Source organism: Pongo pygmaeus, chromosome 13 (assembly GCF_028885625.2).
Source record: "Pongo pygmaeus isolate AG05252 chromosome 13, NHGRI_mPonPyg2-v2.0_pri, whole genome shotgun sequence".
NCBI lineage: Eukaryota > Metazoa > Chordata > Mammalia > Primates > Hominidae > Pongo > Pongo pygmaeus.
Genome location: NC_072386.2, coordinates 98,386,098 through 98,458,186, shown reverse-complemented (window position 1 = coordinate 98,458,186; position 72,089 = coordinate 98,386,098).

Sequence of the window (72,089 nt, the reverse complement as noted above, 5' to 3'; positions counted from 1 at the left end):
GTAATTCATAAAATGTCCCATTAAATGTATGCAATGACTATGAATATAATTGCCACACAGACTCAGAGTATGCCAGTTTGTGACACTTTTTTTTTTTTTGAGACAGAGTCTCAGTCTGTCACCCAGGCTGGAGTGCAGTGGTGCGATCTCGGCTCACTGCAACCTCTGCTGCCAGGTTCAAGCGATTCTCTGCCTCGGCCTCCAGAGTAGCTGGGATTGCAGGTACCTGCCAATGCGCCTGGCTAATTTTTGTAGTTTTAGTAGAGACGGGGTTTCACCATCTTGGCCAGGCTCGGTGGCTCACGTCTGTAATCCCAGCACTTTGGGAGGTCAAGGTGAGTGGATCATGAGGTCAGGAGTTCAAGACACTTTTAATTTAAATACTTGGTGCAAGTTTGGCTTGAGGCCTGGTGAAGTCTCTAATCTCTCTTACGGCCAGAGGCCAAGCCAGGCTCCCTTCTCCTATTCTCAAGCAATTGATTATTTCGAAGAAAGTACTGGTCCAATGTGAACCCTTGCTGCACTTCATCTTGCAGTGTTTGGTTCATGGTTCCAGACAACTGAGATCATTTAAAAGTTTGATTTTGACATCAATCATATTTTCTATCCCTCCCAGCTATGTGTCAACCACAGATGTGATAAGCAGACTTTATATGTCTTTGTCAAATAACTGGTACCAAATATTAAACAGGGCTAAGGACATTTCTGGGGGACATACCTCTGCCATGATTCCAGGGCATTTGCTTAGGCCTTCATTTCAGCATTTGTCCCTTAACATTATCAATTTTTTAAATTTTATCTTGAATCCAAGCTCTTCAAGAGCTGACCATTGATATTACTCTTCTTTTAGTCCTCATTGGGCACCATGCTGGGTATTGGAGAAAAGCTCAATCAATGTTGGCTGAATGGTGTGACAGACAGAGCCATTGATTTGGTGTCAGAAGATACAGGTTCAGGTCACAGATAACCCCCTTCCTGCACACAAGTTGTTTATCCTCCCAGGGCCTCAGTTTCTCTGTTCAAAAAATGGGGATAAGGATGTTTGCAGACAACTTCATTAGGGTGTTGCAGAGCACAAATAAAGTAATGGATACAAATGTGCTTGTTCACTCACCCCTATTCATTCTTTCATGTACACATTTCTTCTATCTGAAATACTTATTCTCTTCTCTTTCCCATGAATACCGCCCTCACCATGTTCTCCTTCCTCTGCCTCTCTGAGAATCCTTCCCTGACCCCCTGAGTAAGCCACCACCATCTCCTCTGAGCTTCCATAGCACTTTGCAGATCTTGAATTGTCCCATATGTTTTCAGTTGTCTGATTACTTGTTCATTTTCCCCTCCATGAGATGGTCCTGGAAATCCAGAGCCATATCTTAGGTATTTCTATCTCTGGCACCAGCACAGGGAGACAGAGGACACTCAATAACAGGTTTATGGAACTAATATGAGTGATTGCCAGCTGCAAAGCTGGTTCTGCTCTTGCCTTAATGATGGCTGCATGGAGTGGTGTAGCTACAAAGGTCTTTGCTCAGGACACTGCCAAGTGTCACCATGAGCACAGCCCTACTGGGCCTGGATAGTTTTTGCTTGTCCTAGGGGACAAACAAAGGTAGTTATGATGGACAAAGCTGGCCCCAAAGCTCTATGATAACAGGTATCATATCTCTTATTACCATCATGTCAGGCTGGGTTCCTCAGCAATCAGGCTCTGGCATGGAAATTTGCACTCAAGAAGTTTACTGGGGAGGGACTTTGGGATCAACTCCAATGGGAAGGTGGGAGGAACAGCATTAGGCAGATAGAGAATTCCAGCTGCAACTCACTGGCCACAAATAACTCAGCTGGTCCTGTGGAGAGGTCTAGAGCTGGGGATGGCCCTTCAGAGTTGCTCCAAATTAAGACAAGAGAGTCAAGCTTCTACCAACACCTTCCCAACAACCTGTCTTCAAGGAAGGCTGCCCATGTAGAGAGGTAAAACCTTGAGCTAGGTGTTCTCTCCCACTGAGGACATTTCCAGAGAGGAACCCAGCTGAGAACCACCAACATTTGCAGCTACTGGAGATATGAGCACTGAAGTACTGAAATGGGGAGTGCCTATTCCACTGCTTGTGCCTAACGTTACCTGGCTCATTGCAGTCCTTCCACTAGTAGTTCTTGTGTGAATGAAGGACTCTGTGGTCAACCTCAGATAGAATCCTGTAGGTTTTCTGTGGGACTTCTAACATTGATTCGGTCTAGGAACCTTTCAAGTGTGCAACCTCCCTGCCAGGACTCAGGGAAAAGGAAAACAAGTACCCTTCCCTTGAGAAGAGAGGCAGCCACACAAAGAGCCAATCTTACCCAAGGTGAGGATTTTACATGGGCAAGCTCAGAGCATGGAAAAGACAGACAGGTTTTTGAAGATGTCTTTGAAGCTGATGCCTGGAAGACAAGAAATAGGTAGATCCTAGGAAAACATGCAATGTAAGCCAGCAAGACTGGCATGAGAGACCATCACACGGACACTAAGGTGATATAGGTCAGGTCAGGTTCTCAGGGCTTTAAGTGCCAGAAGACAGAGCCTGGACCAGATCCTGATATTGGCAAGGAGACCATCATAAGGTTTTCAGCAGAAAAGTGACAGGTCAGGCTTTCCTTCTAGGAAGAACGCAGGGTTTATTTCCTTATTGTGTCCCTTTTCCATTTGGGGTTCTGTGGGGAAGGACCAGCCACCCAAGCACATGCCATACCCATGGCCTCCACCCAGAGCACAGCATGAACTCTCCCCACTGCCAGGTCCTCTGAGAAGCTGAAGGAACTGCTGTCTCTCAGGAGGAAGGGTACACTCTTTCCTTGACACCCAGGGCAGTGAGTTCCTGAGGGTGTGACCCCAATGAAAGGGAACCCAGAGAACGATGCTGTAAACACAGAGAAATCAAGGCAACTCTTTACATATTACATAGTGGGAAGAGGACTGCCTGAGGAGTCCACTTGGGCTGGCTTGCAGTCCACTCTCAGCCACCTGCTGAATTTGTGGTATGGGCAAATCACTAACCCACATCTATAAAATGAGTATGAGAATTAAACCACTCCAGTGATGAGGACACACAAATTAACCCAATAATGAGACACAGTTTTATGCTTATCAGATTGACAAATATTTTTTTGAAAAATTATGTTCAGTACTGATGAAGATGGGTAATACAGGTTGGCTCATTCACTGTGAGTAGGCACGGTCACTTGGAATACACAATTTCAGGAAACATCAAGTTTTAAAATGTGCATATCTTTTGACCTGGAAATTTTGCTTCTAGGAATTTATTCTAAGGAAGTAATTAGAAACACATGGGGGAAACACATGTTAAAGCATATTCAGGAAGGCATTATTTATGAGTGCAAAAACTAGAAATAACTTAATGTCCATCAATATCTATCAGTAGATAATAGTATTACTAAAGTATACCACACCTTTACATTGGACTATTAGGCAGCGATGAAAATTGGGCTTGCAAATTGGATTTATTAACACAGAAAATGCTTATAATCTAATGCTAAAACTGAAACGAGAATATAAAGCACTTGTATTTCAATCCCAATTTTGTAACTATAGAAAATGCTAAAACATATAACCTGTTATTATGTAATTGGATTTGAAATATAATTTTGTATTTTTTCACTTGCTAGCTGCTATAAGCAACTGGTTTATCAACATATTAACAGTAATTATCAATCAAGCTATTAGGGCAATTCTAATTTTCTACTCCTTTTTTAAAAGTATTTCAAGCATTCTACAATGATTATTTCTATAATATCTATCATCAGTAAAACAAAAGCACAGTTTTGAATAATGACAATGTGTGCCTCTCAGGACTGCTATAATAACCAACAAGATGACGCACATGAAGGAGCCCTGTAAAGAGTAAACCCCTATATGTACATGAGGATCCATTTCTTCCTGACACTCTGCATCTCTCTTTACTAAAGCATCTCAAAGTAAGGGGAGTAATTCATCCTGAGGCCCTGGTACTCTGGAAAGGTCTCTGGCAGGCAATTGGTGACTTCCTTGCAGGGTGACATCACAGCAATCTCCCAAGGATGCCTCTTAGGTCTCTGCCTCATCCTTTCTGTTTCTTCAGCCCTGCTGTCCTGTCCTGGTCAGGCAGTGATCACTTCCCACCTGAATGACCATAGCAGCTCTATTCCTGGTCTTTCTGTCTTCTGGATCCCAGTCTCTTTCATCTACCATGCTGCAGCCAAGGACACTGTTCTGCTGTGTACCTCTGACTACATCACTCCAATGTGGTTGCCACAGGAGACAGTTGGAGCTTGGTGTAGAGTACAAAGCCATGCATGATCTAAACTCCATCTAATTCTCTGAGGACATCTCCTGCTTCTCCTTCACATCTGGAAACACAACCTTGGCCCCAGCCAAATTATGTCACGTTAATTCCCTAAACACTCCATTCTTTTTTTTAGGCCTCCATCTTCCTGTGTTCACCCAGCAAACTCCTCGTCAGCCTTTCTAGGCATTCTCTATGGAGTTGACTTCTCTCCATCTCCCATCTCATACTCAACGATGTATTATTTTGTGACACAGACAAGATTTCTAATGCAGGATCATTATTTTTAAAAAATTAATTAAATTCTATGTTTTATTTGGAATTTATGAGTTTTTCATCAATGTTCTCTTTTGGTTCCAAGATCCAATCTAGGTTCCACATAGCATTTAGGAGTGCTTTACTTTTATCAACTTATTTCATCCTCACAGTAACCTATGAGGCAGACACCATCATTTTCTCCTTTTCACAGATGAGGAGACTGAGACACAGAGAAGCCAAGCAATTGGTTAAAGTCACACAGTAAGTGGGAAAACTAGAATCTGAACCCAGTAGCCTGGCTCCAGAGCCTTTGTTCTTAATCCTTAGGCTGTACTGCTTTTCACACACACAAAAGTACCTGACATTCTAATACACCACTCTAATTTTAACCTTTATTTTTATTTCTTTTTCTTTATCTTATTCCAATAAAAATTCAATGACATTTCTACAAGGACTTCTCCCCAAACCTTAAGGAGTGCATAGTACATACAAGTGTTAAAATGAGAAGTTGGACCAATTGCCTGAGAACAGTTTGAAAACATATCACATCTTATGTTATTATTATATTTGGTTTCTACTAAATTGAGTTCATTATTTGTCTTTACTCTCTTATTACAATATCTAAGAATTACAATTATGGGGCTTTAAAAAATTAATACATCATAGGTATACATATTTTGGGGATACATGTGATATATTGATACATGTATCCAATGTTTAACAGTCAAATCAAGGTTAACTGGGAAATCCATCACCTTAAACATCTATCTTTTCTTTGTGTTGGGACCATTACAATTCTTCTCTCTTAGCTATTTTGAAATATACAATAAATTATTGTTAACCTTAATTTTCCTATTGTACTATCAAATACTAGAACTTATTCCTTCTGTCTAATGTATTTTGTACCCCTAACCAATTTCAAGTACAGTCTTCACACCTCTGTCTTCTCCATCGAACAAGCTCCTTGAGAAGATGTCTTACTCACCTTTGAAACCTTGCCACTTCTTATGTGCCCAACAGTCCAGGGATTTCCTAACATTTTCTTCAATGAATTGTGCCAGAATTTCCCCCCATGGCATATAGCAAATCATACCTACATTTGCTCTGGCTGCTCTATAATGTTGACTTCACAAAGTCCCCAAGCATACAAGCGATCTCTCACAGTTGTCATCTGGAGGACCAGGGAGCTTTTGGGGGAAAAGCAGAGCCCCTCAATTACCAATTCTGACAACTTTCATTTGAGCCTGGGGCTCCCCATGCAAACAGACAGTCGGCATGTGATCGGAGAAGAAATAAAAGTATGTTTCTATTAAAACCATGTTCCTTAAGTTGTCACTCTGAATTTATATTCCTCTGGCCCTTGCCAAGTTGGCTGTAGGCTCCACTCTGTCCTGAAATTAGAGCATTCTTCTCATAGCCCCCGGGAGATGCCTACAATGCTTGAAGATTGAAAACAGAGCCTGAACCATGGATTTGGGAATTTGTGGAGTCCAAAGAATCACTGATCTATATAACCTGCCCCAGATAACCAAGCTTCCCTCTCCACCTCTGATTAGAGCTTTGTTAGAATGGAAAAGTTCGCTGCTTAAATGATAGTCCCACTAACCCAAGAGGATAGGTAGAAAATCTACCCACTACCTATCCTGCGGGGAATCAGACAGCTTGGGGTAAAACAAAGTGCTACCCACAGCCAGTGGGTTTGGTCTTTGGGCAGAACCAACTGCAGGGTATGTGTGCATTTACATGTTGAATTTAGTAAAAATGAGCAATTATTGGGCACCTACTATTTGCAAGCCCTCTTGATGGGTCTGGTGAAGGATGAAGGGTTGAGCAAGAAGGTCATTGCCTTTAAACAGCTCATTTCTATTGGAGAAAAAGGATTTGGATCTAAATGGCCCTGCCTGATAGTAGAATGGGATAAGTATTTGGAGCCTTAGAAAGTGCTATGTGTGTGTCTGCGGACAGTGTGGGGTGGTAGAAGCAGCACAGGTTTGGCAGCTAAACAGATTCAGGTTCAAATGCAAGTTTAGCCAGTTACCATAGACGACGTACTGCACGTTTTAGAGCCTCAGTTTCCTCAACTGTGGGAAAGGGGTTCCAACAGCCCACTTCACATAGGAGTTAGATGGAGATGAGATGAGATCCAGCGTGTGCGCTCCTGGCCTGCAGTAGCTCTAGCTCCTCTCCCTTTCACTGTCGATCAGCTGACACCCAATGACATCGCCAATAACCCTGGGCAAACACTCACAGAGCCCAAGAGGAAGTGTCAAGAAGGGAAGCCAGAGCCTGCCGAGGGGAAAGCCTTTGCCTCATTCTTTCAGCTTTTAGAGGCTTCTCTTCCTGTCCAGTGACCTTGAGACTGTGTGTTCTTGGACTTAGCAAATTCTCTGTCAGTTCATTTGGATTAAAATTTCTGTTAGCCTGAGAAGTTGAGCTGGGTTCACTCAGAGTGGGAACTGAGAAGGACTGCTGTTGTGAGGGCTTTGCTGTTGAGGCCCCCCTGCTCCTTGCCAGACCACAGAGTGTGCAAGAAGAAGAAAATGAACAAGCCTGTTAAAAGGTGGCTTTTTTCGCAGAAGGGCTGCTGCCCTGGCCTGTGGTCTTGAGCGATGCAGTCAAGCTTAGGGAATCTCGGCTCAGACTTCAGAGAGAAGCACACGCAGCAGCTGGTCCATGTCTCTGTGTCTTCTTTCATTTCATATGTAAAGAAAAGCAAATTTCCAAATCTCTCTGTAAAGAGGGAAAATGGACCTCTTTTCCTTTTACGGCACTTTTTACCCCAGATTTGACTAAGCATAAATAGCGTACTATTATCGTCTTACAGTCAGGCATGAGGAGTTTAAACAGCATAACAGACTGACTCTCAGAAGACTAGAAAGTCAATGTTGGCTTAATATTTAAGGGCTGGGAGGCTTTGAAATAGCTCTTTAAATGTCTCATGACTCAGTGTCTTCATCTTTCAACTGGGCACAATAATATCTACCCCTCACCCAGGGTTAGTTGTAGACTATATAAGTTAGGGTTTACAAGGAAACTGTCACATAGCAGACCCTCAATAAATGTTAGATCCTCTCACAACTCCTACCCCATAAGACACTGAGCAAATCATTTAATGAGTGTTAGAATTTCTCTGTTGCAAAATTAGGCCCATTTGCCTTGCTCTTTCTATCTCTCAAGGCTGATTTGAGAGGTTAAAGTGATAGCAGAATGAATGTACTTTGTAAATGGAAAGCACTAAGGCAAAATCAAATTTATTGGGAGAGCTCTTTTAACCATGTGGGAATGACTCAGGAGAGGAGAGGAGAGAGTGCGTCCTTATTAAAGCCTCACCCCTTCAATCACCCCTTAGATCTGAGGTACTTTAGAAAGTCCCACCTTTGCTTGGACTTCTAGACTAATCAATTATTATCAAAGAGCTGGAGAAAAGATTCAGTTGCTGTTGAAGTCAAAACCATGTTGGCTACAGGGCCAGTCTCCAACCCTTTAAATGCCATAAAGCCTCAAAGAAATAAAAACTGGCAAAGCCTGACGCCAGCTACATGATTAACTGGACAAAGCCTATGCACTCTAAGCCATGAGATCAAAGAGAATATTCTTTCCAACACATAAACCCTCTTAGAGAACTGGAACATGATTCATCCTAACAAGCCACTTAGGGGTCAGGTAAGCAGACCATCCCCTGCCTGACGAAGTCCTAGACACTTAAGGACCTTCATATTCAGAGGCAAGATGTTCATGACCCGAGACCAGAGTCCAAACAGTTAACTTCCTGAGAAAATCCTCCATGTATTTATAAAGTAGTGAGATCCTTGAGGGTAAGGGTGCCTCTGACTCAGCTGACATCCCAGTTTCCAGTTCAAAGCCTCACATTGATTGGGTCCTTAGGAATCTAGTTTTTTATGCTTGTGTCAGAAAAAGTCTTCACTACGAACTCATAGCTTAGCCCTAACTCACCTACCGAGGCTCCTCTTCCCCTTTATCTTTCCTATGAAAGAAAAGATAAATGAATGTAGACAGATGTGCTTGCAAGCCACCTCCTGAAATAATCAAAGAGGCTCAAAGCCATTGGAATAGGAAGATGACTAGGATACCTGTCATCATTATTTCTCTTATTAATCTGGAGGTGTTATGAATCAAATGTCTGTGTTCTCTCAAAATTCATTTGTGGAAGCTCTAATCCCCAATTGATGGTATTTGGAGACACAGCCTTTGAAGGTGATTAGGATGAGAGGAGGTCATGAGGTTGGGGTCCTGGTCCAATGGAATTAAAGCTCTTTTATTAAGAGGCACCAGAGAGTTTCCTCACTCTCTCCCAGGTGTAAGCGCCAAGGAAAGGCTATGTAAGCACACAGGAAGCAGGTGGCTGTCCGCAAGCCAGGAGAGCCCTCACCCAGAAACCAATAATGTTGGTTTCTGGTCCTTGATGGACTTTCAAGCTCCAGAACTGTGAGAAAATAAATTTTGATAGTATTTTTATGGCAGCCCAAACTGACTAAGACAGGAGGAAAAGAGAATTCTTCCCTAGCATTTGACACCAACCTCTTCCTAGTTGTTCGAGCCAGAAACCTAGGAATCAACTTCAATTCCTCTGAAGTCTTCTGTCTTCCTCACCTAAGCAATTGCAATGTCTTTAAAAAACTCTCTCTCCAACCTGACTTACTCTGTATCCGGATTTCTCCAGATCCTCGCCATCCCCAGAACATTTGCCCTAGATCAGAAGAGTTTCAAAAGTTCCCATCTCTGAGCTGTGTGGAGTACTTAGCACATGTAACTGATGCAGAAATGTGGAAAGGAAGAAGGAAATAATGAATACATTAATTCATATCTTGTGCCAGGACTGCATGAGGTGTATAATCTCAATGAGTGTTGTAAATCTTCTCTCCTTGTTTCAGGTGAGGAGATGGAGATGCAGAGAAGGAAAATGACTTGCCTAGGATTGCATGCTGATAAGAAGAGGAACTTATCGGAAGATCTGGGTGTTGGTTGCAAATTCCATACTTGCTGCATTACAATGTGCACAGTAATGACCATCTTGGGGCCGGGCCCAGGACAATAGCATGTAGTTGGTGCTCAACAAAGAGTTATTATAGGAAGGACTCAAAACATCACCTGCTGACCAGGCATAGTGGCTCACCTGAACTTGGCTCCCAAATTCAGATACTTCGGGAGGCTGAAGTGGGAGGATTACTTGAGCTCAGGAATTCAATACCAGCCTGGGCAATGTAGTGAGACCTCATCTCTACTAAAAATCAAAACAATTAGCTGGGTGTGGTGGTGCGCAGCACCTTCGCTCTACTGAAAGATCGAAGCTGCAGTAAGCTTGCTCATACCACTACATTCCAGCCTGAGTGAGACAGCAAGACCCTGTCAAAAAAAAAAAAAAAAAAAAAGAGAGAGAGAGAGAGAGAAAAGAAAAAAAGCCAAACAAACACTTACTGTGCCCCGCCATGTGCGCTGGGTGATGCACCATGCCTCTCACCTCAACTGAGTACAATAGTATTACCTGATTGTACAGAGAGTTGGAGGTTAAATTACTCTTCTTTTTGAAGATGTTTCATCACCTGGAAAAAAAGAAAATGAAAAAGCTAATTTTTCCTAAGGATTAGTAGAAGGTCAGACAGCTGGTACAGCTCAACTCCAAGGCTGATGCTTTGGATTTGGGACTTTGTCAAGCATCCATCCTCCTGGAGGGCACTGTACCCAAGCTAACTAAACATTTCTCTTTTTCCGTGTGGCTGCATCTCTGCTGGAACTGAGATTGGTAGTTAAGGAGGGGACTTAAAGAGTATCAGTTTGAAACTGCTTAGCTTCTGGCTGCTGCTGAGCTTCATGTGCTGCATTTGCCCTCAGCTACCTGGAATCCTGGAATTCTGTGTCCCGAGGGCACTTAGGAGAGAAGAGGTGCATGGTTGGATGTAATGCAACACCGACACCATGGGCAGGCTGCTCTTCCAATTATGTAGCCCCAGATTAGGAGTTCAACAAGGCACCCTTGGCTCAATGCAATTTCCAAAGCCAGGCAAGACCCAGAGGGAGAAATTCTCTCTAGACGGCAACTGAACTGAGAACATTTGGAAGCAGTGGTTGAGATGGTTTCTACTGAGCTCAGACCATAGAATTTTAGGGATCAGGAACTTGCCTTTACGGTAGTCAGCTAAGAGGAGCAGTATCCTCAGTATTTACCTTCTGACTGCTGGTGTTCACAATGACAGCCAGGGCTCCAGTGAGGCTGTAAGCGCCAGACGGCTTTTCCCTAGGAAGCTAGAATAACCAAGGCTTGCAAAGTTAAAACGAAAATAGCTCAGATGTGGAACGTACAACTCAACCCTTTAAGTGAATGAATGATTCATAGCATGGAGGTGGGGTTGGCTCTGCCCTTTCATTTTCAACTGTCTTCAAGTCCCTAAGGGTACCTCTTTTCTGAATTAAAATCAGGAGAAAAATACCTAAATTATCTTATTCTCAGTTGTCCTGTAGTGCTTTTTCCAACCCTCACCAAAAGACAGACATCTTTTTATAAATGGTGACTTCCTTTGCTAACAGAAGGTGCTGCTTTTATTTCTAATGATGGCACTCGTGTTCACTGGGAAACAAGAATGTATTGAACATAGCACCAACTTTGGAATTACATGGCCTGAATTAAATTCCATCTCCATGCACCATGCTGTGCAATATTGGGCAAGTTCCTTTACCTCCCCAAGTCTCAAGTTCTTCACTGTAGAATGGAGACAATAACAACAGAAGCTAAAATGTATTGAGCACTTCGATGTTGCAAATCACTTTGAACATTAGAGGGGTGGTCTAGCCATGCAGCCTCACTACCAAACTATTCACCAGGCAGTAACAGTGTGTCATAACAGATAGTTCTCAATGGCTTACATCGCATTTTTATATCAGAGACTTCCTTTGATTTTTTTCAATTGTTCAATGAGATAGACCCATTAGAGCTGATGATACCCATTTTGTAATGAAGAAATCATGCTTAGAGAGTTTAAGTGGCTTTTCTGAGGTCATCCAACTTGCAAATGAAGGAGATGGATCTGAACACAGGTCATAACCACAGTGCTATGTGCTATGCATGTGCTGTATAAGTTTCTCATTTACTATTTAGAGTAGCAGTTCTCAACCAGGGGCAATTTTGCCTCCCAGGAAACATTTAGCAATGTCTAAAAACAGTTTAAATTCTCACAACTGGGGGATGCAGGACTACTGCTTCTAGTGTGTAGAGGCTGAGATGCTGCTAAACATTCTACAATGCACAGGTCAGCCCCTGTGCAGCAACGAGTTATCTGTCCCCAAATGTCAATGGTGCCAAAGTTGAAATACTATGATACAGAGTAAAGGACAAATGTGAGTTGTTCCCATTTTACAGATGATAAGACTGAGACCTAGAGATTAAGTTACTTTCCCAGGGTCATTTAAGATATGGTGAAGCGGGGATTTAAAGCCAGACTATTTGAACCTACACTCCACTTCCTAACTACTAAGCTATATTCTCTCTCCAAGGAAATCTATATTGAATCCATTCAAGAGCCTTGGAAGGTAATAAAAAAAATACATCCTTCAAGTGAAGAAAGTACACTTTGCCTACTCCTCCAGAGAAAATATAACCTTAATCTAAACCTGAGACTTTGGAGTAGGGCCTGTCACCCCGCAAATAGCTCAGCCCTTTATTTTTGTTTTACCAAACAGTATACTTGTTTTACTCCAAAGGAAAGTCTAGTTCCTTCTCTAAAATGCCAACATTGTTAGTCCTAAATTCTAAAGAATTTAAATTGGAGAATTCATTCTAAATTCTAAAGAAATAGAAATGAAGGACCAAAAATGATGATTGATGAGAACATGACACAGGGCAAGAGAGCAAGGAGCCTGGGTCCCCAGAAGAATGTGCTGTCAGGCCGCACTGGTTCTCGGGGGTGTAGCGGGGGGGTCCGACTACCATTGGAGGTCATGGGATCTGACTTATTTGCATTGGAAGAAGGTGGGGGTTTACATAGATACACCTAAATTCTCTATTTGACCAGAAGGAAGCCCCCCTTTTGACTCTGGATCACATCCCAAATGAGAGATCATTTGTAGAATAAGCAGTTTCAAATTGATACTCTTAAGTCACCTCCCTCACCACCAATCTTCAAGTTCTGGCCTCCATATCAATAGTTTGAAAACATATCTTGTACTACTTCACATATATAAATGGCAGGCATGCTTACGTATGGCACACTTATGTAGGTATGTCCCAACTTTATGAAACTGTAATCCATTGTGCAGGTAAAGATGTACATAATCAAAGGCACTACAACAATCCTTACCACCATAACTTGTAATGACCCATCTGCCATGTGCAAACACTTGGGGCTGTGGTTTATGTTCAGTCCCCAGCCTTGGATGTGTGAGATGACTGTCCCATGGGTAAGGATACATGAAGGTAGCTGCTGGAGGAGTTGCCGTTCTAGATGTTCAAGGAGCCGGGGGATAGCCTCGGTGTGGTCAATCAGGTAGGGAAGAACTGAGGAGGCCCAACTGTAGATCGTGTTGGATGGAGCTCCAAGTAGCAGCCCCAAGTTCTCCTTTCACATATACTGGATATCTCTTTTCACTTGTGGCTGATGAGATTTTTAGTGGTTTACTAGGTGGCTAAACAGTATCTTCTCTAAGAATGTATATCATACAAATTAGAGCATCATCATTATTCTGAAACCTTTACATTAAAAAGTTCAGTTGGATTTGAAATCCATTCTTATTTTTACAAACAATCCAATATTTACTGATAAAAAAGGAAGTGCTATCAGATTTTTTAAATATAATTTCAACTGAAGAAAATTTTGAATTGTTATACAAATGTTTAAAAATTGTAATCATCTCTGTGTGAAAGGTTTCTGGAATAGGATTAATAATTTGAAGATACCATCATTAAAATATTGTGGTCAGAGATTGTTTGTGTCATTTCAAGCAGAAAGAGTAATATTTTTAAAATTTATATTAATAAAAGTGAGCTTAATTTGTCATGGAAAAATTTAAAACCATTTATTTGGAAGTTTTATATAAATTTAACATTTAATAAAAATTTTAAGACACTCTGTTTTGTTGTAATTACATAAGATAAAGAAAAAAATCGTGATTAAAAAAAATCAAGCCCATATAGACAGACACCCCCCAGGTCCCCTCCCACTTGCTCTATTACACTGGACAAATGCTCTTATTTTCTTCGTGTACTATGGCATAAGGGTTTTGGAAGCAACAGTCTAGAGTACAGACTGGATATGCTCTGGTTTGCTAGCTGTGTTTATGTGCTGCCACAGCTAAACTCTAAGCTCACTGGGCTGGGAAGCTGCTATTTATGCATCTTTGGGTATCCTATGATGTAATGTAAATGAACGGAGTCCTTTAAATGCTTGTTTCAGACATTTCTTCTCATACATAGGCTCATGATTCAAACTTGTAATAACCACAATAGTAGCTACCACTTATGGAATACCTACTATATTCAGACCACAGCAAGTAACGCATAAACATTATTCTCTTCTTTTAAAGAAAATATTTGATATTCACTAAAGCATATATGTTACGTATCTGCCAGTTTCAAAGCTAATAATGTAATGAACCATTAAAAAATTACTTATAATTCTCACCACAACCCCATCAAAACATGCATATTCATTGCCCCTTGTTTACAATGATAAAAGTGAAGTATGGAGAGGATAAGTCACCACCCAAGGGCACACCACAAATGATGCCAATCATGCCATTAATACTTGACCAAATGGCTTAGATCAGCATGTCTCTAAAATCTGTAAATATCAGGCCAATGCAGGAATCAAAGACCTGAGAACTCCCTCCAGTTACCAAGAAGAGAGAGAGAGAGAGAGAAAAAAAAAAAAAGGAAAATGTTTGCATAGATTTGATAGATGTCAGGAAATACAACATTTAAAGTCTGTGAAATGGTCCCTGATCCTACCATAGCTGCTTCAAAGAAGAAAAGCATGAGGAGAGAGGAAAAGGAGAAAGAAAAAGTGAGATTATAGCAGCCTGAGATGAACTCAATAATATAAACTGGAATTCTGATCATATTCTCAAGCCATGATTTAACAAAATGAAATGAAAATAATAAAGTAATAGCAAAGAAATCCAATCACATGGGAATTTTAAAAATCCTTACTTATGTGTCAGTGAAGCTATCCAAGAACATCAACAAGATTTTCTATGACCAAAAACACAGACCACAATGGCCTCACTTCCTTTTGTTTGACAGCACTCTGACCTACTTTGTGGTCATTACAGACACACAACTGGCCATTGTATGGGGTGAGGCTTTCACCATAAGGGAAGAAGATAAAACTTCTCCCTCAAATCCCATCAGTTGCCTTTCCACAGGCACTACAGAATAGTAAGATGAGACTGGGTTCACCCTTTGCTGGGGAGGGCCCTCAGATTGAGATGACCAAGAAAGGTAAAACAGAAAGGGACTACAGGAAGGAAGTCTAAAGTGAAATTTAGTCTTAGGAGAGAACCAAAGAGATGTCAGGAAATTTCTCCATTTTCACACTATCAGTTCAGTACAGTGGAAAGGAAGAAGGATTCTAGATATCAGACAAAGCTGGGTTCACTCAGTTTCAGTACAACTGGTGTCCTGGGTTTCTACTGAAACTTCTAGGGAAATTGTAACATGGTGCTGGGCTGGGATGTGCCCAATGGCAAGCCAGTAGGTCTAGATACATGACCAACAAGCATGGCATCCATGAAAATCCACAGGGTGGTAAGAAGTAACATCACTAAATGTCACTAACAACTTAACGCAGAGTGCAACACATGTGTGTCTGCAAAAAGCTACCCACCCCTCCATGGAAGATAGCCAAGACAACAATGGGAAGGAAAATTATTACTTGAAATAAATTTAATAACCATAGAAAAAAAGAAAAATATGGTCCCAATATATTTATTAGTAATTTAGAAAAGAAGCAATAAGCTAGATAGCATCTGAATTAAAAAGGAGACAAAATAAATAAGAAGACATTGGAATCAATAAACTAAATGAAAAACTAGTGCATTAGATTCTCCAGAGAAACAGAGCCAAGGATATGTACATATATATGCGTGTGTGTGTGTGTGTACATATATGTGTGTGTGTGTGTGTACATATGTGTGTGTGTGTATGTGGGGGGGTGTGTATATATATGTGTGTGTATATATATATATATAGAGAGAGAGAGAGAGAGGGAGAGATTGAGATTTATTTTAAGCAATTGGGTTGACAAATTCAAAATTTGCAGGGTAGGCTGGCAGCCTGGAGACCCAGGGAAGATTTCCAGTTCAAGTCTGAAGGAATTCTGCTGGCAGAATTCCTTCTTGCTCAGTGGAGTCAGTCTTTGTTCTATGAAGACCTTCAACTGATTGGATGAGACCACCTACATCATGGCGGGCAATCTGCTTTATTCCAAGTCTGTCTATTTAAATATTCATCTTATTTTAAAAACGCCTTCACAAAAACATCCAGAATAATGTTTGACCAAATATCTGGGCACTATAGCCTAGCCAAGTTGATACACAAAATTAATCATGACAACTAGTTTATACAACTAATCTTTATTTTGTGCTTTATAGTTTAGTATACATTTACAGCTATTATTTCCTTTAATCCACTCAACTTTTTTTAATGGATTAGCAAACTGAGGCTGAAATGCTGAATAACTCTCCAAGCACACACAAGTAGGAATTGTCTTGAACAGGTTTACCTGAATCCCCTCTGCCACCCTCATGGCAACAGCAACACGAACAAACTCAAAGCCAGCATCTCACTTCACAGCTGTGCACTTCTGTGGTTTCAGGCACTTCTTTGAAAATAATAATACCAAAAAAAAGAGATCAATATGAACCTCTCAGCAGAAATAATGTAATTCCCTCACTGGGGGTGACAGGGAGGTAGGTATAGGACTGAGGAATGCCTTTCATAGTTTTCTTTTTTAAAAAGTTACCTATTAGCAATGGTTTCGCTGATGGCTTTGCTTTTCTTATTAGAGAACATCTGTTTCTGGCCCTGAAAGTCTTTTCTTTTAAATAGATGTTCTTTTGAAAATCAGCTACATAAATGGAGCCTTTACACATTCATTTTACTGAATATGTGTTCAGTGCCCATCATATGTCAAAGAAGAAGGTGAATTCCCAGCAGAAAAACTTGAAAAACCAGGCACAAAACTGTATATCCTGTATGATTCCATTTACATGAAGCTCAAAAGCAAGTAAAACCAAACTGAGAATAACAATTACCTTTGACGGAAGGTGCTGCTGGGCTGGAGGCATGCAGGAAGCTGGGTGCTAGAATGTTCCATGTCTTAATTAGAGCGATTCTTGCACAAGTGTGTGTGTGTATGCAAAAATTACTAAGCCATTCACCTGAAATTTGTGTACTTTATTGCATATATATTATATCTCAATCAGGAAAAGAAATAAGTTATACTAGAAATAAAAATAAAAGGAAGAAAAAGCATTGAGAACTGCTTGTTTCCATTGTGGGACCTGAAAGTGAATGTGAGCAAAACAAGAAGGGACATAGTGGACTTTTGTGGCAGAAGAGAAAATAGTCAAGACTCATTGGAGGCAAGGCCATAGAAGGAGGACCTTCTGTTCAGAAGAAGTTTGCAGAGCCAAGCCCAACTCCAGGATGAGATTGTGGGTGAAAGGGAAGTTAGGAAATTTTGCTCACCATAAGCAAACCACAAATACAGTATTTCATGAACATCCTTCAGAAGCAGGGACTGCAAAGCCCCTATATTTTCTTAGAAGATTTTTAAGTAAAAAAAAGTAAGGTGAAACGTGGCCTACAGTACTAGCAAGGCTTGAAAAGCTAAACTGCATTTTATCCAAAACCACAATGTTCAAAAATCTGGAGCTATCATGTGTGAATGAACCAATGGTATCTCCTGTGACTTCCTTAAGGAAATGGTATTTGGTATAGTGAGGGATTCAAAGCAGTTACCTAACTTGTTGTTAGAGTGTTCTGATAAGATAAAACCTCCTTTGTGAACTCATATGTCCTTGACCTCAAAGCCCTTTCCAGGGTAGGAGCAGATTTCTGTTTTGTCTAGGAACAAAAGAATTAAAGAAAGACGGTGTTCCCTCCAGAGCTGGTTCTGAGACAAAGGAAAACTTTGCTGCAGGCATGGATTTCTGGATGGTTTCTAAGAATTTCTTGGGTTTTGGTAAAAAGGATTCTCCCAAATAAGATGGTCTGAGATTTTCCAATTACACGCTCTAATTGCAGCAGAGATCCCAGGCTCTAAGTCATTCTGCCAGCTGCAGGTTGTGCTTGACTCACTCAACACACAAGCCTGCCACGGCTCACAGCCCAGCAACTGCCTTTGATTGGGCTCTGCTGCCAGACCAAGGGTGGAGGGGCCTGTCCAGGGCCCCTAAAGTCTCTGAGAGGCAACAATTCTGACTAAGAAGGACACATGGTTTCTGGAGAAGCATGCTCTGGGTCACTGGGGCCACTGGCCAATGGAGCCAGCAGGGACCTCACCAGGTTTCTTCTGAGCAGTTCTTATGGGGCTGGGTCCATCTTGGTCACAGATTCCTGGATGCCAGGGCTTCCTGGTGAGGTGAAGAGTGTGGAATTTTTCTACTCCCTTCTATCCCCCAACTACCACCACCAATCTAGGGACAATGACCCTGTCTCCAACATCCAGCATCCTCTAGGGATCCTAGATGAGTGTAGGAGGAGCCTGTGCAAATTTTACCTAGTTCTACCTCTGTCAAAATGTTCCCTGACCCTGTCTTATCCCATTTAGTCACCCTGCCTCTAATCTCTAATTCCCGTTTTCTCTCTCTCTCTCTATCCCCTTTCTGTGTTTAATCATAAGCTTATTTCCCTTCTCCCCTAAAGTAGCTAATTCTTGACATTTTAGCTGAATTTCTCCTTTTAAATATGGAACTTTATTTCAAGGAAATCCTTGAAACCACCATGACAGCAGGGGAAATGACCATCCAAGCTGTCATATGACATTCCACACAACACAACATGGTTTTAGTTCAACAATATTTACTGCCTCTCTGCCAGGCATCAGGTAGGAGGCTTCAGAAGACTGAGGTGGAGAGAGGGAATAAAAAAATGAATGAAGAACTGATAACAGACATTTACTGAGCACACTCTGTCAAGCTCTGTGCTGAGCTCTTCGTATCTATTAGCTCCTTCAATCCTCTCAAAACCTTATGAGAAGGAACCTGTTGGTTCTTCTATATTACAGAAGAGAAAACTGAAGCTTAGAAGGTTAAATAACTTGACCAGGCTGAGCAGCTAGTTAGTGGGGAGGCTGTGTGATCCCACGGCACTAACCTGTGTGGCCAAGCCCTTCATTCATGGTATCTTACTCTATCATCACAACTAACTTGCAAAGTAGGTTGTATTATCCATGTATCATAGATGATGAAATCAATTCAGAAAGGTTGAGTAACTTATATAATGTCACACACTTAACCAATGACAGAAAAACTTAAACCCAAACATCTGTCTCCAGAGCATTGTTTTTTCCACCAAACAAAATTACTATGGTCTCCAAAATCAAGTAGTTCTTAATTTACTAAGAGTACTAGGACACATAAACAGCTATGATAATGTTATTTAGAAAAAACAAGATGTGAAGGAGGAAAGGCCACCTCTGCTGAGGGGCAAAGAAATGTCTCCTCAGAAAGGAAGCACTGAGATGGGTTGAAATGGATCTAAAAACATGGCCTGTCAACAGTTCTACATCTCAGGACTAAGGATTTGCCTTATTCTACTTCAGCCTGAGTTGATGTATAGGGATGCTAGTTTTAATTTTCCTTGGTTGAGCCCTTTCTCCTGGTAGAAATTTTTAAGGACATCCAAATAGAAAAAGCAAATGGAAAAAATATGGAGTGAAAATGACTTTCCAAGAATATTACGCAATAATTTCCATACCATAAAAAAGCAAAAGAAAAAATTGATAGTAATAATGATAAAACAATAATAACCACTGTGAGCTGTGATGGCATCTTTCACCAAACGCCTACTGCTAGTCAGCCTCATTATCAATAATGAGCCTCCCTCATCTGTCCTGATTACTATCTTAAGATGGGGAAATGGCCTTTCAGGCAGCCAGGATGGGTTTCTGCAAATGGGTCATTAAGTATTGTAGAGAAGATTGGGAAAGCTCATGGGATCCTCTGCTCACTGAGCTTGTTTTATCATCTCCCTGAAACAGCAGATCTGTGTTGAGTGCTTGCTTTGAACCAGGAATTCTACTGGGGCTGGGAGATATGATGGTTTTGGTGGAAATGAAGCAGAGGTGCTGTCACACCAGAAATAGCCTCCAAAACTCTGCTCACAGTGAGGTCCTCCTGCCCATTGCACCATGCAAACAAAGCTTACATAACTCTCATTTGAGCAATCAAGAATCTTGCTTCAAATTGCAGGTTTCACAACTGCATAGCTGATTTCTAGCCGCCTGCATTGCATTTGGTCTGACTGTCAGAGGCTGGAGAAGAAACCAGGTCAACTCCAAGAATTTGAGAAAACAATAATCATTTCTTGAGAACTCATTAAATGGGCCACGTCCTGAGATTTGAAGCCAAGTCTGTTGATGGAATAGAGAGAGGGTAAAAATTAGGAATGTCTTCACCGAGGGACTTTGAGATGAGGTTTTAAAGGATGAATAGGGAAGTGCAGGAAAGTAGGAGGAGGAATAATTCCTCTAAGCAGAGGGAAAACATGTTCAAAGGTGGAGCGGCATGAAACTGTATGATGAATTCATGAAACTATGGTAGTTTGGCCTGACTAAGCCCTGGTGGGTTCTATTACATTACTATAGCATAGGGGAATTCCTGCAACCCCCTTGAAAAACTCTGGAACATCTGAGATGCTCTTCAAGAGTCTATTTGCAAAAACATGCTATGGCCTCCTGGGAGAAATGTTGAAGCCAACCCCCAACCCTTCAGAGTGACTCAGGACTCCAAGACTATTAGAATTAAAACGCTGGTTTGTGGAGATTATGAAGTTTTCCCAGGTTTTGTGATGCTTCCTCAAGAGATCCTGGAACCCATCTTGGGCTCTATGACTCAAAAGTAATTGGCCTCACATGGTGATTCTGGATGATTGCTGGTGAGGAGTTTTCCTGAGAATGGCCATCAGTTCTGCTGTTGATATGCTCTCCTCCTCAATCGCTGAAATGGAGAGAGATCCAGTCAACTGAGAAAGAGACCAAGTGGGATCTACCATGGATCAGAAGCCCTGCTGATGTTGCTCATGGGAACTTAAGAAAGCCCATTCCCAGGCCTTCTCTCTGTGCCATAGTCTCCGCTGCCATTATTCAAAAGAAAGTCAGAATCCTTCGATCTGCTCCTGATTAGGTGGGGGACTTATTTATAAATCTTTCCAGTGATCAGTGCTATTCTAGAGCCTGTGAAATGTGTTAATGTTGATGCTGCAATCCCTCAGTCCAGAACACCAGCCCCAGAGACATCACACAGGGAGTGGTGTCATGGCTGGTGATTACTCAATAGTAATGAAAATAATCAGTAAGAACTAACATGTGGATATCATTTTACCCTTTAACAAATGCTTTTAATGCGTAATATTTCCTTTATTACCTGTAACATCAATTTCAGGTAGGTATCTCTAACAATATCTCCAGTTTACAAATCTAGCCTCAAAGAGATTAAGCAAATTACACACTGACCTATAGTTAGTGAGGGACAAGGCAAAGATGCCGGGCTAGCTCTCTATGATTCCAAAGCCCACTGGCTTTTTCAATGTGTTTGCTATTAAAGTCTTCTGATGTTTTGTAAAATAATACCCTTCAGTCCTAGGCCTGGTGCTGCTAAATTTCCCATAGTTAGACTATCGTTTGCTCAAGTTCAACTGCTCATCTTAAGGTGGAAGAGAAGCACACTAATATTTTTTTTTCAGCAACCATGTGCCATGCTACATGTGTGCTCAATATCGCTGAATACGCACAGCAACAACCCTGAAATGCCTCTGTCTCTGAGGGGGGCAATTGTGTTTTTCTTATCCATCATTGTATCTCCAGCAAAGTGTCTGACACTTGGAAAAAATCGGTATGTATTAATTGAATTGAGGTGAGCATCTTTATCTTCATTTCTTATTAAAGGAACCTGAGACTCAGAGGAACTAGGTAGCATACCTGAGATTACCGAGCTTGAGAGAGGTGGATATGAGCTCAGATGCAGGTTCCCTGTGGTCATGGCTCCCATTCTCCACTCTTCCTTTTTCCAGGAGCCAAGGCTGCCCAGCAGTCTTTCCAGCTATAAACTTTTTCTTTCTCTGAACTGAAGAGAGCTGATGTGTTGCCCAGCTTGCAGGTCAAAGGTGCGCATGTGCGCGTGTGCACGCGTGTGCATGTGCTCATGTATGCATGCATGTACTTGTCTGTTTGGGGTGGGGTGGGGTGGGCGGATTTATACATGATAAAGCAGTCTCTTCTAAATTGTATTTGTTTATTGTCAGGAGGCATTACATTCCTGAGAATCCGTTGCTAGGAACACTTCTAGAAGCCTGGTCATTTCCAGGTAACTCAATAAATCCTTTCATGCTCACTTGGATATTTACCTTAGAGTTAACTAAGACTATCTCCTTTATAATTCCAAGACATGTCCTTTCCCCACCAACTTGACAGTCCTTGAATGCCAAGCAAAGTTAATATCTTAGTGTATGTAAGCCCCAACTCTCTGAAATTGTCATGTAAAAAACACGGATTTTACCACGTTGACGGGTCTTTCATCCTTGGGGGTAGAGTGGGGGTGCCTGCTCCATCTCAGAGGCAGCAGACGTCTATGATTAACTACACAAAAATGCCAGTTTGATGATAAAAGCTGTACTTAGCATTGACTCCTCTGCTACAGCAGGAGTCTGGGGGATGCAGCTTATGAGAATTTTTTTTTAATGGAAGCTTTTGTTAACATCAGATATCTAATTAACTTAGGTTTTAAAGCTACAGAGGTGCTGCGTCCTCAAGAAAGATGGTTATCAAAATAGTTTCATCTAACATAATTACCCTAAATCTACTATGGAAGAAAGAATTAAAATGTTTCTTTTTTAAGAAAAGCCAATGTACTGGATAACATGAAGGCATTTTGTTGTGGGATCCCTGTCTATGCAGTTGAGGCTAGATCAACTTACTAACCAGCATAATTATCATATCCAGAGTTTGTCTCAGGAAATGCCTTCCAGAATGAGGGAAAACACAGCATCTGTGCCCACAAGGATGGTTTGGGCCCCCCGACGATGAAAGGCTCCAGCTGCTCTGCAGTTATAATCAAACTGGCTCTCCCCCAGCCTCCTCCGCCTCATCCTCCACACAGTAATAACAGAGTTGCTGGCTGCTCATCCCCAAAATGGTGTTTAGGACATCAAATGCTTCAACTACCACCTATGTGCGTAATGACTCCCAAGTGTCTCCAAACCAGGTCTTCCGCCCCCACCCCGAGACTCCAAATCATGCTCTTCAGCTGCTTATCAGACATCTGGACTTCCTAGCAGACCCTCCAAGGCAATATCTCTAAAACCAAACTTGCCATCTTCCTCGCTTTGTCACCCACCACAATGGCCTCTTTTGCTTAGATTCCCTACCTTATCAGCCCCACCAACCTGCCAGTCACCCACGACCCTTATTTTTTAGTAGATTTTATATTTTAGAACAGTTTTTAATTTATAGAAAACAATTGAGAGGATCTTACAGAGAGTTCCCATATACTCCATAATCAGTTTTCCAGTTAATATCTTATATTATTATGGGACGTGTTACAATTAATAAACCAGTATTAATACATTATTATAAACTAAAGTCCATACTTTATTCAGATTTCCTTATATTTTACCTAATAGCCTTTTCTGTTCCAGATCCCATCTAGGACACCACATTACATTTAATCATTGTATCTCCTTGGCTGTGACAATTTCTTGGGCTTTTCTTATTTTTTGATGACCTTGACAGTTCAGAGGTACAGTGGTCAGGTATATTCTAGAATACTCTTCCACTGGAATGTGCTGATATTTTCTCATGATTAAACAGGGGAGATAGGTTATTAGGAGGAAGATTGTAGAAGTTAGGTGCAGAGATTATTTTTAAGACATTGTTTGGACATTGGGCAGGATTGGTCACAGCCTTCATTTGACAGAGGAAGGGCTAATTACTAATTCTGATATCACCTTAGCATATATAGCACTGGGTATGAAATTGAGTCAGGGCTTGATGAATATTTGAAGCCTTGGTGTGTCTCCTTATCAGCAGAGTAGGGTAATAAAATTTACAGGAGTTTCAAGATGATTTAAATCAAAATATTAAAATCCTTGGGTCAGGGCCTTGCACATAGTATAGTAAGCACTCAAATATTTCGGCTACTACCATTTTTGTCACCATGATTAGGATCTACATGTTATACAAGATATACTGGAAGGCCAGGCGCGGTGGTTCACACCTGTAATCCCAGCACTTTGGGAGGCTGAGGCAGGTAGATCACCAGGTCAGGAGATCGAGACCATCTTGGCTAACACGGTGAAACCCCGTCTCTACTAAAAATACAAAAAATTAGCTGGGCGCAGTGGCGGGTGCCTGTAGTCCCAGCTACTCGGGAGGCTGAGGCAGGAGAATGGCGTGAACCCAGAAGGCGGAGCTTGCAGTGAGCTGAGATCACGCCACTGCACTCCAGCCTGGGCGACACAGCGAGACTCCGTCTCAAAAAAAAAAAAAAAAAAAAAAAAAAAGATATACTGGAAACCCAAAAATTTGACTTTGACCACTCCACATGTGAAGAAGTAAATTTAGTGATTAGATGGAAACTAGAGAGGCCAAGCTCAGCTTTACACTTTTACACTTTAAAGAACAGTCTCCTGTAAAATTAATGTTGCATTTAGTTCACTTTGATAAGACTTCAAGGGCCATCAATTTTGTTCTTAACAATGATGCAGATCCAAAAGAAACATAAGACATGGCTCCTAGTTTCAAGATGTGATAAATTTACTGTCAGATAATAATACAGGACAGCATTTGATGAGGAGCCAAGCAGAGGAGATGTAGGTGTGGGAAGTTCAGAACAGCGACTGTGTCCATGTGGGCTATATTGTTGCTAAGGTCTCGAGAGGTGGGTATTGAATGATGGATGGTCAGAGAGAAAGGTAGAAAGTCATAAACAAGGATCTAGAAAGAATCAGTATACAGAAATCCACTGATCCAGTGCCTGAGAGAGTCCAACCTCCCTGGCATTAGGCTTTACGCAGGAAACAGTAGGAGGTGACATTGAACAAAACATCACAATAGTGGGGTGGTTGTGGTCTGAAGCTCTCCTCAAGAGTAATATGGAGCCAGTTACATTTTTGAGCCAGGGAGTAAGAGGATGAAGATGGAATTTTCAGGAGGGAGGTATGCTTGCAGCAGACATGACTAGCTAGAGAGGGAAAAACTGGTGGCAGAAAGATCAGCATGCTAGTTCATTCATTCATGTATACATTTATTGGTCATGTAAACACAGGAAATATTATGGAGCTCCTATCAGACTCTGGGGCATATGGAGGCACATAATTATTGGTACCTGCCCTAAAGAAGCTCACAGACTAGAGGGAGAGAAATTAGGTTTCTGTTATCATCCAGAATAGATCACAGTGAAACCAGAAAGAAAAGGATGGAATAATATGTGTGTGAGAGAGAGAGAGAGAGAGAGAGAGAGAGAGAGAGAGAGAGTGAGATACATAGATAGATGACAAATAATAGACATAATATATGTATCACAAAAAACAAATGTGTCTATATATATACACATAGGCTATGTATATTATATATTATAATAATTAGGTTAGTATATATTGTATACATATATATTATAAGCACACATATTACATATATAATATATATACATATTACATATACACGTTTGTTTCTATAATAGAAATTTGAAGAACAAATTGTTAGAATCAACATAGGGAAGAAAGCAAACTGCTAGGAAAGGATAATCCCAAATTGTAAACCTGAGTGAGCTGCACAAAGGTTGCCACTGACAAAAAGGGACTCCTGCAGGTTGGAGCTGATAAGGCAAGAAGATGAATGTATTTGGAAGCAGTTGAATGTTATAAGAGATATTCATACAGTCTAATTATTATCATCTGGAAACAGTGGGAGGGAGGGCTGGGCTCAAGGGACAGGCTTGGAAAGTATCATCATGCTACAGTAAGGGCGGAAGAGCACCCAGGGGAAAAGAGTGGGCAGAGAAAACCAGAGCTAATCCACGAGTCCTCAGAAATCTCCACCCCATCATGGGTTCAGAGAAGAGAAAAAGCCAAGAGGTGGTATCAGAGGAGAAAACAGAGAAGTTGGAGTCCAATAAGTAGGAGAACTTCATAGGAGGGAAGTCTAAGAAGGGATGTCAATGATATTGAATCCAACTGGCACAAGATAGCAAACCTACCCAGGAACTATGATACCCAACAGCAACAACAAGAACAATAAACGATTTAAATAATAGTAATAATAATCACATTTTTAAACAGTTACTATGAGTCAGATCCTGGCGCTGTTCTAAGGCACTTAAGACATGTTTTCTCATTTTTCTTTGTGCCCAACCTAGCATAAGCCACATAGTAGTTCTCAATAAATGACTAATGTTCTAAGCCAAACTTGAGAGCCCTTAGGAATCTGGATGTTTTGATACTTTAGCTGGTGCTGGAATGGGTTGACAGAATAGTAATTTCTTTCCTCGGGTCATACTGTCTAGGTTAAATCATTGGTTTATTCCTGGCCAGTAAAATCCTGTCTGATAAGATTCCTTTCCTCCTGTTCTGTATGAGAGTGCACTGTTTACCCATGTGGGGTTGGGTGGAGCCCAGAATATTCTTCAAGTCAACCTCGCTAGTAAACGGAACATCTGAGCAATAGCTTTGACCTTTGGGGGAGAAGCCATTCTTTTTCCAATGACTTACGAAGGAAAGGGTGTTCTGAACATGGGCTAGATTCAGACATAGGAGTATGGGGGGGTGGGTGGGAGTTGCCTGTACACACAAGGAAAGTTGGCCAACAGACTTGTTCTTGCTTCTTTCCACGGCATCCTTGAAGTTGCTTTACATTCATCTGAAGGCCAACCTCAAATTAGAAAAATGGGAGGAGATTGCTGCCTGAGTGGCTTTCAGTTTAAGGAACTAAATCTCAATTCAAATGCAAGAGGAGCATCGCACTAGGAGGAGACTGTCAGCATTAGAGAACCTTCAATTCAGACTAGGACTCACTGTCTCATTTGTTCAGTAAACCTCATGGAATGGCTTTCCACATATATGAGTTTCCTACACAACAAATGCCCTTAGATTCTTCAGACATGCAATTGGTATATTGAAAGTTAAAGAATACAAATAAGAAAAACAAATGAAGGTGTTTTTATTTAAAATCCAATTTTTTAAAGGAGCAGCAGAAATTCTGATGCTAAAATAAACCTTAACAATTTCTTTAAGGCAGGAACCCTACATCCTACTCATAGGGCCTGCTCCAACATAAAACAGGCTTCCAAGTCTCTCTAAGTCACAGTTCTCCTTGCTCTGATTTTCATCTGCATCTGCAAGGCAGAGAGCACCACATAGGTATTTTTCAGAGTGGAAGATTTCATCAAAGGTCACTCATGCAGAGGAGGGAGGAGTCAGGATTCAAGCCTGGTTTTGCATTTTCCCAAGCTCTTCTTATCCACCTGGTGGACTTCTGTAAGCTGACATTGGTCCCATGATCAATCAAAGGTCAAGGGCAAAATCAGATTCCTTCAGAAAGCATGAACCACTTTGGAAGTGAGATGTGGGGCAGTGGCTGGGGGAATAGAAGGGTTAAGCAATGAAGATCAACACTAATGGGTACTTTGGTTAGGATGAGGGAAACGACTAGTCCCTTAGAGCTGTTTTCCTTCTCACTTTCAAGGCCTTCTCTTTACCCTGAGTTTCCTATATGAACATCCTCTTGTACATGATATGTTGAAATCACATGTCTACCAGGTGTATGATTTGTTTCAAATTTTACTTTCTAAAAATGTGTCAGGACATGAGTGATATAAGAAAGGTGGTCAGAGGCCATGCCTGCAGAGGTTACAAGAGCAAGCTTGATGGGTGTGTTCTGCTCCAGCCCTTGGAACACTTGACTCTTCACAAACAGAAGAATATTTTAATACCGGCCGGAAGGAGGTGTGGAAGAAAATGCGTGGATGAGGCTGGGAGCAGTGGCTCATGCCTGTAATCTCAGCACTTAACCCTGTCTCTACTAAAAATACAAAAAATTAGCTGGGCATGGTGGCAGGCGCCTGTAATCCCAGCTACTTGGGAGGCTGAGGCAGGAGAATCGCTTGAACCCGGGAGGCCGAGGTTGCACTGAGCCGAGATTGTACCACTGTACTCCAGCCTGGGTGACAGAGCAAGACTCCATCTCAAAAAAAAAAAAAAGGAAAAGAAAAGAAAATGCACAGATGAGCTGCTGCAGATGAGAAAGCATAGCAAGGAGAATAAAAACCTATGTGGTCAAAGTAGCTGAACAGCCCTCAGGAAGCTGCCTCCAGGGCCAGGGCTGTGAGGAGACTCTTGGAGTTTTGGCTACCTGAGCCTGGGAAGACTGTCTCAGCAGTAAGATATGTGCCTGGTTCAGCATGGGCCTAGCTTAATTTTAGTTACATATCTTCATGCAAATCCTGAGTGAATGGTAGAAATGGAATGGGGTCCCATCAGCAGCAGGTTCTCACAAATGGGAGTCCCAAGCCCTTTTTGCTTACTTGATAGTACTTTTGGATTTCCATAAACTTCTAGTATCACACATGCAAATGCACACACGCACAAATTTTCCTGAACCTCACCCCTCTCTAATATCAATACAAAACTTGAGAATGTCCCTCAAATGCATTGTCCTTAAAATAATAGCAGAGTCATTAAAAATTTAACGAGATGGATGGGAGGAAAAATTGGGCCACAACTTAGTAATTCAATTTGGAAAAACTCAAAGATTTTTCAATTTAACTCAGATGTTTATGGAGCAACCAAGCAGGTCTTGGTATAGTAAAGCAGACAAGGTTTCTACCCTCAAGGAACCAGAGCCAAATTGACAACCCCCAAGCCAATGTTTCTTTCAATGTAGCAGTTAGATCATCAACCTGAGATTCATCTTGGAAGTTTACTAAAATACAGATTTCTTCATTGCATCCTGACTTCCTGAATTAGAATTTCTAGGTTAGCAGGGCCCAGAGATCTGTGTTTTAAAAAGCCACCCCAGTGATTCTTATGCACCAGAAACTTTGAGGTCCTTTGCCTTAGACTCATGACTAGCCATATTTTTATTTCCAGATCTCAACACAAAGAACGTTCTAGTGGCCCACCTGGTGATGATGAGGGACAGATTAAGGGGCAAGTTTTGTCATCACTACACATTTCCTGGGCCTCTAACATGCAGGAAATTATAGCTGACTTCACCTGAAATTGCAGAGCAAAAATGCATTCAATCAAAAGCTCCTCTCAGCTCCCATACCACAGAAGCAACCTATAGAGGAAAAGACAGGAGTGTGACTTGAGGAGAGGATCAGAAATGGTCCCAGATTCACATGAAGACATCTTTGTTGCAGATTGAACCCATCTCTTCTACCTCCCATAGCACCTCGTTTTGAAACAAGTATTCGGACTATGTGTGTTGAACTGAATGAGGATGCTTGCTCAGCGATGTTGAGTGACCTGCTCATGCTACAAGAATTTTAGTCTAAGATACCTTAACTCCAAGTCCAAGGTTGTTAGAAGTTTCCAATTTTAGAAGAACTTTTTCATGAGGCCCATATGCAAGGACGTAATATCTCAACTGGAGCAGAAGGATTTCAAGCCCTGCCACTGGGAAGAGCTGTGATGTGTTACAGGTCATCACCCAAACCTTGGGTCACAGGCCTGACCCTCCTGGTTATTAACTAGGTGGCCTCAAGCATGTTACCATTGTCCCCACAACTCCCCAAGCTAGACATCCAGGCATTGTCCTTGATACCTTTTTCTCTGTCACCCTCTACATGTAAGCCATTCTTGTATCTGAATATCTTCAAATTGGTACATCTCTCTCTGCCTCCACTGCTATCATCCTAGTCCTGAACTACTGAAAGAACTTTTAACTGATCACTGCCCTTCCATTTTTGCCATTCATCCCAATGCATTCTCCCCACAACAGCCTAAGTCATAGCATGTCACTCCTTTACTTAAAACCTTCAACAGTTTGCCATTTGTCTTAGGACAAAACAAAATCTCCTACTGCTGTCTACAATATCATACCTGGCTTAGGTCCAGTTTACCTATCCAGACTCATCCTCAGCCACTCTACACCTTGATTTCCAGGCTCCAGGCACATTGGTGTTTTTGTCTTTGCAAAACTCCATGCTCAGAAGCCTTCATATAGTTTGGTCCTTCCCAGGAGAGCACTTTTCACATCCTAATTCACTCACTTAACTCCACTCATTCTTCAGATCTCAGTTCATTATCATTGCCCTCGGGAACCTTCCTCATCACTCCTGCCTCTTCCTCTCCACCACTAAATCATTTCCTCCTGCTACACACTCTCATAACTCCCCACACTTACTGCAGTTTGCAATTATATATTGCATGGTGATTTCCTGTCTTATCCACTAGAGTGTGAACTACATTAGGGTGGAAACCACATCATTTTTATCTACCACCATCTTACCTGCAGCATCTGAGCACAGATTCTGGGACAGTCCAAAAACAATAACAACAATGGTGCTATTGCTGCTGCTTGTGGCTATATTGAGTGCCCAGAATGTGTCAGTCAATAAGAGCCAAGTGACATCCCTGGGAGTTACAACATTCCATTGTAGACTTAAGGTCCATCTTAAGATTTCTTTTGAAGTATGTATTCTAGCTCATATGATGGACTGATTTGTTTCACCTTGAAAATATATTATTTACTATTTTTCCATGATGTTAAGTGGTATAGATAGTTGTAGATTCTCCATACCTGACCAGCACTTTTGCCTACTCTCTCACCCAGGGGTACCCATGCTCTGTTTGAGATATAGAAGTAGAAAAAGTGACACAGAATTGGGTGTTTGAGAAATTAAAATGGGAATTCTTATCCTGCCACATACTAGCTGTGTGACCTTGAACAAGTATCTCGAGCTCTCTGATCCTTGGTTTCTTAACAGTAAGAGGGGGCTCCTACATCTGATTTCCATTGTGAAGATCGAATGAGATAAAATATATAAAGTACATAACAGATTCTTAACAGATAGTAGCTTACTTTATTTGGAGTGAGGGAAGGAAGAAAAAGAGATGTATAGAGGAAGAGAAGTGGTGGCTGATGTATTAGGAACAACCTTGGCAGTTCAATATTTTGAAGCTTGAGGAAGGTGGCATTCCAAGAATAAAATAACTTTGAACATTATCAACTGGTTCAAAGAGTGGGGACAAAGGCATCTGAGAAACATCTGGAATGGTATTTCAGTTGTTTAGCTGTGACCTGGAAGAGCAGTGGGAGGAGCCTGATGACGATGGAGTCCAACTAACCAGCAAGTGGAGAGTGAATTGGAGGTGGGGGGAAACCTAGACCGTTGGTAAGGAAGAAAAATGCCATGGTATGGCAAACAGCAAGGCTGGAGAAAGTCATGAGAATGAACTTACAACTGACTACCCAAAATTCAGAAAGATCTCGAAGAGCTAACGGCAATAGAACCTGAACGAAAAATCCATTCACAGGTCATTTTATTGGTTATAGTCATGTGCCTTGCAGTTTTTTTTTTTTTAGTGAAACCTTAGAGAATCATTATTGCAGATTTCTTACATTGTTGCACACACATACACACATGCACACTATGATTCTGTGGTCAATAAAAGTGTAACAAATGCTGTGTTTATATAGAATTGGACAGAACAGAGTTTCTTTATTGTATTGTAAATCTCCAAAACAAAAATATGTGCCATATTCTAGAATTAGTATACAATGGAAATTTTTTGCCTCAAAATATTTCCTATAACTTGTGTTTGGAATACACTTTTAAACACTTCCACCTTAAGCAACTAGCTGCAATCATTTTAAGACATCTAGTGTACTGCAACAATTCTTCAGCATACTGAAATCCTCCAGCATCATAGCTCACATATTCACAAACATGGTAAGGTCCATGGAATCCTTAAGCTGGTAAAAGATCTCTATGTCTAAAAACATCTGCAGCTCTCTACAAATGTGTTATTTTGGATAAAATTACAGTATACAACCAAGTTGATGACAGCGAAGTTTTGTTGTAATAACTATACTGATAGCAATTATATTTTTAATCATTGGGATCAAGAGTTGAAATAAGGTTAATATCAGGTCTTCCAGGTAGGTGCTTACTGGAAAAAAAAACATAATCTTTTAAAACCTAGCAGGGAACATTGAGAACATATCACTTCCAGCTAGTCATCTTATAAACGCCTAGATTTTGTCCTTTCAGGACAAAAAGTCTTTCAGACTTTGCCATGGAGAACAATTTGGGATGCCAGTAAGCACCTGTGAAAATGTTCAGATGAGGAGAGGTAAGAGAAGTTGAAGGAAGGACAATTTCCATTTGCTACCAGGACAACAACTGAGGACATTTTGACCACAGCTGGCTCCCATTGGGTCTTCATTATAGAAGACAACTCTTTTGTAGAGTTGGAGTGGAATTCTTTTTATTTAGGATTTCTTTCTTATGCAAAATTTATTGTGATCGATTTATTTAAAATCAATGAATTTATTTAAAATTCAAAAGCCAAAACCTTCTTTCTACTGATTTTGAGTACTATGGGAAAAACTTAGGGGTCCTGTTCTTTCTGGAGGCGAGGACTTGCTACTGATCTTTTCTTTGATTATTTCCATTTATCAATTCTAGAGCATGGAAATTCCCATGCTCTCTTGTTTAAATACTGAAGAGCTCATCTCCTCTAGTCAATCACAAGAGTGATAAAATGATAATAATCCACCAAACAAGTTAACACATTCTCTGTGACCTCAGCTTGTTTTTAAAGCCTGTTTTGAAAGAACTCTGAGATAGGCAGGACAGAAAGGCATTGACATCACTTCTGTGCTTGGCTGAGGCACAGCCCTTACCAAGAGGACAGCAGCCTTTTCCTATCAAAGCCTGAAGCCACAGCAGTGGTGAAGAGGCTATGTCAGAGTCCTCCCAACAGCTGGCTGGAGTCAAAGGGTGGGGCAGCTATACAGAGGCCAGGGCAACTGTGCTGACTTCCTTGGTGGCTGGGGAAATGGCCCATACCCGCCTTCAGCAAACACCCTGAGTTTACCCCAGGTGACTGCCCTCTCTCTCCTTCCACACACAGCATTAGACCACCAGGGGCACCTCTCTCACCCCTAGGAGACAGGGGCCACGAGGCCCCATGAGTCCTCAGCATCTCCTGCCTGGATCACTGCAAGAACTTTTTAAATTGTCTCCTTTTGACTTCTCTCCCCTTCTCCCATCCACCTTTTATGTGACCTTTCTAAAGCAAACTTAGAATGTGTCATTCATTGGCTTAAATATCTCCAGTTGCTCCCCATTGCCAAGGGTGTAAAACTCATTCTTAATCTGCAATAGAAGAAACTTCTCATCACGGCCCCTGCATTTCTCTATAATTTTACCTTGCATCTCTTCTTTACTACTCATGGTGTGCCAGCCCCACCAAATCCCACAAGGTTTCCAAGACAATGATGCCCCTTTGCAACTCAGTGGCTCTGCTCAGCTATTCTCTCTACCTTGGGTACCCCTACAACATGTCCCTATGGGGAACACCATCTCAACCTGCAAGTACCAAGCTCAAAGGTCATTTCCATAGTAAATTCTTCACTGAATCTCCCTCGCCACCAAGGACAGAGAGAATTTTTCCTTCTTGTGTCCCCAAATCAATTCCTGCATGCCTGTAGGAGAGAGGCAGCAGAGCATCATGCTGAGGGAACATGCTCCCCAATACCCTATCAGGATGCAAAGCCCAGCTCTGCACATGCTCTCTTTGATCTTGTGCAAATTACCTAAACTATAACTTAGTTTCCTCAACTGCAGAATGAGGGGAAGAGTAGTATATACAACATAGAAATAAACGTGCCAAGGTACTTTAAGTCCTCAGAAGAGTGCCCCATTGCTAAGTGCTCAGTAAGCACTGGCTATTATGACCACTAAAATGTTAATACTGTCACCATATGCTTAGATGTCTCTATCCTTGTCTACAGAAGAGGGTGAGATTTTATCTTGTTCATGTTTATATTCCTGGCGCCTAACTTCCACGTAATAGGCCCTCAATAAATGTTTATTGAATAAGTAGATTATTTTCTAGGCAGTAAAATATTCCCGTAACTCTACAGGTTATATCTCTAGTAACTTTATTTCGTTTCTTTGCTCAATGGGAAGGAAGTCATTACATAGATCCATAAAACGCTGTGTCCTGAACAGAGACTCTAGAAGTCAATTCATGAGTCCTTCATTGACGTGGGAGTTTGGCAGCCTGGTTCTGCCAGGGCTAAGTGTCTTTGAAAGAGTTACTTTCAATTCATGTGTTCAGTAAATACCCATTGAATGTTAATCATGTGCTGGGAATTGTTCTAGGAGCTGGGGAAAAGCATTGCACAAGACAGGAAAGATTCCTGTTCTCATGGACTTTGATGGGAGGAAGATAGTGCATTAAATGGTAAGAAATAAAAGAAAAGTAAGTGTTAGATAATAGGTATTTGAATTAAAAGGAGGAAATATGCTACAAAGTGCCTGCGAAGGCAACATTTGAAAAGGAAATCAAGGAAAGTTTTTTTTGGAGGCCAGCAGTAATATTTAGACTTGAGTTTGAGACCTAAGAGAAAAACATTCCAGGCAGAGGCAGCATCTCTTACAAGAGCCTGATGTAAAACCAAGCTTGGGATGTTCCAGGAATCAGAAGAAAGCCTGTGTGCCTGGAGCTCGGGGAGTGAATGTAGGAGTCATTCCACGTGAGGTGAGGAAGGCAGGGGCTCCACAGGCCTGGGGAAGAATGGTGGTTTTATTATATATGCAACAGGTGGCTGAAAGGTTTTTGAGCAGGAGAATAATATTATTTGATTTACATATTTAAAAGCATAGGGAGAATGGATTATGAGGGAAGTGGAGACCGGAATACAAGCAATGAGACCTGTTAAGAGGCTATTCATTGATGTAGGTGAAAAACAGATAGCACAAGTTCAGATAGTGTCTGTAGACCAGGACTTGATATATGTTTATGAACTAGAGTCCTGGTGCTGATGGGTTAAATGTAGGGGTGAGAGAAAGAAATTCTAACTTTTCGCCTAGCTTCAGGGGCAGTCCTGTTGGCAACATATTCAACACACAGGATTATTACTGCAGTTCATATGCCAGGCAACAGGGAAGGTCGTCAGTTACTGGGCAGGGACAGCTGGACAAGGTATAGATAGGGTTGGGGGAGGAGGGAGACCAAGATTTCCACCTTCAAAATGTCTAGTTTGAGACACTCAAGTGGGGAAGACATAAAGTTCATATACGAGTCTTGAGTCCAGTTAGAGGAGATCAGAAGTGTGGTTATGCAAGTAGGAATCATTTGTATGATGACAGAATTTAAAGCTATCAGAGTAGATGTGATTCCTAGGGAGAGCATATAGTTGAAGAGGAGACAAAGTCTCAGTGCAGAGCCCTGGAAAGGCCAGCATTTGGAGTTGGAGTATTGGGGGCCAGGAAAAAGACTGAGAGGAATCAGACAGTACTGGAAGACAAACTCTAGGAGAGTACATTGTCATGGAAGCCAAGAGAAGAAAACAACTCAAGATGGAGGGAGTGATAAACTGGGATCAAATGTTGCCAAGAGGTTGAGTAGAAAAAGGGTTGACTTTGGCAACATGGAAGTCTTTGTTAAAGGGATTAGTTTCACTTTTCATCTCTTGGACCCAATTTGCCTTTAAAAAAAAAAAAAAAGGGGGTGGTGGTGGGGGAGGAATTCTTTTTAAATACTTTTATTAGGCAGACGTACTCTTTCCTTAAAATAAATCATTCAAAGAATCCCAAGATATAAAAGAGAACAAAATCAGAGTTTCCATATGGAAACAGAAATCCCAAGAACTTACTTAGCCCCATTTTCTTGCCCCTAAGGTTGATTCTAAGGCAGCTTGGGGTAATTCTAGGACTGCCTTGAAGAGAAGACAAAAAACACTGGACTGGAAGCTCTGTAAAGGGCTCTCTGGCCAAGAGAATCTAAGTGGAAAGATGTGAGTAGTTCTTAGCCTGCTGAACAATAGGCCATCTTCCGGTTAGCAGCTTCCTTACATGTGGCTAGATTTTCTGTTGTGAAGAATACAGCATCTCTGCCTTATAGGTAGGAAAGCTTAGGAACTTCTGTAATCATGGTTCCTTCTGGTTTCAGAACTCAATTCCTTCCAGAGTAGGCCACTGGTTGCTTAGGGGTGCACCCATTCAACTGGTTTGCCCAGATCCTGTCACTCAGACACACCTCCAAGAAGTATCCAAAGCCCTTCCTTTGTTGCAAAATGATTCAGTGTCATTTCCATAAAATGTGGGGACCTGAGCAGGTGTTCACACACGCAACCTGTATATTAGGAGATGTAAAAGGAGACATTCTTTAAGGGATCAGGCTTGCCATAATAAATTTCTGATTGACTTAAAGGAGTCACCAAGCATATCACAGTTTGCATAGTCTATGTTCATTCAAAGGTGAGCTATATTGCTGCTCTAAGTAATCACAAAAGGGATATTTGAGTGTGGTTAGTGGGAGAAGAGGAATAAAAGAGAATGTGAGAGATCATTAGGAAGTACCCAATAAACTGATACGATACAATAAGATTCTTAATTCATGAGATGCCTACTTTGTGTGAGGCACTCTACTGGGCCTGGGAAAAGGTAGGTTAGATCCAAAAAGATAAAGTCTCAGGGACATCCTTTTTGCTTATCTGAACGGAGTCGTCTTCCTTCAGTCAGTTCTAAAACAGCTTAAAATCAAGCTATCCATTAGATTGTCAAGGTTTTCCCAAGAAGTACATTAAGTACATTTTTTCAGGTCCCCAAATATGAGACCAAGAGTGCCTACCTCACAATGGCCATCTGCACCTATGACATCTATGTGCACAGGCACTTTACAATTTACAAAACTCTCATACACATTAAAAGGTGGAATGTTCCTTTAACTTTGGGTTTGCGGAGACTGTGTTTTCCTATCATTTTCTCATTTGCTGCTATTGTGACTGTTAGCTTTCTTAGGGCTATTTTGTTGTTGTTGTTTGTCTCTCAGCTGCACATGGCCTGACTCAAAAACAAAGACCTGACATAAGAAAGTGTCATCGTGGGGTAGATGTAAGAGTGGTTATCCCAAGACTCTTTGCAAAATCACTAAAGTTCATTGGGCCCTGTCTGATATCTGCCCTAAAGAAGAATGAGAGCAGTCAGGGAAACTTTTAATGGGAGATTTCGTAGAGGTATATAAATAATTTGATCAAGATAGTAAAAGTCAAATAATCGTCATTAGGAAAGACCCCTAGAGTGTGAACTACCTGACTTCCTCACTAGATCACCCACCCAGGGGAGCCCAAACTCCAGGCTACACCGTATCTCCCCAGCCTAGCCTCTCAGCGTGATTGTATTCTTGGGGTAAGGGAAGCTGTGCAATAGAATCTTGGGAGGAGGTATTTTCAGTGGTTCCTGGGAGCCAGAAAAGTGGGCAGAGATGACAGAGCTTATAAGTGTGATGTATTCATTCTCTGTACCTTCACTCTGTGCTCACAGACAGCTCACATTTGTGAGACAACTTCCTTCCAATTTATACCCAATGATTATAAAAGTACTGTTATCTCACAATCACCCTAGGAAGAAGATACATATATATATATATATATATATATTCATATTCTCATTTTACAGAGGGGCACAGGGAAACTAATTATATGAGCAAGGTTACAGATCTCTTAACCTCAGTGTGCTTGTTTCCAAATCCTATGGTCCTAGCTACCATATCCCCAGGTCATACACAAAGCAAGAGCAGGGCTGAAATTGGAACCCAAATCTCCCTTACTAACCTCACAGCTGCTTAAAGCAGTCCCCTGACATCCTTTTGCTCTGTGTTTAGATCTTGAGTTCAAGCCTAAAGTTTTGATGTTTGCATGCCCTCCCCCAGCCTTTTCTTTCATCTTTTACAGATTTTGTTGTCAAGATATTAGTTTTGGAAAGTATCTTGTTTGGCAAGTTTCCATGGCCACTGGGGATTCAACTTGAAGGGAAACACTTGGAAAACATTTTGGATGACTCCGGAATCAAGGGAAAGTCCATTCTAGCTAGATTTCACCCAGAAAAGCTTCCTCAAGTCTCAAGTTTTGTGGGAGCCAGAGCAGGGGGCACGGAAGTAGTGCATAGAGCCCATGGGTAAAATGTGTATATTTGAGGTTACCTATGGTCATTTGTAGCCTGAGATTAATGGGCCATGGATCCTAATGTGACAATGATAGAGATCACACCCAGATTTTCATCTTAATCCATGGAGCTGAGCAAACATCAAAAAGCTCAGCAGGTTGGTTTAGATAATTATGATAATAATTAATAACACGCTTGTTGACAGAACTTCTATCTGCATGGCTTGCTGTTGTTTTTATGGAGAACACGGTTGCATGAAGGTAAAAACAGCAACAATACTGGGAACTGAATGAGTTTCCCCAAAGTAATCAATCTGTCCGTGCTTGTACACCAACTCCAGTCCTGAGAACCCGTACGGCTTAACGTCCTTTTACTCCATTGATTCAAAAGCCAGTTTATCCATGTGCATGAATACATGGAGAATATTTCATAGAATAATGGATGGTAGAGACTTCTAACATAGCATACACATTGTGTTAACACCATCAGTATCTGCTTTTCCCTCTAGTTTCTGAAAACTCAGAAGATACCACTAGTTGTGATTCACCTTTTCATTTGCAGCATTTAATTCAATGTCTTAAACATAGTAGATGCTCAATAAATGTTTGCTGTATTGCTAAACTTCTGATAACATAACTATGAGGAAACTTCTGGCATAAGCCCTTCATTTTACAGAGAAGAAAACCGGAGTCCAGAAGTGGACAGGAATTATCCAAGGTCACTTAGCTAGTCACTAAGTCTAGAAGCACTGTTACTTGACTAACCTCTCACTGCTCTTTCCACACTATTAAAGCCTGGAAATGACAGGCCAATCAAAGATACCAGCCTCCCAGGAAATCTGCTATCAGAAAGGTCTGAATAATATGACCTAGTGTAACCTCGTTGCCAAATCTCCAAGCCTCTCCCAGAGCCTCCCAAGGAAAAGTTCAACAGCACTGGGTTATTCCTGAGATGGAATTGTATTAGTCAGGCTTTAAACTGTTGAGCCAGGAGCAGCAAGAACATATTCTCCTTGTATTCTAACTCACTAAGAATTGAAATGGAGAGAAATAAAAATGAAATCTCATCATTTATTTTTAAACATTGCATACAAATAGAAGTATTTCTAAATAAGGATAGAGATTAGCATTGCTTATCACATTAGGAAGTAATGAGCAAAGTGCCAGTAATCATTGGTGCTACTCATTCAGTAACAAAAGGAAAGTCTCAGGTGGAAAAAAAAAAAAAGAATTTCTGGGCAATTACTTATTCATTCAAAGAGCTTAAAGAAAAACTCTTACCCTTCTAACACAATCAAAGCAAAAACAGCTTCAATTGTTTCTAACCCCAAAGGGGCCGAGGAATACCAAGTTTTACCTTGGAAATCTGCAGCCTTGAGGACTGGCCAGATGGTCTGTCTCTCCGTCTCAGACCATTAGGCCTGTCCTGGGTTCTGATATGCTGGTCATTGACCCCAAACTTGGAATGCTTACTCTTGTAAATGGATGCATTTGTGTTTAACAGTACACCTTCTCTCTAGCCTCTCTGTTGCAAGCTGTCAAGGGAAGAATATGGTGAAGCTAAATGGATTAGGAGAAGATCAGGCTCATGAATTTGGCCTTATTAGCCCTAGAGCATACTCAGCAGAGGATGCACAACAGGTCTCATTTCTGAAGGCTGACATTTATCAGGACTGTGGATCCAGCCAGCTGGCATGACATGTATTCTTCGGGTTCTTGTGGAAGGAAAGCAATAACACGTATACCGACTATTCTTCCATTGCTCTGGTCTGCATCTCAACCAGGTCCATGATTGATTTATTTGATGAAAATAAAAGTTGATTAATTTGATAAAATATGTAAAATTTATTTGATAAAAAGTACTGTAATTGTCCTCCTCCATTTTTATCATTATTATCAGAAGAAAAAGCAGCTGTTTATTGCATGATTCAGTCCTTGATCTACACTGTGGGTGACCTTGATTAGTTGTTTAACCTCCCTGAGCCTCCATGTCTTCACCTTTAAAATGAAAATAGTAATTTAGCCACCACAAGTGTTGCTCAGAAAATTAGCTTTAAAATAATATTAAGCACACAGAACACCAAGAGGATGTAATAAATGTTTCTTTTCTTCTCCTCCTGAAATCTTTGGTTTCCTATTCTTAAAAACAAAAGAATCAAAAGTCCTCAAATAAATGGATTCAAGTGCGTACCTTTCTTTTTAACATCTTAGCCAAAGCGAAGGATGATTCAATTATTAATGAAAGCCTGTGATTGTAAGTATGGCATATTCATCAGTGAGGCAATCCATCAGCTAGCAATGATTGATCACCCCACTCATATTAGGGGAAAACTTCCTTTGCTGCTAATGAGCCCCAGATTAAACTTGTGTTGTAAGATGCGGGTGTGTTCCTGAGGGCACCTGGGTCATTTTCTCTGTGTGTAAAAGTGTACGTATCCATTTGGTTGCTGCCACACCCAACAGGAGCACCTGTGTGCATGTGGGGAGAGGAGGTTGTGACTACGTGTGTGGTGTGTGTCAGGGTCTGAGTGTGTGAAGTCTGTGTAATTGCCTCCATATTTTCATGTGGATTCCCCAAAATACAGTACTTGGATTCTGACCCCCTTTCTGGGAGAAGGGTTTGGGGATGGTCCTAATATGACCAACAAGGCTTATCTTATTACTGGCCACTGTTTCCCGGAGCCTCTTCACAACCTCTGCCCACCTGCTTGTGTATATGTACATGTATAGGTATACATCATTTTAAAATCACAGTGAAGTATTCATAACTTCCTGATTATAGGTATGATCCCGATGATATGCAAGATATGATGATATGTAGAGTTCTTTCACTCTGTCACACTTTTGCACATGCTGGTCCCTCTGCTCAGAACAGAACAACCCACAGCCTTTCACACCTACTCATCTTTCTAGAATCAGTCAGGTGGTACCTCCCCTCAGAACCTTATCTGACTTCTCCAAGGTAAGCTGGGACACTCCTTTGTCGGCTCCTCCTGAACATTTTTTTATTACAGTACTTTCACATTGTAGGTTAATCACCTGCTTGTGAGCCCAACCTCCCAAACCAACAGTGAGTTTCTTGAAGACATAGAATATATTTATTTATCTCAGCCTCTACCATGCTCAGCACAGCACCTGGCACACTAAAAATCTCAATATATATTGAATGAATGTATGAATGAGTAAATAAATGGGTTCAGGGCCAGGGCCAGACCTCAGTGCTGGGTTATAGCCAAAAAGGACTGAGAATTTTATAAGGCAGGGTGGGATTTCACTTAGTAACCCCTACAGCATTAAAACTTCAGAAAGAAAACAGCTTCCTATGGCAGGTGCACTGACTTACATAACACTGTGATCATGGAATGGCTAGTAAATCAGGTAATTTGTCCACTTTCCTGGAGTGAAGTTTTCAGCTTGGGCTCATCTCAACTCGGAAAGCTGAGTGCGTGATGCTGCATGCCTCCTTCAATGGAGTTCAATTAAGCTTAATATCTTATGACTCAAGAGTTTGCACAGCAAGGCTTGGCACTTAATATTGTAATTACCCCCTTTTGATTACAACTGCCTTTCATAAGCAAATCGACGCAGTGGTTTGACAAGCTTGAGGAATTGTTTTTGGAGCTCACCCTACAAGTTCCACAGGGAATTATAATCATGGTAATTACTATTGAAGCGAGATTCCAGTTCTAGATGTACTGGGAGGTAAGTGAATAAGAGTCACACGCTGCACCCTTTCCCATCTGAAAACAAGGAACAGAGGTGGAAGTAAACACGATATGATCACCAATTGGCCCACAGGCTGCGATGTTTCTCCTTTGCTAGGGCTCAGCCTCTGGGGGCTCAGTTCATTGAAAAGAATTCTTTTACTGCCAAGTGCTCTCCCGCTCCCTCCATCTGGACACATAGTTGGTGGTACCTACTCTTCTGGTCTCTGCTAGCTTTTGGCAATACATCGATAAGGCAGATGGGAATCCACAGGATGTCCTTTGAAGAACTCAGAAACTAATATTAGGGTAAATGTGGGAACCTAATCCTGTGAGAAGCAGGGTCTGTAATGACCCAGGACTGGGCTTGGCTCGGAAGCTTTGGAGTCTCAATTTATAGATAAAACCGCTCCCTGAAGAATGAGTTCAGAGCGCCACTGGAGATGCTCAGAGTGTTCTGGGCTGGTTTGTAAAGGACAAATGCTTCACCAGGGACAAGCACCTAATTCCAAACCACAAAGACTTGTAGCCACAAAGATATTTCACTTACAAATGAGCAAAGCTGCCCTTCTGTTTCCCGGCCACATGGCTTCCCAGGGAGGCTGGAACAAGTTGCAAATGTCAGAGAGGACCCTTTCCCCATGGGACTCAAGAGGGGACTCCAGGAAATGATTGTTTCTTTTTTCTTAGAGAAATTGTTTATGTTTGGGGGCCCTGCTCTCAGGAAACGTGATCTCCTGTGCCTAAACTCTGTAATTGTGGCTCCCTTCTGTCCGCGCTTTACAGAGTCCCTCCCCCACCCTTTGCTTTTTCCTCCATCATCCACAGCCCGAAAATTCATTTAAAATTAACAGCACAAGGAGAAAAATGCCACAAGACCCAGATTGCTAGCAGATGCTCTGGAGATGCTGGCCAGAGGAAAAGGCAAGTGGAATAGGCATTGTGTGGCCAGGGTTCCCATTGCTACTTTTTTGAAAGGCTTCACAGAAACAGGTGAGGGTCTTTAGAACACACCTTCGGCCACCTACTTCCTCACTCATTCTTTCAACAAACACCCTGTGAGTAACAGAATGTGCCAGGTCTGCCACTGGGTTCTGCAGCCGCAAGAATAATAATAATAAACATTTATTGAGTGCTTGCTACATGCAAGACACTATTCTAAACATTTCCTATTTAATAATATGTTAACCCAGTTTTCATAACAGCCCTAAATTAATCCTCAGATGAGGAAACAGTGACACAGAGAGGTATTTTGCCCAACGTCACGAAGGTAGGAGGAAGAGGGTTTGGCATTTGATCCTAGGTAGCCTGATTCTACAGCCTAAGCTAGGGGTTGATGAACTTTTTCTGTTGAAAGCCAGATAATAAATATTTTGAGTTTCATGGGCCTGATTTTCTCTGTCACAATGACTCAAGTCTGCTGCTATAGCTCAAAAGCAGAGCCACTGATAATACATAAATGAATGGCACAGCTGGCTTCCAATAAAACGATATTGATGCACACTGCAATTTAATTGCATGACATTTTTGTTTCTTAAAATATTATTCTTCTGTTGATTTTTTTCCCAACTATTTAAAAATATAAAACCACTCCTACCTCATAGACCATACAAAAGTAGTCATCAGGCTGGATTTGTTCCATAGACCATGGTTTGTCCATCCCTGGCCTAAGCTATGCTATCTCTCCATAAACAGACAAGGAAACACTGTTATTCTGAAGACTCTCACAGCCTAGTGGAGGACACAGTGCAGTGGCAGAGACATGTGAACATGAACCCTTCTGAGAATCCTTTCATCCACATACGTTGCCTGCTTTGCCTGAAATACTCCATCTCTCATTCTTACCCTCCTCCTGGCTAATTCCTAAGTGCCTTTCTAACTCCAGCTTAGCATCAGCCTCTTTCAGGAAGCTTTCCTTGACATCCACCCTCTGCCCAGCCCTCCTCTGTCCTCCCAGTAGCCTATTCTCTCCTCCATCATCACATCCTTGCAGGTCTCTAATTATGTGTCTGCTCCAGGAAGGCAGCCATGTCCTCCTGCTTCCCTGGGTCCTGACCTGGTCCCTGACACTGGTGGGCACACAACACATATTTGTGACATTCACCTATAGATGTTAAAGGTGAAGGGTGAAGGGAGAAGGAGACTTTCAGACTTTAGGTTGAGTAAGAGAATACTCCAAGCCAATAAGATGGGAAAGAACAGTGTTCTGGGGATAAAATGAACATGACAAGGCAAGAGGCAGGGACAGAGGAAACAGAATGTGCAGAGAACTCCTAGGGATTGGCAGAAATGCCCATGTCAAGAAAAGAAGCAGGGCCATGCACGGTGGCTCATGCCTGTAATCCCAGTGCTTTGAGAAGCCAAGACAGGAGGACTGCTTGAGCTCAGGAGTTTGAGACTAGCCTGGGCAACAAAATGAAACCTCATCTTTACAAAAAATAAAAGCCATTTGATGGGCATGGTGGCACACATCTGTAGTCCCAGCTACTCGGGAGGCTGAGGTAGAAGAATGGCTGGAACCTAGGAGTTGGAGGGTACAGTGAGCTATGATCATGCCACTGCACTCCAGCCTGGGCAACAGAGCAAGACTCTGTCAATAAATAAATAAGACATGAGGTAGACAAGGTTCATATTGACAAGGGTCTGATGCCTGCAGGAAGTAGCATTAAGCATGAATGCAACAGGCTCAGATTTGTGCTTTAGAATAGAAGTCAGCAAATGAGACCCCATGGGTCAAATCCAGCCCAAGATCATACAGTTACAAAGGGATGGAGCTGGGGGTGGAACCCAAGGATGTGCACCCCATTCTGTACTCTTTCGGTGCACTAAGCTGCTTCCCTAGTGTGGGGATCTGGTCCTGGATTGGGACTGGCTGGATGTATTTAGGAGCCCTTCCGTCCTAGGCCCAGTTCCAGCTCACACACCAATGAAGCTGACCTTGGAAGGAGTAAAGGACAGGTTGTATGAGTCTTTCCAGCCTCGCTCCTAAATGCAGGGATGATGTGTAACTTGAGGCTCATGGCCACCTTGCCACTGTTCTCTGGCCATGTCCCTGCTTCTCCTGGGTCTGTGTCTTCACCTGTGCAATTAAGAGTTCAATTAGATACTATTTAAGGGCCCTCATTAAGCTAGGATTCTAAACATTATAAGGATTCCATAGGCTATATTAAAATACCATGGCTAGTATTTGAAAGTCCTGGAAGTGGAAGACAAGAGAGCTAATGGTGTGGATCTTCCTCTTCCATCCTAAATCCCTAGAGAGCTGCTCAAGATACAGAGGTGAGCAACTCACAGGGGATTTAGGATGGAAGAGGAAGATCCACACCAGATTAACTCCAAGGGGAGGGAGCTTGTTAAGGGGATTTAAAGTCTACTGTTTTAATAACCCCTTGTAGCTCTTTGGAGCCTCTGTTTTCTTGAAGCTCAAAGTATTTTGCAAACATTAGCTCTTTAATCCTGCCAGCAGCCTTGTGAAGTGGGTAGGTGTGAATGTCTTATCCCCACTTGAGAACCATGGATTTGAGGAGAAAGGAGTTCCAAATGGTGATGACTGCAGGGTGGGAGACAGGTTCCAGGGGATGGACTAAGTTAACTTGTCATTTTTTTTCTTCATCATTCTACCAGAGGAGCAGTGGACGGTGAGAGAAGCATGAGCTCTGGAGCCAGTTAAATCTGGAGACAAGGTCTAGCTTGGCTATTCTATAGCTATGAGACTTTGAGTAAGTCCTTCAACTTCTGTGAAATTCAGCTTTCCCTTGGGAAAGGGGGTTAATGATATCTACCGTATCACCAACTTACAGGATGAGAATATAAATGTAATATGCATGTTAAAGACATTTGAATATTGAAATTCTTAATAAACATATTTAAACATTTTTAAAATTAAAACTCATCAGACATTTGGCACAATAGTCTGTGGGATTTTGTGTTCTTGGAGTGAAGCTCAAGACACTTACCTTAGATCAGGAGTTGGAAAGAGGGCACAGTTGGGGATGGCTTTCCAGATTCAGGAACTAAGTCCTGGAGACTACACTGGACTGAGCTTGCTAGAGAAACCAGCCAATTACCATGAGCAGAGTTGTCTTGAGATAAAGATTTTAAAAAGCAGCTCAAATCCCACTATTTGGGGAAGGTATTAGGACTATATTCTACCTGGGGATCTTGGAAGGCTTGAGTAGGAAACCAACATGGTCACATCAGCAGTGTGAAGATAGTTCTGGTTCAGCATAGAGAACCAATGAGAGCAATGGTCTTGCAACCCATGGACAAGATAATCTATTGTGGTATGGAAAGAAAAATCTCAAAACATCTCCTTACATTTTCTCAATATCATTCTTTTAAAAATTATTTTTGTGTATATATCCCAAAGGCAAATAATATATTTTAGTAGTATATTTATCTACCTAATAAGTGAAATATATTACATATATATATGTAAATATTGGGAGTGTGTATTCAAGTTTGTTATTGGTTGGGATACATAATTCAAAGTTCAGAGACCACTCACCAGATTAGAAGGGAAGAAATTAAATACAGAATCCCATTCAAAAGTTCTTGCTCCTTCCACCATCTTTCCCCACTGCCACAGTGGTGCACATGAATGTCCTGGCCGAGCTCTCAAGATCACCAACAATGCTGAAAAGAGAGGCAAATGCCAGGTTCTTACTAGGCGGTATTCCAAATTGGGAAATTTGAAATCACTGATGATCACAGAGCTGGGTGAACTGTGAACCTCTCAGTCAGGTAATACAAGTGTGGGGTGATCAGCCCCACATTTGATGTGCAACTCACAGATCTAGAAAAATGGCAGAATAATCTGCTCCCATCCCACCTGTTTGGTTTCATAGTACTGACAATCTCAGCTGGGATCATGGACCACGAAGAAGCAAGACAAAAACACACAGGAGGGAAAATCCTAGGATTCTTTTTCCAGGGATGTAATATATATTTACAAATAAAATGCCCCAACGGAAAAAAAAAAAAAAGTTCTCCAAGGCATCTGAGAGAGCTAATGCAGGCCTCGATAGAACAGTGGTTTGTGTGGGAATAAGGAAGGAACAATATAAAGAACCTGAGAAAAGGAGGAGAAAGGGCTGGAAGTGGTCATTTTTGGGCATGAAGAGCAAGTGACTAGAGAAGAAAGAAGGTGAAGTTTCAATCATTGGCCAAGAGAAGATTGTGAAATTCAGCTTTCAAGTTTCCCTGCGACCATGGAAAATGAGGAAGGTCAGAGAGGACACGGGTTCAAGGGAAAGATTATGAAATCCCCCTTGGCCAAGTAGGATTTTGGGTAAAGACAAGAGAGACTAAGGAGTTGGAGATATAAGGCTGGGGCTTGGAAGAGATGTCTGGCTCAAGGTGGAGGAGATAGATGCCTCCTATGGAGAAGAATCCCAGATAGAAAGAGGGGGCACAGCAGGAACCAGCTAAATGGGAAGAGGTGTTCTTATCCCTAACCAATATTCAATCTTTAGAGATTCCCCTGTCAGAGTGGTTCCAGAGGTCAGCTGCCATTTCGTGTGGTCTTTGGCATCTGGCTAATAGTTTATTTCCACAAGTTAATGAACTCAGAGAACATCAGAATTTGAACAGCTCTTTAGAGACTATCTAGTTTATGGTTGGCTTGGTTTAAGTGACTTTTTAACATCACAGTCTTCATATATCCGTATGTATGAGTTAGGGTTCTTAGCTGCAAACACAATTCATTCTGGCTAATCTAAGCAGAAAATGGGTTTACAAAAAGATAAGTAAAAGGATATCAGAGAATCCTTAAGAAGGCTAAAAAACAGACTCAAGGCTGTGCCCACAAAACAAAAATTTTCTTTCTGTTGTTACTCAGCAACAAAAAAAAATGAAGTATGATCTATGCTACAACATTGATGAACCTTGAAAATATCATCCTAAATGAAAGAAGCCAGTCATGAAGGACCACATACTGTATGATCTTATTTATATGAGATGTCCAAAATAGGCAAATAGGCAGAAAGATGATTCATAGCTACCTAGAGCTGGAGAGAAGAGTGGATAGAAAGCTGGGAGTTGGCAGCTATGGTAGGAGATTTCTCTGGGAAGTAATAAAAATATTCTAAAATCCATTGTAATGATGAATATGCAACTCTGTCAAGAGACTAAAAAAAAATTAGATTGTATCCTTGAAATGGATTTATTGTATGGATGCAAATGTATCTCAATAAAGTTCTTTAAAAAAAAAAAAACACACAATGAAAGGCTGTTGAGAAGGGGGTCATGACAGTCACTGCTACCAATATCAAACAGAAAATGCTAAGAATTTAGCTTTAATGCAACCTCCACGATCACATCCCTGATGCCAGCTCTGCCTCAAACACTCAGCTGGGCAACCACCGGTACCGAAGAAAACCTCACATCTCTGCCACCACTTATGTAAGCACATGGGGTGTCTGAGACTATCTGATTTTCTCAAAATTCTCATTTTCAGTTTTTGTCCTGTGTGGACATATCCCACTGATGAAACCTAGAACGCACTGTGTGAATTAACCATAAAAGACTGAAAATTTTAGTTCGGATCACTGCACTTGGAATCAGGGGGATGTCTCGGGAGAAACGCAGCCATAGATACACAAACATCTAGTAGTAGAATATATTAGAGAACGTCAAAATAAAACTTAGTAGAACTTGATAGTTTTAACAGCCCCTCTGTGATGATTTTTTTTTTTTTTTTTAACTCTAGAAGTAAAAAAGCAGCCAAGTAGAGCATGAGGAGAAGAGGCTTCAGAGCCCACCAAACCTGGCTTTGAATTCCAGGGCTCCCAGCTATTTGATGTACATAGGTCACTTAATGTCACTGAGTCTCACCTGGAAAATGACAGCACCAAAGTCTACTTCGGATGATTATTTCCAGCACTGAGATAATGAATGTTAAACAAATCTTGGTTTCTACCAAGAAAAAAAAAGAAAAACAAATTTTATTGTATTTTTTCTGTTGATTTTTATCAGACTCAACTGTTATCCTGATTTTCATGTTTTCATAATTTTTAAAAGATATGTTATTGATTTATTTTATTCCTACATTGAGCTTTTTCTTTATAGGTGCCCTCTTGTTTCTTGTAAGAGATTTATAAGCTCAATTGTATAAAAATCACACAGAAAAAATGCAGGAAGTAAAACACTCTGAAATGTCACCATGATTGTCTCTGGTGTGTGAAAGTATGAACAATTTTTTTTTATTTCTTTCTGCTTTTATTACTTTCCATTTTCTTTTGTTCTTTCGCAATAGTGAGCATGTACTTCTAAAATTAGCTACAAATAAATAATCAAACAAAGAATAAAGTGAAGTTGAAAGCTCCATGAGATTAGCATATAAAAGAAAAACTAACAGCAACTTCTCCATTAAGTAGCCACTGATGTGCAGAAGTGAGCTTTAATTAGTAGCCTGTAACATCATGTGATGGACTAGCTCCAGTCTGATGCTAGACATCTGATCGACTCATCCTGTCATGGCATTCCAGATACTACTCTGTTCAGAAACTAGGGGAACTCTTCACACATTTTCCAGGAGCTTTTAGGATTTAGCAAACTTTCAAGACTTTGTCTCTTAACACCTGGGGTCCAAGTCCCATGTTACTCATGGGTTATTTAGAGCAGGATGATAACTCTAACCCCCTGTATCCTTAGCATTCTCCTTCTCCCTTGTCAAATCTGACCCTCAGGGAACTCCTTTACCATAGACTGTAAATAACCAATCAATGTCTCCCATGCTAGATCCTTCAGGGACCCCCATGAATAGTGACACAACTCTCCTGATTCCAGTACTGTGCCTTTTTTTTTTTTTTTTTTTTCCTTTTTTTGAGATGGAGACCTTGCCCTTTCGCCCAGGCTGGAGTGCAATGGTGTGATCTCGGCTCACTGCAACCTCCGCCTCCCAGGTTCAAGTGATTTTCCTACCTCAGCCTCCCAAGTAGCTGGGATTACAGGTGCCCACCACCACGCCTGGCTAATTTTTTGTATCTTTAGTAGAGATGGGGTTTCACCATGTTGGCCAGGCTGGTCTCAAACTCCTGACCTCATGATTTGCCCACCTCGGCCTCCCAAAGTGCTGGGATTACAGGTGTGAGCTACTGCGCCTGGTCGTTCTGTGCCTTTTTGATGCACAGTCCTTTCTTAGTTTCTGATGGCCTAATTAGCAGATCTTCTTATGAATAATCATAAGAATATTTGATACTTAAGAATATTTAAGTAAGAATATGTAATAATCACGATGACCTTGATATTTTGGTAGTATTTGATGGTGCAAGGGCCAGGATGTGGAAGGCTAAAGTTTTAGGAACCAAAGTTATCTAAGTAGCCATAAAGGTCAAAACACTATACCACAATGTCATGGAGTAACTTCCCATGTTTCTATCTGACTTACACACAACTTCTCAGAAATACGTCTTACTGTATTTGACCATGTCCTTGACCTTCTTGCTGTCTTCTCTTGACTCTATTTCCTTTAAGATTCACACTCCTTAGCATGTCAATGAAGTCCTTTTATGTCTGCTTCTCTTGGTCTATTTCCTGCTTCCTCTCAGTCTCATTTGTCTTCTCCTTCAACCACATCAAAATTTTGGCCTTTGTCAAGTACACATACTCTTATCTCTCTACCTATGGCCACAGCTCCCTCTGTGTAAAATGCTTTTTCCTTCTTCTTCACACTCTGACTCACTCAATTCCAACTATTCTGGAAGACTTCCTGACTCCTCCAGAGAAAGGCAGAGGCTCTCTCCTGTTTGTTTCCAAAGCACAGAGGCTTCATTCAATAGTCAATCCACAGATATCTGTCTAGGGCCCTAGTGTAAATTCTGCACTGTGCTTCCATGATCCCTTGCATATTTGTCTATTACAACAAGTGACACACTGGGTATTGTGTGTTTACCTGTCTTCAAGATACAGCCTGGTGACAGGGAGCCATGTGGAATGTTTGGTTAAGACAATGACACTGTTTCCTCTCTTCTCCAGATGCACCCAGCTAGAGTTACCCATGCCCTCTGTCTCTAAGTACAGCCCAGGACATGGAGAGCATGCTACCTCAGATCCAGCCTCACAGAGCCCTGGGGAAGGCCACACGTCCCCATGCCCATCACCCATCACCCATCAGTCTTTCCCACATCCCTTGTGTGTTAGTGCAAACCATATGATTGGGTTTCTATCTCAGTTTCTCTGTCAAGCACACTGCTTCCCTGCTGCCACTGGACTCTAACTTGCTGGGTAGATCTTTCCAATCTACTTGCTCATGCCAGACTCTCACTGCAGCAAGAGAGCAGAAGTGAGCTTTTGTCCAGGTAGACCAAGGGGTGGCTGGGGTTCCGCTTGCCACATGTTGGGGATTAGGGGCCTCCCAAGTAATGTTGTAATTGCCTGCTCCAAGGGCTCTTTTGACTGTGCACTCAATGAAGCATCACACTGGAGCATGCTCATCTCTCCTTCTCCACCCTGAACTGGGTGTTTCTCCAAAAGTAGCATGCCTCTTTGGACCATAGACTCTTAGGTATTTCTTCTGCCTAGGAAGGTTTACTGTCCCCTGGCTTCTAAACTGCCCAAGAAGCTGCCTTGCTCACAGCAACTTCACTAAACAAGTGCAAATAAAAAGGTTAAAGCTGAATAATTTTTTTTTTTTTTTTTTTGAGACAGGGTCTCACTGTGTTGCTGTGGCCGGAGTGAAGTAGCTATTCACAGACGCAATTGTAGCTCATTACAGCCTCAAACTCCTGGACTCAAGTGATTCTCCCACCTCAGCCCCCTAAGTAGCTGGGACTACAGGCACATGGCATCATGCCCAGCTCAAATGGAATATCTGTCATGTTCCAGGGAGAAGCCAAGATGACAGGAAAAGTGGGTGATTAAAATAGTCCCAGGGAAAGACTTCTATGGAGTTTATCTGAAGGAAAGGGGAGCATAAGAGGGAAGGAAGATGCAGTTGGTATGAAAAGTTTAAGAGAGCAAAAATGTCAAGGTCTTTTCGTGTTTAAATCTGAAAAAGGATTGTCCACACTAGTAAAGCATTTTATGAAAGATAATTATAGTATCTAATATTTATTGAGCACTTAGGATGTGTCAGGAATTCTGTTTTAGATAATTTTCTTATTTAATCCTTACAGCAGCATTATGAAACAGGTTCTGTTTGTAACCCATCTTTTTAGAAGAAGAAATGGCTTAAAAAAATGAAGATGTGACCAGGCATGGTGGCTCACACCTGTAATCCTAGCATTCCAAGAGGCTGAGGCTAGTGGATCACTTGAGCCCAGGAGTTAGAGACCAGCCTAGGCAACATGACAAAACTCTGTCTCTACCAAAAAATACAAAAACTGAGGTGATACGGTCACCTGAGCCTGGGGTAATCGCACCACTGCAGTCCAGCATGGGTGACAGAGTGACATCCCGTCTCAAAAAAAAAATAAAAATTAGAAAATATCTTAAGGTTAAAAAAAAGAAAAAAAGAAAAATTAAGATGTTGCCTTGCAATTAGTCGTCAAAAAGAATAAATTCCAACTATCCATACTGACTTAAGAAAGAATTTTCTAAGGTAATGTTGAGTGAGAAAAGCCAGATTCAGATAAGTGCATAAAATATGATCCCACATTAGTTTGTGAACTTAATAAACCTCTTATCTGTATGTATGCATACATATTTAAGTACATAGTATACAGAGTAACATGCACACTAGGATTGTATTCAGAAAAGATTGAACCTTATGTATGTTCCTTTTATTTGATTATGCATGAATGAGAGGAGAAAACAATGGAAGGATCCACACTGATCTGTTGACTTCACTAGCTGGGAGACCAGAGACAGAATAGGGTAGGAAAAGAGAGCTTTGGGGTTATATACATTTGCATTCATTGGTCTTCTTATGACAAGCATATATTGCTTTCTTAATTTGAAACCACCCAATGAAATGGATGATTTATAATAAATACATATTTTTCCCAAAGTTACACGTTTTTCAGTTTGAACAGTAAAAAATGGTCTGTGCTCTAGTGATTCCCCTTCACCCAGGACTTCCCAAGATGGTTTGGAAATTCATAAAGCACCTTCACAGTCCATTCACATCTGACATATTCTCAGCTTCACTGGCACATAAAGCCATTTATATTTTAATTTTAACTTTTTAGAGTTTATGTCTAAGGTCACACAACAGACACTAAGACAGAAGACTAAATTGTGGCCCAGAGCTTTGGACTACAAATCTAGTGGCCTTGTGTTAAACGTGTAAAATTGTGTAATATAGAAACACTTTTTAAAATATCAATTTTTGGCCAGGTGCAGTGGCTCACACCTGTAATCCCAGCACTTTGGGAGGCTGAGGTGGGAGGATCACGAGGTCTGGAGATCGAGACCATCCTGGCCAACATGGTGAAACCTCGTCTCTACTAAAATACAAACAAAATTAGTCAGGCATGGTGGTGCATGCCTATAGTCCCAGCTACTCAGGAGGCTGAGGCAGGGGAATCCCTTGAACCCAGGAGGCGGAGGTTGCAGTGAGCCGAGATGGTGCCACTGCACTCCAGCCTGGCAACAGAGCAGAACTCCATCTCAAAAAATAAATAAATAAGTAAATAAATAAATAAATAAATAAATAAATAAATTTTTAAAATGGTAGCTGCACATGCTGGCTCACGCTTGTAATCCCAGCATTCTGGGAGGCCAAGGCGGGTGGATCACCTGAGGTCAGGAATTCAAGACCAGCCTGGCCAACATGGTGAAACCCTGTCTCTACTAAAAATACAAAAATTAGCTGGGTGTGGTGGCGAGTGCCTGTAATCCCAGCTACTCAGGAGGCTGAGTCAGGTGAATCACTTGAATCCAGGAGCAGAGGTTGCAGTGAGCCAAGATCATGCCACTGCACTCCAACCTAGGCGACAGAGAGATTCCATCACAATCAATCAAAAAAATAAAACAAAATGGTGCATGAATCAATCTAGTTAGCCCATTGAAAAGTTTTAGTTATATAAAATCTTAAGACATATCATTAGTAAAATTAACCCTTAATTTCCTCTTCGGCTATCACTAAGGCAAGATGTCATTAGTTACCTGGGTAGTGGATCCTTAATCACAGCCTCACATATACTCATTCAACAAACACTTGTTGAGCACCTAACATATGCCCAGCACTCAGTTAGGTGCTGGGTCAGCCTTATAAACTAAACAAACAAACTTCCCTCAGGCATTTGGCCAAGAGCTGTTAATACATGCCTCCAACATTTGTCCTTTTAAAATTAAAAAGGCTATTTAATTAAACATGAAGTTTAGTAACCACAAAAGACTTTTTAATTTCAGAATCATGAATCAGAAAATGCTGAAAAGAAACATGAGTTACAGAAACACAGACTATAAATGAGGGATGGTGACTAGAACTAGCATTTTGGAGTCCTCCTATGTGTGAGATACTTTATAGGTATTATTGTAATAAGTGCTCCTGATAACCCTATACGGAGGAAATTATTAGTATTCAGCTTACAGTGGGGGCACTGTACCTTAGTGGGTGCAAAAGGGTTTTCCCAGATCATGGAGGAACATTTGGAGCCAAGAGTTGATTGAGTATAGACTCATCAAACTATGGAAATCACGGACTGATTTTACTACTTGTCCCCGTTTGCAAAGAAGACTATTTCTCTAAATGGCACATCAAGTGTACATGGCCAAGGTGAAATGGTGGTTGAGCATGTCTGTCATCTGGGCCACGCATACCAAGTGAAGAAAAAGCAAGGGGGCCCCTTAGCCAGTGATCTACAGCACTTGCTGTAGATCATTTCCACCTTACTGGCTAAGTGACCTCCTTGCTTCTTCTTTACTTGTCTTCCTACAGCCTCCTGCAATGCAACAACTACAGGAGCTTCTTCACATTTAAGTCCTATCAGTTCCCTCCTCTGCTCAAAATGCTCGAGTGGCTTTCAATTTTACTGAGAATGTACACAACGACTTTATAGTGTCCTACAGGTTCTACATATCCTGCCCCCACCTCCTTGACCGCAGGTCCTACTGCTGTTCTCTCACTCCTTGATTCTGACCCTTTCATTGCACGAACTTGAGTGTCCTAATTGGCACATTCTTAAATTTTTAATTAAATTTGTAATATATAATTATACATTCATATGCAGTTATAAACCTCCCTGCAGTTCCACAAACATACCAGGCCTGCTCCAGCCCTGAGGCTTTGTGCTGGCTAGTCCCTCTGGCCGGAAGCTGCCCCCCCAGGTATCCAAGGTATCCAAGGGGCACATCCCCTTACCAACTTCAAGTCTTTGCTCCAATGTCATCTTCTCAGCAAGGTCCCCCCGACCACTACATTTAACCCCACTTACCCCCACTTAGCACCGGGTATCCCCGACTGCCATAATTTTCTCCAGGATCATGTGTCACCTTTGAATCTATTCACTGACATATTTCCATCACTGACAGAAGTGTCTGGCCCCTAGCACACAGTCAATAAACACTTGCTGAATTGATGAATAAACCCTCTCCTCAACCCCATAAGAATGACCATTATTATTCCCATTTTAAAGCTTCAGAAGATCCAACTTCCATGTGCAAAGCCAACAAGCAGAGAGTGACAGAGCTAGCACTCAAAACCATGGTGTTCCCTCATGGAGGAAGAGAGGAAAGAGGAGGAAGGAGGGGATATCTCTCTCATATTGGACTCCTTGTTCCACTGTCCCCACTAGCAACTCCAACCAGTGGGGCATTTGTCTTCTGCAGTGACATCAGGTAAGTGGGTGGAGACATCCTCTGTCATTGCTTTTGGTCTCTAGGAGCCCAAGCTGGGAAACATGCTGTAATCTGTTTTTATGAAAATAAATAAAAAAGAAGTGCTAATGATACATGAGAATAATATAGGGGTGAGCCCAGAAATCGGAGTGTTTTGAGTCTTTCACGTGAAATGTTCCTTATATGTACTTAATGCCAAAACAAAAATTAACAGATGTCATGAGAGAGGATCAGCTCTACCAGAAAAGTTCCTGATTGCCCAACACAAAGTGGCTATGGTTGGAACAGTCAAACTTCCCTGTCACCCTCTGACATCAAACACTTGCCTGGACAGTGAGTACTGAGCACTGACCACTCTAAGCTAAAAATCAGCACAGACTCCAGAGGTCATGCATGTGCTTGTCTGTTTATTAATTTATTTTTAAGCATGGTTGTGTGTCTTTTCTAGGCCCTGTACTAGGTCCTGAGAACACGGTATCAAAGCAGATTACTGCTTTCGGGAAATTGATGTTATAAAGGGAGACAGACACATAGATAATCGCAATGAAGACCAGGTGAGCTTGGCTTGAGAAAGAGAGGGGAGCAAACAGCTGATGGATCCCAGCTCTAGAAGGTTTCTGAAGAAGATGATATTTAATTTAGCAAGGTTCCCTTAGGAGGACATGGGTTGCAAGGTCTTAAGAACTGCTACATTCATCTCCGAGGCTGAGACCTTTAAAAAGGATATAAGGAGTATCCTGCACTGCAGGTACCTCAAATGGATCTTTGAGAAGCAAGTGGTCTACAGGTACCTGTTGTGAACCAGCGGTTAATGATTAACTAGAGCCAAAGTGTCCACTCTGCCCTATCCTAAGCTCAAAGAATCCCTAACAACATCCATATTTATTGGACTATGGACTAAGCCCTATGCTAGTTACTTTTCATTTATCACCTAATTTAATTGTTACAACCACTATTTCACAAATGAAGGAACCGAGGCTCATAGAAATGAAAGGCTTTATGCAAAAGCCTCAAAGCTAAAGACGAGATAAGAGTCCAGGATTTAGATCTCAAATCTAGTGCTCTTTGCTCAATACAAAGTCCTTCCTCCTCCCACTTAATGCTGACATTGCTCATAGACCTGCTCTTATTCTTAGCTCTGAAATAAATGTACTGGAGAACTTGGAGCAACACTTGCTGCTATGGGGTAAAAACAAGACAGAATTTTGTGACTGGAGTGACTCAGGTTCAAATTCCAGCTCTCTTTAACTCCCACTTGCAACCTCAGAGAAGTTGTTTTACTTTCCTAAAACCCGAGATTTTCCTTCTGGAAAACTGACATCTCTGTATTGTGAGGCTCCAGTGGAATAAAGTCTATGTTATTTCTACTCTTAGTGGGAAGTCAACGTAAGTGAGCAGTGCCTTTCTCCTGGAGAACTTTATGCTAACTTGCTTCTCCCATGGGTCCCTTTTGGGAGACAAATGAAGATAGACAACGACCATATCCCAAACAGTTGTCATCACATCATTCTTGAGTTGGCTTTTGTTGTTGTTGTTGTTTTGGTAATAAATAGGGAAATCAAGCACTATTTTGAAGCTATTATCCTTGAAAACAAACCACAAACTTATTGTTAGAACATTCCTCACAATTTTCCCAGATATCTTGCTAATGGTCATGATAAACCCAAAAGAGATTGTAGACTGCTACCCAATCCTGCCTGCAAATTAAGCTGATTTCTTTATTTCTTAACAGCTTGTCAGCCATCAATTGCAAGCCATCCACTGCCATAGGTGCTTGCTTCTGAGTAATTACTAAGGGAATGTGATGATTTCCGGCATGAGAAGTATAGTGTGAGTCCCACTGTAATTACTATGGAATCCATGGGGTATAATTACCCAACTGGCTGCACAAGTGGCATCTGCTGGCACTGCCAGATCATTCTGTCTACTTGCTATGAAGCAGCAGTAGTCAACCCTTTTTATTGCATGAACTTGAGTAGCCTGTGTTTTTTTTTAATTCAACTTTTTTTTAGATAATTGTAGATTCACACGTAATTGTGAGAATAATACAGGTACATCCAATGTACCTTTTCAGGAGTTCCTCCCAATGGTAACATCTTGCAAAACTGTAGTACAGTATCACAACTAGGATACTGACATTGATACAGTCAAGATATAGAACATTTCCAACATGACAAGGATCCTTCATGATGCCCTTTTGTAGCCATACCCATTTCCTTCTTGCCCCCAACCCCCATGCTCTGCCAACTACTAATCTGCTCTCCCTTTCCATAATTTTGTCATTTCAAGAATATTAAATAAATAGAATAAACAGCATGTAATCTTTAGTGGTTGTCTTTTCCACTCAGCGTGATTCTCTGGAGATTCACCTACATTGCTGGATGTATTTGTAATTCCTTCATTTTTGTTGTTATAATCCTACAGTTCTCTGGGTTTTGGGTGATTTATTTATTTATTTATTTATTTATTATTATTATTTTGACAAAGTCTTGCTCTGTTGCCCAGGCTGGAGTGCAGTGGCACGATCTCAGCTCACTGCAACCTCTGCCTCCCAGGTTCAAGCCACTCTCCTGCCTCAGCATTCTGAGTAGTTGGGACTACAGGCATGCACCACCACGCCCAGCTAATTTTTGTATTTTTAGTGGAGATGGGGTTTCACCATGTTGACCAGGCTGGTCTTGAACTCCTGACCTCAGGTGATCCGCCCACCTCGGCCTCCCAAAATGTTGGAATTACAGGCATGAACCCCCACACCCGGCCAGTGATTTTTTTTTTCAGGCTCCTTTCTCTTTGTTGTTTAGGACAAAGATAATTTTACTTCTTCTTTTACAATTTGGATGTCCTTTCTTTTCTTTTTCTTGCCTAATTGCTCTGCTAGGACTTCTAATATGAGCTGTTGAGAAATGACAGAATATTCTTATAAGGGATTGAATAAAGGTGGAAACTCCTAGAGGCTGATAGAGCCCTGGGGCTGGCTCCCACATCCGTAGCATTTGCCAAGCCTGATGAATATGACCATCATCTTGCTGCCTTGTGGTGTTTGAGTGACAGAAGCCTACAGTTCTGAGGAGTCTAATAGGAATCCATAAAGCTGGGCCCTCTGAGTCTATACCCTCATTGTAAAGATAAGCTGGAAGTCAACTTTGCCTCAGGAAGTCCCTTGCCTCAGAAAAAACTGCATGGAAAACTGCATCTCTCACACACTGGTACAGAGTGAAGTGGGGGCAATCTGCCATAAGAATTTACAATCTTAACAAATTTGCAAAGTTAGGGGGGAAGAAAGGAATCAACAATCACAAACCACCCATTCATGGCTGTTTGGCCTAAATTCATACTTACTTGGTGGTCTCAATAACCACAAGTAAAAATTTATTTTTAAGCACCTATTTTAAAATTTATTTTAAAGCCAGTAGTGCCATCAGACACCTGACAAAAGCAAATACAAATCCTTTCTTCAAGAACTCATATTTGTTCCAAATCTTAAAGAATTTACACAGATAAAGTTCCAAAGTAAATGAGCAAATCACATTAAAAACTCACTAAACGTTTAAGCAATCCAGGCACCATGAATGAGAGTCTTCAGTAACAGCAGACAGCAGAATCAGACTTCAAGTACTAGAAGTATAAGACAGAATATATAAAATAAATGTTATTTAATTATTTCAATTAAAAACAGGCTTGAAAATGTGTACATTTGATATTAAGACAATTTTTAAAGAACAAAGCAGAACTTCTAGAAGTAAAAAATATAATAACAAATGACTGTAATATAGATTACACATATTATGTATTGAATTACATGTAACATATAATTTAATTTTGTATTGTATATTTTTTCAGAAAAAAGAGACTATTAAAAGTATAATAAAATGATAAGAGACTACAAATTTGGCTAGGTAGTTATAAAAGAACCAAATAGAACTTCTAGAAATAAAAAATACAGTCATTAAAATTAGATACTCAATGTATGGGTTAAACATTAGATTTAACAGAGCAGAAGAGAGAATTAGTGAACTGGAAAATGGACCTAGGAAATCACTCAGAATGCATTCCACAATGACAAAAAGTAAAAAGTTATGAAAGAGGGGTTAGGGGATACAGATTATAGAGTGAGGGAGTTGTAAAGATTAGAGATAATGGATATAAAGTATCTAGCCTTTAATTGGCACCTGAAGATGGTCAAGAAATTGTAGCTATGATTATTATTCAAGTTTTGGAATGGTTTCAGAGAGTCATACCTCTTATGACATAGAGATTCAAATATGTCCAAAAATGTAAAAAAAAAAAAAAAAAAAAGAAAGAAGAGAAAGATAGTTGTGAATGATTTTCTGAAAATAAAAAAAGAAACAAAAAAAAGTGCCCACTCAGACTTTAGTAGTTCATAAAGGAAAATGCCATTTTAGTATTGAGACTTGTCTTCTGAGACTCTCTTTATTCATTCCCCATGCCTAGCAAATCTGTTTGGTGGTTCAATAATTTATTTAATGGGCATTAGTAAGTCTGTCAGTCTGCTCTCAAAACACACACACACACACACACACACACACACACACACACAACTATATAGTCAATTCTTAACTCTCTTGTAACCAGAAAATTACATATGAACTTACATGGACCAATTTCTACATGGAGTTGTATTCAGTAACAGCTTTGACCTCTAAAATCCTTAAGAATTTTTATGGACCTGTATTCTCAGTTTGTTTGTATGTTTTTACAAAGGAATCAATTCAAGGATTTGGAAGAATCAAACAAATAGAAACAAAATTCTCTCGACATCATTCACTACTCTCCATCTTTCTTATTCTTTCTTCTATTTTCCCCTGTTTCTCTCAGTGCTGTGCTGTATTCATTTCTTCATCTTTATCTTTGCCCTTGGGCCACCCCATCCTGCCCCTTGACCAGCTGTGACTACCAGAATTTCTTTCACCACACACAGCCCATTTTGAACCAATCCGTGATGACTAGAGATTCCCAAAGCTCCATCTTCCTGATCCTCTGTCATTCCCTTTAAATGGCAGACACAGGGCCCCCAGTAAAGTAAAATTCTTTGTATGATTCACCACTTCTCATGTTGAATACAATCTTTACTTTGTTCTACCACAAAATCTAATCTACCATGTTAATTAAATAACCCACATACACCAGCAGCCATACAGACAGAACCACAGTTTCCAACATTCAGCACCATTCAAGTGCATCCCTGTGTAGCCTGTTAAGGGAAACTAAGGCTTACAATCCTAAAAGAAGGGGGAAGTTACCAGAGTTCTTGTGTAGGAGAAAGATACACATATCATTGTAAGACCAAAAAAGACCATTATGTGTACCATAAAAGTATACCATGAAATATAAACGTCCAAAAGGTATTCCAACCATTGCTACTTTGTGTGAATTGAAGAATGCTAGGAAATATTATGTCTAGGAATACCTGCAATTATAAAGGACAGTAATTATCCCTGCAACAGTCACCAGATGTTTCATCCTCAGAATTGCCAAAGTTCTTATTGCCACACTCAATTAGCTATGCAGTGACATGGGTGCACTCCCTCATGTGTTTCCTTTCTCTGGGGTATGCTAAGGTGACCTAATACAAAGTGTAATTTTGTCACAAAAACATCACACAGAACATGACCTAAATATCACATTCAAATGCAGTCACATATATTGAGAGTCTACTCACATCCAATCCTTACAACAGCTACGTGAGTTGCCTGCATTTTTAAAAATATTTTATAAGTAAACTAAGGCTCTGACAGTCTAAGTAACTTGTCCCAACCCAGACATACAGTAAGTGTACCTGAAACCTTAGACCTTGTCTCTCTGGCTTTAACTACTGTACTGTTTTGACTGACCAACCTGGAAATTAAAGCGGGAGAATTAGACCATCTACAAATAGAAAAATTGTGTAGTGTCAAGAGAACCATGCCATTGTGGTCAAGGTCATAGACCTGGGCTGGGTCAATTAGCTTTTCTCTTTCCCAGTGGTTTACACTTTAAATCCTGCCAGAGTTAAAGCAGATTAGTCACAATAGCAACTGAGTAGGAATTTGTGGATGGCTGACAAAATTAATCATTTCTCACGTGTATGTGTCATTTCTGCATTTTAAATTTTCCTTTCATATTTACTATCTACATTAAACCTCCAAAATAGGATAAAATAGGTTTTACCATCCTTAATGTACAGATAAGGCTCAGAAGAAGAGTGTACTGTGACCACCCTGGGCCACATAAGTGGTAAGTGAAGGGGACTGGAACTAAAATCCAGGGTCTCTGACTGCAAGCTCAGTGCTCTTCCCACTGGGCCAGAAGTGCCATGGATAAGCCCAGACTCTGCCTAGTGCTCAAAACATTGTTTCAAAGCCCAAAGCTTTGAAAGGCAATCTAGGAGAAGAAGACCATGCATTTATATCTTCCCAGTTGATTCCATGTTGCTCACCGTGGCCCTGGGGCTCATCTGACTTCCTATGCATTCCCTCCCACCAAAGAAATGCCAAATAAATGATGTCATTTAAATGCCTGATTTCTCAAGTAAGATGTAAAGGCTGGAGCCCCACTCATGCAGCATGTGTGGACATTTGGTGGTTGTCCTCATCATCCCATGCTCCTTCCCCTCTTCCTAACTCTAATTGACTTCCATAGTAAGGTATTTTGAGTAGAATTAATGCTGAATGCAGACTCCATGAAAATATCATCAAAATAGCCAGTTGATAAGACAAAGCTGAGTATATTCTTATCAAAATAAGGGGGAACACTACCATAATAAAGTCTTAGTAGCATCACAGGACAAAGTTGAGATATTTATAAGATTTTGGAGTCTGACCTAAGATGAACTTTCAATGGGAGAGGCCTAATTAGGATTGGATAAGTATCACAATATAATACTTTAGGATTGGTAGACAATCAAAGGCTTCAAGCTATGATTCAAAAAGTCTTAGAGAGTAAACAGTCATTTGATGCTGTTTATTAAAAATTTCAAGTGTGGTGTTTATATAAATTATTTTTGTTTATTTGTTTTGTTTCTTCAGTGGAGACTGGGGAGAAAATTCCTGAAATGAACAATAAACTAATCTGCAACTTTTATCTTCCTGGGGAAGAGTTCCCTGGAGGAGTAATGCTACATTGATGAAGACAGTGGAATAGCAAAGTTATGTTAGTGAAGACAGTCAAATAGTAAAGTCAGGTTAATGTGGATAATAAGCTGTGTGAGTGTAGATGGATTCAGTCCTGAATTCCATTGCAATTCCCTGCAGTGGGCCCTGATTGACTTAAATGAATCAACACAGTCCATCCCCCTGGTCCCAGTGATTGACCCAGCAATTGGTGCAAGAAGGAATTGAGGCCAATGGACCCTCATCATTCAGCTGTATGCAAGGCAGAGTTTCTAATATCTACTCAGTTTGAACCTGAGTCTGTAGCCCCACTAGTTGTTGGCAGCAACCTTGCAACTGTAATTTTAAGTCTTTGAAGAGGGCCAGTGTTAATGAAGAGAGGCTGAGAAGGAAGTGAGAGAAGCTTTGTTTCAGTCTAATCACTTGAGCCACCAAATCAAACCTTAAGCCAGCCCTACTGGGACCATATATATATTTCCTTTATAAACTAAGCCATTTAAAGATGAATCTTCTTTTATTTACAATGCATGGCATTCTAATAGATACAGAGCATACACGAGAATTTCTTTTCACATTTCCTACATGTATGACTTTAGAAAAGTTATTTATTTGCTGCCAATCTTGTTTTCTACATCCATGGGTAACAGGATTCACCAATGAATCAGATTGTGAGAACGAAGATAATGTATGCCAAGTGCCCAATGCCTAGGACATAGCTGTTAATAAATGGTAACCCTAGCCATGGCAACTCTGGCTATGACTCTGCAACTAATCAGCTAAGTGACCCAGGAAAGTCACTAATCCTATCTGGGAAGCTGATCATTTCTCTATAATGCTTCAGGATCTTTAGCTGGGTTTTGAATCCCCAACTAACTCTCAGATTTCATTATTTTGTGCATTATCTTTCTATACACTAGAATAAATTAAACTGGAAATCCCCCTCCAGGCCCTGCCACATGATTCAATAAGCCAGTCCTTGAGACATGATATATTGGCATTTGATACCAGCCTGGGTTCTTGGCTGTGAGAACAAACAGGGCACTGAGATAACTAACGCTTGATCACCACTGAGCAGATTCCAAATAGCAGGTTGGATTTGGGAAGCTGGCTGAATAAATATTAGCCTTTATCACAGCTCAAACAACCCCAACTGCCAAACCAAAGAGTTCTTGGGAAGGAATTGTGTTCCCTCTTCCGCTTTGGAGAACCAGAAATCACAATGTAATTTTGTCACACTGCCCAGCAGATAACTCTTTTCTAGCTAGTAAATAAAGGCAGGCACTGCCCTATGTGTTTAAAGGCATCATATGCCTACATTTACTCTCTCTTTCAGATAAAGAGGAGTAGGGCTGGCTTAACAAGAGATACTTCCAAGAAACTGGAGGTGGGTTTTGCCTTTGACCGGTTGAGAACTTTGGTCATAGGAAGAATCCATCCAGTCTGAAGAATCTGAAGAATTATTAAAAGATACTGCAAAAAGCCACGTCCAAGAAAAAGAAGTTTCCAATTTCATGTTCATGGAGGATCTCCTTTTCAAATTCCAAAAGCTGTGTCAACACAACCAATGGGAGTTGGAGAGCCTAAGCAATCATCTGGGTGATTCGAGTTAAAAATATTTGTCCCTAAATCACTTAGTTGAGGCAAGAATAATCTTCTCTATGAATTAAATAAGCAATCACCTTAACTGTAATTAGAATATTATATTTGGACAGTACTTTATACTTTTCAAGGTACTTTCACTTATTTCACAATTATCTCATTTTCTAGGAAGGTGAAGAGCAGAGAAGTGAAGGGACATGTCCAAAGACACAACCATGAGATTGTAGCTGGGATCCAAGGGGTGGATGATGTGAGAGGAATCAGAGAGTGTTTAAAGTTATTTCTAAGAGTCAGAGCCAGGATTAGAGCCTAAGTGCCTGCCATCTTGTCTCTCTAGTGCCATGCTGCATCTCACCTCTCTCCTCTAGAGATGCCATATAGTCAATTACATTACGGACATCAAGATTTATCAGCGGCACCCAGAAATTGACATCAGGGAGAAGATAATGAAGCAACTTAGTCACAGAAAGGAAATACTGTTTACTGAGCACTTTTTATATGCTGGGCCTCTTGCTAAGCCCTTTAAATATATTAGTGTATTTCATACTGTCAACAGGTTGATGAGGTAGAAATTATTATCTTAATTTAAGCCTTTGCAGGCTTAGGAGAATTTGGTGACTCTGCAACTTCAGTACAATGCTGAGGGTATCATTGCTCTCCAACTTCCAGTTAAAGGTCTCATACTTCCCAACAGGAGCTTGACTAATTAGTAAGGCCAGTTTCTCGCTGGATCCCTCTCATATGCACCTTTTGGTTGTTGGAATCAGCTGCACCCTGAGCAGTAAGGATGCTGAGACCACTGAGGAAAGGAGTATCTTTGCCTGCCCAAGTATCTAAGTGGAAGGTCTTGCCCTCGGGGCTACTAGTGGAACCAGCACAGCTTAAACTCTCTAATGTGATCAACCAAAGGTTTGGTGTCAAAATCCAATTTATGGATACCATCTCCAACTTCAAAGGCAAAAGAGCTTATGGTTGGTTCCTGGTTATTTCTTTAAATATTTAGATGTGTATTGCAAATCTCCTAAACCTCTTTTTGCCACTAAATCTCCTGTTATCCCTTTCTCCATCCCTCTGCCATACTTCTTGCTAATGTTATCTTCATTTTCTTACTTCCCACTCACTGTTTAGCCCATATTAATCTAGTTTCAGACATAACTCTACCAGCCTGGTGCTCTCCAAGTTCACTGGTAAACTTCCTAATTGGCTAATTCAGTTGGCCCTTTCCATTGGTATCTTCTGGGCCTTTCTGCAGCATAGACGCTGCTAATCAACCTTCTTGACTTTCTTACTGTCATTACCTTCCATCCCACGAGCTCTCTCTGGAATTCACTCTTGGTTCTTATTCCTTCTTCACTTATTTTTAATCTCTTTTTTTTTTGTGATGACCCCTTAAATGCCGGAGTTTCTTAGGTTGTGTGCCTTGTCCTGCTCACTCTTGTTTCTACCCAGTCTCATAGAGCTACCATGCCTTCTAGAAGTTTCACTTACCACCTGTCTCTGGAGGCCCTGTAGATGTTTTTTAGTTTCATTTGGTTTGGGGTTTTTTTTTTTTTTTTTTTCTGAGACAGATTCTCACTCTGTCACCCAGGCTAGAGTGCAGTGGTGCGATCTCAGCTCACAGCAACATCTGCTTCCAGGCTCAAGTGATTCTCCTGCCTCAGCCTCCCGAGTAGCTGGGAATACAGGTGCGTGCCACCACACCTGGCTAATTTTTGTATTTTTAATACGGGGGGCTTCACCATATTAGCCAGGCTGGTCTTGAACTCCTGACCTGAAGTGATCCACCCGTCTCAGCCTCCCAAAGTGCTGGGATTACAAGCCCAGCCTATGGACGTTTATCTCCTTCACAAACTTTTTCATGTGCTCCAGGTGCCCCTCAAAATGCCTCAACTTCCATATGTTTCATATTAAACTCCTCGTGATTGCCCAAGATCTGTTCCTCCTCCTGTGATCTCACTCTCCATGAGCACAATCCACCCACCCACTTTCCCAAGCCAGACCCTTGGGAGTCGTTCTTAATATCCTTTTTCCCCTCAGTGCCTGGTCTGCTGTCACATACGATCAATTATCAAGTTTTCCATATTTTTTCCTCTTAAATGTGTCTATAATTGGTCCTCTTTTCCGCATTATATCTGTCCCCATCATGACTTGAACCCTCATCATTTTTGCCTAAATCAATACGACAACCTTCTAAGTGAAACTGGAGCCTCTATCCTCTGTTCACCTCAACTCCATCATTCACACAACATCTAGAGTGATTCAAGCATCTAGATATAGTTTGAACACACATTATGTGATAGACATTTTTTCAGTACCAGAAAAACAACAGTGGAAAAAATATATATACACACACACATACATATATACATATATGTTATCTTTCTCTATATCTCTTTCTAAATATTCTCTCTATATCAAATATTTTCCATATATATTTCTCTCTAAACATGTATTTTGTATATATAGATATTTTTCTCTAAATTTTTTCTATATATATGTAACTGTTTTCTATATATATTTCCTCTCTCTATACATATGTGTGTGTGTGTATATGTATATATTCTCAAGAGAGAAAAATATATATTTTTTTGAGAGAGAGAGAATGTCCTGGTTTCATTGATCTATGTTCTATGGATCTATCTGGAGTGGAAATTTAACCATGCAACACCCTTCTAAGATGTTAGTCAAGGCCTTCCATCCTCTCTTCTCTTCCATGTCCCCCATCTCCTCCATCAATGCTACCTGCTTGACACTTAACTCCAGCTCATCAAACTACATGCAGTTTCCTGAACAAACTGTGGTATTTTATAATACCATGTCTTTTCTCATATTACCTTCCTTTCCTCATCACCTCTTCTGAATGACCCTTTAAGTTTCAGTTCAGTTATCATCTCATTTGAGGAGCTGTTGCAGTAACACTGCTATGTGATTATCAAACCTATTGTATTTTCCTCTTTCTAGGCACCTAAGAAGACTACATTTCCCAGCATCCCTTGCAATTGAGCTCAGGTGATTAGCTCTGGCCAAGAGGTGGCAAGCAGAAGATACTCGAGTCTCTTCCTGGTGAAATAGAATCAAAGCACTGAACACAGATGTGAAGTCTCTGTGCTTTTACTTCTGTCACTGTGGTGAACTGGCATCCAAATGTTGAAATAACATCACAAGACAGAAACAATTAGGGTCACTGAGTCACTGCAAGAAAGAGAGCTGCCCTGGAGAGTCATCTAGAATCACAGCACTCTTCTGTATATTCAAGAAACAGCGCACCAGCATGGCACATGTATACATATGTAACTTACCTGCACATTGTGCACATGTACCATAAAACCTAAAGTGTAATAATAATAATAATAAAAATAAAAATAAAGTTTTTATTCAAAATAAAAAAAAAATAAATAAATAAATAAAATAAAATAAAATTAAAAAAAAGGAAACAAAGCTTTGTTTGTACTGAGATCGGAGGTTGTTACTGTAGCAGAGTACAGCCTATCCTAACCATTGCAGAAAATATGGTAGGCAAAATAAGGGCACCCAAAAAAATGCTCATTTCCTAATCTCCAGGACCTGTAAACAAGTTATATCATATGGCAAAGATGAATCAAAGTTGCAGATGGAATTAAGGTTGCTAATCAGCTAATCTGGAGATGGAGAGATTGTTCTAGATTATCTGAGTAAACCCTATGTAATTACAAAGGATCTTAAAAGCAGAAGAGAGAATCAAAAGAATCAGAAAGATGGCAGTATGAGTAGGACTTGGCCCAATGTTGCTGGCTTTGAAGATGAAGGAATGAGGCCATGAGTCATCGAGTATGGTAGCCTCTATAAGCAGGAAAAGGCAAGGAAATGGTTCTACCCTAGAATATTCAGAAAGGAATGCACCCTACCAACATCAGTCTTTGCCTGGGTAAGGTATATGTTCCACTCCTAAGCTACAGAACTATGAATAATAAATCTGTGTTGTTTTAAGCCACTAAGTTTGGGATAATTTGTTGCAGCACTAATAGAAGACTAATACAGAGGCATTTGTAGACCTCAGGCTCATTCAAGAATTCTCATCTGTTTCCCCATAATGCTCTAAATATATTTTATTAATGTACTTCCCATATCATATCTTGATGATCTCTGTGTGTATGTGTCATTTTCTTCCCTAGAGTGAAAGTTTTCTTGAGGGCAAGAATTAAGTCTTCTTCACTTTTATATCTTTTGGCAATGATCTCAGAGACAATCTCCTTGACCAAATGTATGTGCAATACAATATAAAAAGTGTTGCGGTTGCAATATATGCACAGTGGCATAAGAGCAGAAGGAGAGAATATTCTACCTGGTAGGGAGTAAAGAGGCTTCTTAGAAGAGTTAACAATGGGGCTTGTTGTGAAGCCCACAGAGAACAGAAATCACTGTGAAAAGCCTTCAAGCACGCAAGGTGGAGACTGAAATGCACTAAAGTGTCATGCTGTTCTAAAATGGACAATTGCTACTCAGCCCCTATAGATAATTACTTTGCACAAAGGCACAGTTGCCTAATCTACTTTTTCAAGACAGGCTGAGAATCTGGACTCTCATGTGAAATGTAAGAAACAAGGTAAAACACTGTGAAAACACACACGTGCACACACACACACACATACACACACACAAACCTGGTAAGTTTTTGGGCAAGATTTAGCACAATTCCTAAAATAGATCTCTAGGTGAAGAAAACTGAGAGTGGTATTCTAGGGAGAGGGATCAGAATACACGAAAGGACAATGCTGTAAATGACAAAAGAAGGCATGCTCAGGGAAGAGCTGAGGAACCTCAACTCCTAGTCTCAACTGGCCTAGGCTGCCTGGGGAGAAGCAGAAAGAGCTGAGCCTGGTGAGGTTGGCAGGAGTCCTGAACCACGTGCTGCAGATCTCGAATTTCATCATGTGAGCAGTAGATTTTGGGGTCATGAAAAGGTGTTAAGGAGAGAAACAGTAAGATTTGTGTCCTGGAATAATCATTCTGGCAATAGGTGGAGGAGAGAACGAGGTAAGGGACTGCATGGAAGTGGAGAATGAGAACAGAATTGTAACATTCATTTTTTTTTAATGTGCAGCACCAAGTAATACTTTTCTATGGGAGCAGCCCAGAACGCTTGTTCAAAACACCAAAAAAAAACTGTAGTAGTCTTTCCAAGTGAGATGAATTCCAATGCCACACTGGCATCATGGGCCACAGCAAGTCTGTAGCCTAATGGAGGAGCTCATTACTGGGTTTGAAAGAGGGAGAGAAAGAGCAAGAGAGAGGGTGAGGGACAGAGAGAAAATGCGCATATGTGGATGTGTTTGTGTGTCCCACAAACTCACTTTTCAGGCCCAGAGTGTCTCATAATCCTTTTGGATGGGAGTCAATTTTGGACCATAAATCACAAGGGTTATCATTTCTGTAGGGAGATGTCTGCAATGGGTCTTGGGTTAGAAGGAATGTAAATTTTCTGGAAAAAGATGAATAAGCATTTCTCCTCTGGTTATTCATGTAGAGTGCATGGTCCCTCTCCCTCCTGAAATAAAACAGGACTGTCAACTTCACATGCTTCACTCTAGGTTTCTGGAAAGTGTAACATATCAGGGCCCAGGGAGATATGCCCCCCAACTGCCTCTCCCTATATGATCAGTGACAATTGGCTATTCCGAGGCACAGACTGTTGGACACAGGAGAGCAAATCTGAGCCACGTAGAGCTCAGTGTGGTAGGAGAAAGGACCACTTTAGCCACGTGCCTCTCCATCCAGGACATCTTGAGGCACAGGGGATGAATGGGTAGAAAGTGAGAGGTTTCAGACATGAGAAGGCATAAATGTTCTTAAAGCAGACGTTGGCCTAGGGGCTCCAGACCCAGCTCTGCTATTGCTAGCTCTGAGCCTCCAGGCAAGTTACTTGTCTCTGTGTTCAGAAGTCTTCATGCATAAGACAACGAACTGAACTGGTTCAGCTTAGAGATTCCTTCCATTGGGAAACCTCTATAATCAATGAACCAACCAATCAGCCAGTCAATCAAACCAATGCACAGTCAGTGAGCACTTCCTGAGAGCTGGGCTCTGGCTGAGTGCTAGAATTGTGCTTGGACATTAAATCCAGGGCCTGACCTCAAAGAGCTTTCACTCCAGTGCCTAAAAGAGACCAAACAATGCCTTACAGTTGTCAAAAGTGGCAACAGACACATGGAAAAGGGAAGGGATGGGAAAAAAGAAGTTATTAACATTGTCTGAAGAGTAGAGAAGGGAAAGCCTGGGAAGAACTTCTCAGGGAGGAAAGATATGAACTGGACTTCGAAGGACTAAGCAGAATGACCAGTGTGAACAAAACCTGGAGAGAGAAGAGTGCTGAATGTGTAAAATAAGGGAAGATGTCCAGCTGTAGCTCGAGCATTTGAGGGGATGCTCCCCTCCAGGGCTGCCCCTTCCAGCCCCACGTGTCCTCACAGTGTCCACTCAGCTAGGGGAGAGTGCATGGAAGAGGAGGCCATAGGAGCTTTCTATGCTGGATTTGGGGACAGCATGTGAGGCAAAAAGAAGGAGTGAGCATAGAGAGCAAAGCCTCTTCTGGTGTCGCTACTGAGGGGAATTTTTTTTTTTTTTTAATTCTCTTTTTTTTTTTTTTTTTTTCTCAGACATGGTCTGTCTCTGCCACTTGGGCTAGAGTGCAGTGGCATGGTCTCAGCTCACTGCAACATTCAGCTCCTGGGCCCAAGCCTCCTCCCACCTCAGACTCCCAAGTAGCTGGAACTATAGGCCCATGCCACCATGCCTGGATAATTTTTGTATCTTTTGTAGAGATGAGGTTTTGCCATGTTGCCAGGCTGGTCTCAAACTCCTGAGCTCAAGTGATCCACCTGCCTCTGCTTCCCAAAGTGCTGGTATTACAGGTGTGAGCCACCATGCCTGACCGGTCCTCTCCGTTTTAAAAAATTTTATTTAATTTCATCCCATTCATGTCCATGCATATACATACATTTATTCGACTTCATAGGTCAATTTTTTCTGTTTTGGCATGGCTCCCCAGTCTCCCCTCTTCTCCCCTCTATCACTGTCTCTCACCTCCACAGTCCCTCCCCGAGAGATAACACATTAACAACCCTATCAGACAGGGTCATTGCAGGAAACAGATGGTGTGGTGCACTCAGACAGCGCTCAAGGAGATTTTAATAGAGACAATTTTCAAAGTGAGCACAGGTTAAGAAAAACTAGCAAAAGATGGTGAAGCCACAGCAAATCGCCCTTTAGACTTGAAGGGCCAAATATAAAGATTATACAACAGGGAGAGAGTGGTCATATGGAGGCCCCCCCGATCTGGAGCTGTGGACTTCAGTAAAGGAGAGGCAGCTACCTGGTGCCACGGTCACTGGCAGGAAGGAATAAGAGGAAAACACCCTGTTCCCATGCCCTTCCCTCCTTCTCATCTCCTACTGGTAATTCCATTCATGAAACCAACCAGAAACCAAAGGGTATATTGGGCTATGAATGCAGCACATAAAGGTCAGGTTCTGGGCACACCACGGGCTAGGGCAGGGCAGGGAGTGAATTTGGGAGGCAAAAAGAAAATATCCAACACAACCTATGTGCATACTTCTTTGGATTTCTTTAGATACCTGTATATTCATATATATATATATATATATATATATATATTCATATATGTCATACATATTTTTATTGTTGTTTTACCAAAAAAAGCAGCATATTGCACGTTTGCTTATCTTACTTTTCTCATTCACCAATAGCTCACAGACAACTCCTCCAAGTTATCTTACAAAGCTTCATTCACTCTTTTATTTTCTTTTAAATAGCTGCAAAATATCCCCTAAGATGAATCTATGATACGTTATTTGGAAATTACTTTATTTGCCAGTTTTTGTGACACTACAAACAGTGGTTTAGGAGTATATTTAAGAGTACATGTATGTGTATTTTTAGTAAAAAATGTCAGAATGCAAGTATACCATAACTATTTCTCAAGTGCTCAAGAAGAACAGACAAGAAGAGGAACCAGGAACCTAACACCTGCAC